The sequence below is a fragment of the Felis catus genome, chromosome A1 (assembly GCF_018350175.1).
Source record: "Felis catus isolate Fca126 chromosome A1, F.catus_Fca126_mat1.0, whole genome shotgun sequence".
Lineage (NCBI taxonomy): Eukaryota > Metazoa > Chordata > Mammalia > Carnivora > Felidae > Felis > Felis catus.
This window is the reverse complement of record NC_058368.1, coordinates 210,938,972-211,011,060: the sequence shown is the minus strand read 5'-3', so window position 1 is coordinate 211,011,060 and position 72,089 is coordinate 210,938,972. Positions and strand designations below refer to the sequence as shown.

Here is a 72,089-nt window from a genome sequence, read left to right as displayed (position 1 = left end):
GGTCATATCTCATTGTGGTTTTGATTTGTATTTCCCTGATGATGAGTGATATTAAGTACGTTTTCATGTGTCTGTTTGCCATCTGGATGTCTTCTTTGGAAAAGTGTCTATTCGTGTCTTTTGCCCATTTCTTCACTGGATTATTTGATTTTTGGGTGTGGAGTTTGATAAGTTCTTTATAGGTTTTGGATACTAACCATTTATCTGATATTTCATTTGCAAATATCTTTTCCAATTCTGTCGGTGCCTTTTAGTTTTGCTGATTGTTTCCTTTGCTGTGCAGAAGCTTTTTATTTTGATGAGGTCCCAGTAGTTAATTTTTGCTTTTGTTTCCCTTGCTCCAGTTATGTGTTGAGTAAGAAGTTGCTGTGGGCAAGATCAAAGAGGTTTTTGCCTGCTTTCTCCTCTAGGATTTTGATGGCTTCCTATCTTACATTTAGGTCTTTCACCCATTTTCAGTTTATTTTGTGTATGGTATAAGAAAGTGGTCCAGGTTCACCTTTCTGCATGTTGCTGTACAGTTTTCCCAGCACGATTTGCTGAAGAGACTGTCTTTATTCCATTGGACATTTTTTCCTGCTTTGTCAAAGATGAGTTGGCTAGACATTTGTGGGTCCGTTTCTGAAATGGTCATTTTAAGCCACTAAGTTTTACAGCAATAGAAGACCGTGTCTTTCCACTTTACTACACTGCTTCTTTTCAGAGAACCTGCAACGTGGAAGACTTGATACAGATGTAATAGGTAATAGCTCCTTTAAAAACTGTACTTAAAGTTTGCAAATACTTGCAGTTTTTATTTACCTTACAGAAAAGTAGATTTGTGAACTGCCAAGTACCTCATGCATGTAGGCATCAACATATGTTAGCTTTTTTGTACTATTAATGTTACTAGAGCCACAAAGATGTATTTAAATGTCTCTTCTCAAACAGAAGGTCTTAATCTTGTCTCTATACATTGACAAGTGTATAAGCATCTAAATATAAACATATTTTTTTCCTTTACATTTGTTGTCTATAGTTTCTTGGGACCACTCCAAAAATTTAGCCTGGTCCTAGGCATGAAGTATGAGAACACACCCTGAACTATGGAAGGATATAGTTAACTTGGTATCAGTAACATACATGTTGCCAGTTTCCCAGAAGAAAGTTATCTTTGGTGTATGTGGGTGTATGTGCAGGTGCACACACTGTGTTATAGCCGATCATGTCCGTTATTGCAGCAACTGTGTTTACTACTATAGTTTACAGAACTAGGGCAGAGGTTGAGTAAATGATCATCCTACTGGATATACCGGTCTTGGATTTGGTATTCAGTGGGTTGGTCTAAAATCTAACCCAACGGAGAATATTAGCTGAGACGTTGTTTTCAGACATATCATATAATTTTCCCAACTTCATGGTTAGATGATTTAGAACAGAGCATCTCAAGGGTTAGGGCTAAAGAGAATGCAGAACAATGAGTATGTTGCTTATTTCAAATCAGAGAAAATAAAGGGTGAACACTTTCTAAACACCCTCCTCCCTCCCCCAGGGAAGAGCAATGCTAAGTGAAAGTCTAGTAACATCTAAAAATTGTTCAATCGCTTCCTTCATGTCCAACTTCTCTTTCATTCTCTTTGTTTATATCTCCCTTTTCTCTTCAGTGCAGTGTCTCCCCATTGTCTCTTTTTTCATCCTATCTTATTCTTGGTCTGCTAACATTTTCCCAGTGATTTTTGTCCCTTCCAGTTTTCATCTGAACCCAGCAGCAATTCACAGGTGATTGTAGTATTGTTTAAATGTATATAGATTTACTGAATGAAAATTTTTCTAATTCTTAATTTTTCAATGGCTATCCCAAAGAAGAAAGTAAAGTCACTGAACTAAATTATACTACTAATTACTTCTCTATGTCTGATAATTCTGATTATTTTTGACTATTACTCACATAATGTCTTAAGTTATATGCTTAATTATATCTCATTTTTAAAAGAATTTTTTTTAATGCAAGAGTACATTAAATACTTTATCCTTTCTAGGAAGAGAAGAAACTTCATTAATGGTTAATAATTTGGGAAGACTTATTTCGAATTAGTAAAGAGCTTCAATTAAGTATGTACACAATCTTTTTCACGAAGTTCAAAATGTTTACCCTAAGAGAAGAGTTAAGATGGCAGAGTAGTAAGGGGACCCTAGCCTTGTCTCATCCTTAAACACATCTAGATCAATCAAACCACTTTGAACACCTGAAATTGATCTGAGGATAAACAGAGCGATGCGCATAATTTGAAGGAGAGAACACAGCAGGTACATGGTGTGGAAAGGTGATCTGGGGGAGAAAAGAGCCACGGTGCCACAGAGGGGAGGGAGCCATTTTTACAGAGAGGAGAACGACAGGGTAGGGGAGTGAGAGCAGTGCATGCGGTTTGCACAAGAAAGCACCCTCCCCGAAAGCAGCTAGAGAGAAAGAGTGAGAACAACTTACAGTGGACTGCACAAGATAACTGTTTCCCAAAACCACTGACACGGAAAAAGAGGAGAAGATTTCAATACTGCCAGTGTTTTATAAACAGTGGAGCACAGAGTCTGAGGTTTCAGAGATCAGTTCTGGTGGTGTTCCAGTGAGGAAGCAGGGCAGAGCCCCAGGAGTGGGCAGCGTGATTTGAGGATCCCCAGGGTCACACGGGGAGAAGCTGTTTCCCTGCTTGGAGTGCATTTGGCAGAAGCAATATGGCCTCTCTGCAGGCAAAAGATGTGAGGGGTGCCATCAAGGAAAAAAGAGGCCAGCTGAAGGCAGCAAACCCTGGTGGCAGATCTGTGCTGCAATTTACCATGAACTCTGAGCCACTGCCACTGGGTGGTGGCACAACTGTTTTCTGGGACAAGATGGCCTTGGCCATAGCATTGAGACCCGCCCCCCAAAATCACCGTGGGTCCAAACCGTGGGGTTTTGAAACATAGCCATGCCTGGGATAAAACCCTGAAAATAGGCACTGCCTGGTAGACGGACAGCTCAGGCACAGACAGGAAGAAGGCAGGGAGCTGACGGAGGTGGGGGACACAGAAGGGGTGACTGCGCATCAGTGAGGGCTTAAGCTCCCCACTCTGGACACTAGAGAGTGGGGTGAAGCCATTTTTCCAGTAGCCTACCAACACTATTGACTCCAGCGAGCTAAACAGCTCCACCAAGCAGGAAACGGAGCCATTACACCAAGTCCCACCCCCCTGGTGCCCTCTAGGCACACCTCCTCTAGGGTGAATCAGCCTGAGAAACAGAGCCGCAGGCTCTTGCCTCAGAAGATCAGCACAAATTCCTTTCAGGAGCTTAGTCTACTGACAAAAGACTGCGGCAAAGTTTCAGCTCTAGGGGAAAATGGATCTGGCTCCATTTGGGTTTTTTTGATTGTTCTTTTGTTCTTTGGTCATTGTTGTTGCTTCTGTTTTTGTTGTTGTTGTTTTTCTCTTCTTTTGTTTCTTGGATACAGAAAGAGCAACATTTTATTTTTATTTTATTTTATTAATTTTTAATTTTTTAATTTTTAAAAATTTTCAATTTGTTTATCTTTTCTTTTCTCTTCCTTTTTCTATCAAGTTTCTGTTAAGCAGACCAAAACACACCTGTGATCTAGCTTCCTTTATTCGAATTTTAAAAAATTTAAAAGTTTTTATTTCATTCTATTATTATTATTATTGTTCCTCCCAAATAACAAGATGGAGGAATTTACCTCAAAAGAAAGAACAGGATAAAATGACAGCCAGGGATTTAGTCAAAGCACATACAAGTAAGATGTCTGAATTAGAATTTAAAATGATTAAAAGGATTAAAAGGACAATAGCTGGGCTAGAGAATCCCTTTTTGCAGAGATGAAAGACCTAAATTTTAGTCAGACTGAAATTTAAAAATGCTGTAACCAAGAGGCAAACCTAAATGAAGGCCATAAAAACGAAGATAGATGAGGCATAGGAGCAAATGAGGAATATAGAAGATAAAATTATGGGAAATAATGATGCTGAAAACAAGAGAGAAACAAAGTCAAGGATCACAAAGACAGACTTGGGGAACTCAGTGATTTATTAAAAGGTAATGCCATTCATTTAAAAAAATGTTTTTAATGCTTATTTTTTGAAAGAGAGAGAGATAGAATGTGAATGAGGGAGGGGCAGAGAAAGAGAAAGAGAAAGAGAGAGAGAGAGAGAGGGAGAGGGAGACACAGAATTTGAAGCAGGCTGCAGGCTCCAAGCTGTCAGCTCAGAGCCCAGTCCAGGGCTCGAACCCATGGACCATGAAATCATGACCTGAGCTGAAGTCTGATACCCAACTAAGCCACCCAGGTGCCCCAAGACATAATGACATTCTTATTATAGGAGTTCCAGAAGATGAAAAGAGAGGAAAAGTGGCAGAAGGTATATGGGAGCAAATTATAGCTGAAAACTTCCCTCATCTGGGGAAGGACACAGACATCAAAATCCAAGAAGCACAGCAGAGGAGCCAAGATGGCGGAACAGCACAAAAGCTTTTTGTGTATCTCGCATCCATGAAATACAGCCAGACCAACACTAAACCATCCTACACACCTAGAAAACTGACTGGAAGATTCACACAACAATCTGCACAACCTGAACCACAGAATTCAGCAGGTACACGACACGAAGAGCTGAACTTGGGGAGCAAGAAGCCGCGAAAGGTAGGGAACCCCTTTTGTGGGCAGAGAGAGGAGGGAGACTGGAGAGGGGAGAGCATATGGGAAAAGCACCCTCCCCAAAAGCAGCTGGAGAGAAAGTGGAAATTGAAAACAGCGGCAGGGACTAAACTAAAAAGGGAGAAAGGGGAAAGGAGAGGGTTTAAGTTCCATTAAGACTGTAAACGAGGGGAGCCCAAAGGCTGCAACTCCACAGCAGTGCTCTGGTGGAAAAGGTGAATCCCCATGAATAGAGTGGGGTCTGGGAGGTTCTCAGGCCACACAGGGAAAAGCGGTTCCACTGCTGGAAGGACATTTGGTAGAGCCTGTTGAAGCCACCTTGTCCCAGCAGACCTCAGAAGGCAGCCACATTCACTGGTGTTGGGGCAAGGTCGTTGAGGGTGAATCCTGGTGCCCGATGTGTGTTGCGATTTTCCATAATCCCTGAAACGCTGAGGCTACACTGTCTCGCGATCTTTTTGGGGGGCAGGCTGGCACCTGGCTGCAGTCTCGGGGCACCGGCAACAGCAGGGTCCAGCAGGCGTTCCTGGGTGCAGCCGGCATTCGGCCATTGCTCATTCAGCCGTGGCTCAGTGAGACCCTCAAAGCCGCAGTCCTTCGGAAGTAAGGAGCAGAGGAAAACAGCCGCATCTGAGACAAAACTCGGGAGAGAGGTACTGCCTGGGGCCTGGTCACGGAGAGTCGAAAAGCGGGGAGTGGACAAGAGCTGAAGACAGAAGACCAGTGCGGGATTGCTGATCTGGGAGAACAGACTGGGTAGCTGGGTGGTGCCATTTTCATTGTTCCCGTGTATGCACATGCGCACCTATGAGCACCACAGCAATGCACCCCAGTAGTCTAGCAGCGCCATCTAGTGGAGAGCGTAGCTTTTACACTAAGCCTCGCCCAACTGGGCCAACTTCGCTCTTCAAGAACACAAACCTCACCGCCGGCTTAATTTATGGACTATAAAGAGCTACATGGACTGACCTCTAGGGGAAAACAAAGCAATTTCAGTTCCACTTCAATCTGTTAGCAGGTTCATCTATTCAATTTTTTTTCTTTCTTTTTTTCTCTTTTTCCTTTGTCTCTTTTACAATTCTTTTCTTTTTCTTGGATACAGAAAGAGAAAAAACTCATTTTTATTTTCGATTTTTATTAAAAATATCTGTCTTTAATTTTTATTACTATATTTTTTACTTTTGTGTAAATTTTTTCAAATTCTACTTTACTTCCATTATTTTATTTTAGTCTACTTCAGTGTACTCACCTTTTCAAATTTTCAAACAATTTCCTTTCTTTTCTTTCTTTTTCATTTCTTTTCTTTTTCTTGAATGCAGAAAGAGAAAAACTTCATTTTTACTTTCAATTTCTTTTAAAAATATTTTTATTTAATCCTTATTACTATATTTTTTGCTTTTATTTAAATTTTTTCAAATTCTATCTTGCTCCCATCATTTTATTTCAGTCTACTACAGTGTATTCACTTGTTCAAATTTTGAAATGATTTCTTTTTTCTTTTCTTTTTCTTTTTTTTATCTTTTTTCTCTTTTTCATTTCTTTTCTTTATTCTTAAATACAGAAAACAAAAAAAATCATATTTCTTTTTAATTTTTATTAAAAATATTTTTCTTTAATTTTTTCCTACTATATTCTCTACTTTTGTGTATATTTTTTCAAATTCTATTTTACCCACATCATATCATTTTAGTCTACTTCAGTGTATTCATTTTTTCAAATTCTCAAATGATTTCCTTTTTTTCCCCCTCCCCCCCCTTTTTTTTGGTTTCTCTAATCTGTCAAACCACTTTCAACACCCAGACCAAAACACACCTAGGATCTAGCATCATCTATTCGATTTGTGTGTGTGTGTTTTTAATTTTTAATTCTTAATTTTAATATTTTTTTAATTTAACATTTTTAATTTCAATTTCTCTACCTCATTAATTCCTTTTCTGCCTTCAAAATGACAAAACAAAGGAATTCACCCCAAAAGAAAGAGCACGAAGAAACGACGGCAGGGATTTAACCAACATAGACACAAGCAAGATGTCTGAAACAGAATTTAGAATCATGATAATAAGAATACTAGCTGGAGTCAAAAATAGATTAGAATCCCCTTCTGCAGAGATAAAAGAAGTAAAAAATAGCCAGAATGAAATTAAAAATGCTATAACTGAGCTGCAATCACGGATAGATGCAGTGGTGGCAAGGATGGATGAGGGAGAACAGAGAATCAGCGATACAGAGGACAAATTTATAGAGAATAATGAAGCAGAAAAAAAAGAGGGAAATTAAAGCAAAAGAGCACGATTTAAGAATTAGAGAAATCACTGACTCATTAAAAAGGAACAACATCAGAATCATAGGGTCCCAGAGGAGGAAGAGAGAGAAAAAGGGGTTGAAGGGTTATGTGAGCAAATAATAGCAGAAAACTTTCCTAACCTGGAGAAAGACACAGACATCAAAATCCAGTAAGTACAGAGGACTCCCATTAGATTCAACAAAAACCGACCATCAGCAAGGCATATATAGTGAAATTCACAAAATACTCAAGCAAGGAGAGAATCATGAAAGCAACAAGGGAAAAAAAGTCCCTAACCTACAAGGGAAGACAGATCAGGTTTGCAGCAGACCTATCCACAAAAACTTGGCAGGCCAGAAAGAAGTGGTGGGATATATTCAGTGTGCCGAATCAGAAAAATATGCAGCCAAGAATTCTTTATCCAGCAAGGCTGTCATTTAAAATAGAAGGAGAGATGAAAAGTTTCCCAGACAAACAAAAATTAAAGGAGTTTGTGACCGCTAAACCACCCTGCAAGAAATTTTAAGGGGGACTCTCTCAGGGGGAGAAAAGATGAAAAAAAAAATATATATATATACACACACACACACACACACACACACACAAAGCAACAAAAGATTAGAAAGGACCAGAGAACACCACCAGAAACTCCAACTTTACAAGCATCATAATGGCAATAAATTCATATCTTTCAGTACTCACTCTAAACGTCAATGGACTCAATGCTCCAATCAAAAGACATAGGGTAACAGAATGGATAAGAAAACAAGACCCATCTATATGCTGTTTACAAGAGACCCACTTTAGACCTAAAGACACCTACAGATTGAAAATAAGGGGATGGAGAACCATCTATCATGCTAATGGTCAACAAAAGGAAGCCAGAGTAGTCATACTTATATCAGAAAATCTAGACTTTAAAATAAAGACTGTATCAAGATATGCAGAAGAGCATTATATCATGATCAAAGGGTCTACAGACCAAGAAGACCTAACAATTGTAAACATTTATGCACCAAATGTGGCAGCACCCAAATATATAAATCAATTAATCACAAACATAAAGAAACTCATCAATAGTAATACCATAATGGTAGGAGACTTCAACACCCCCTCACAACAATGGACAGATCATCTAATCAAAAAATCAACAAGGAAACAATGGCTTTGAATGACACATTGGACCAGAGGGGCTTCACAGAAATATTCAGAACATTTCATCCCAAAGCAGCAGAATATACATTCTTCTCCAGTGCACATGGAATGTTCTCCAGAATAGACAATATACTGGGACAAAAATCAGCCCTAAGTAAGTACAAAAAGATTGAGATCATACTGTGCATATTTTCAGACCACAATGCTATGAAATTCAAAATCAACCACAATAAAAGATTTGGAAAGGTAACAAATACTTGGAGACTGAAAAACATCCTACTAAAGAATGAATGGGCTAACCAAGAAGATAAGAGGAAATTAAAAAGTGTATGGAAGTCAATGAAAATGATAGCACCACAACCCAAAACCTCTGGGACGCAGCAAAGGCGGTCATAAGAGGAAAGTATATAGCAATCCAGGCCTTCCTAAAGAAGGAAGAAAGATCTCAGATACACAACCTAACCTTACGCCTTAAGGAGCTGGAAAAGAAACAGCAAATAAAACCCAAAACCAGCAGAAGACAGGAAATAATAAAGATTAGAGCAGAAATTAATGCTATCAAAACCAAAAAAACCCAGTAGAACAGATCAATGAAACCAGAAGCTGGTTCTTTGAAAGAATTAACAAAATTGATAAACCACTAGCCAGTTTGATCAAAAAGAAAAAGGAAAGGACCCAAATAAGTAAAATCAAGAATGAAAGAGGAGAGATCACAACCAACACAACAGAAATAAAAACAATAATAAGAGAATATTATGAGCAATTATATGCCAATAAAATGGGCAATCTGGAAGAAATGGACAAATCCCTAGAAACATATACACTACCAAAACTGAAACAGGAAGAAATAGAAAATTTGAACAGACCCATAACCAGTAAGGAAATCGAATTAGTAATCAAAAATCTGCCAAAAACCAAGAGTCCAGGACCAGAGGGCTTTCCAGGGGAATTCTACTAAACATTTAAGGAAGAATTAACACCTATTCTCCTGAAACTGTTCCAAAAAATAGAAACGGAAGGAAAACTTCCAAACTCTTTTTGTGAAGCCAGCATTACCTTGATTCCAAAACCAGACAAAGACCCCACTAAAAAGGAGAACTATGGATCAATTTCCCTGAAGAACATGGATGCAAAAATCCTCAACAAGATATTAGCCAACTGGATCCAACAATACATTAAAAAAATTATTCACCACGACCAAGTGGGATTTATACCTGGGATGCAGGGCTGGTTCAACATCTGCAAAACAATTAACGTGATTCATCACATCAATAAAAGAAAAAAAATAATAAATAAATAAATAGATAGATAGATAAATACCATTGCAAATTGAAAAAAAAAAATCCAAGAAGCACAGAGAACTCCCAAAAGCTGGCCATTGCCAAGATATATCATAGTCAAAATCACAAAATACGGAGACAAAGAAAAAATCCTGAAAACAGCAAGGGCCAAAATTTCCTTAATGCATGAGGGAAGACAGATCAGGTTCAAAACAGATATGCCCACAGAAACTTGGCAGGACAGAAAAGAGTAGCAAGAGACATTCAATGTGATAAATGGAAAAAAAAATGCAGTGAAGAATATTCTATACAGCAGGGCTGTCACTCAAAATAGGGAGATAAAGAGTTTCCCAGACAAACAGAAACTAGAGGAGTTTGTGACCACGAAACCAGCCATATAAGAAATTTTAAGTGGGACTCTTTAAGTGTAGAAAAAAATAAAGACCAAAAGCAACAGAGACTAGAAAGGACCAGAAAGGACCAAACCCCAAAGACTAGAGCATCACCAGAAGCACTAATTCTACAAGTAACAGAATGTCACTAAATTCATATCTTTCAAGAATCATTCTGAATGCAAATGGACTAAGTGTTCCAATCAAAAGACATAGGGTATCAAAATGGATTAAAAAAAAAAGATCCATCTATATGCTGCCTACAAGAGACTCATTTTAGACTTAAAACACTTGCAGATTGAAAGTGAGGGGATGGAGAACCATCTATCATACTAATGGATGTCAAAAGAAAGCCAGAGTAGTCATGCTTATATCAGACAAACTAGATTTTAAAACAAAGACTGTAATAAGAGATGAGGAAGGGTATTATATCAAAATTAAGGGGTCTATCCATCAAGAAGTTCTAACAATTATCAATATTTACGCCCCATACTTGGAAGCCCAAATATATAAATCAACTAATAACAAACAAAGAAACTCATCAATAATAATACAATAGCAGTAGAGGACTTTAACATCCCACTTACAGCAATAACAAAGAGGCAGAAAAAGAATTCAAAAAATCAATCCCATTTGCTTATTGCAAAAACAATAAGATACCTAGGAATAAACCTAAGTAAAAAGGTAAAAGATCTATATTCTGAAAACTATACAACACTTATGAAGAAATTGAAGAGGACACAAAAAATGGAAAAGCATTCCATGCTCATAGATTGGAAGAACACACATTGTTTAAATGTCTACACCACTCAAAGCAATGTACACATTTAAAAAATATATATTTATTTATTTATTTTGAGTGAGAGAGAGAAAGTGTGCACACACAAGTTGGGGAGGGGGAGAGAGAGAGGGGGAGAGAAACTCCCAAGTGGGCACAGGGCTCATGCTCATGAAATGTAAGATCATGACCTGAACTGAAACCAAGAGTTGGTTGCTTAACTGACTGAGCCACGTAGGCACTCCAGAAATCTACACATTTAATGCAATTCCTAATAAAATACCACCAGCATTTTTCACAGAGCTAGAACAAATAATCCTAAAATTTGCATGAAACCACAAAAAAACCCGAATAGCCAACGCAATCCTGAAAAAGGAAAACAAAATGAGATATCACAATTCTGAATTTCAAGCCATATTACAAAGCTGTAGTCATCAAGACAGTATGGTAAGGGCACAAAAACAGACACATAGACCAGTGGAACAGAGTAGAAAACCTAGAAATGGACCCACAACTATATAGTCAAGTAATCTTCAACAAGGCAGGAAAGAATATCTGATGGAAAAAAGACAGTCTCTTTAGCAAACGGTGCTGTGAACACTGGGCGGCAACATGTAGAAGAATGAAACTGGACCACTTTCTTACACCACACACAAAAATAAATTCAAAATGGATGAAAGACCTAAATATGAGACAGAAAATCATCAAAATCCTAAGGGAGAAACCAGGCAGAAACATCTTTGACCTCTGTCACAGCAACTTCTTACAAGACGGGTCCCTGAAGGCAAGGGAAGTAATAGCAAGCATAAACTATTGGGACTTCATCAAGATAAAAAAACTTCTGCACAGAGAACGAAACAATCTCCAAAACTAAAAGGCAGCTTATGGAATGGGAGAAGATATTTACAAATGGCATATCTGATAAAGGGCTAGTATCCAAAATCTATAAAGAACTTAGCAAATTCAACACCCATAAAACAAATAATCCAGTGCAAAATGGGCAGAAGGCATGAATAGACACTTTTCCAAAGAAGATATCCAGATCGCTAACAGGCACACGAAAAGGTGCTCAGCATCACCCATCATCAGCGAAATACAAATCAAAACCCATGATGAGATATCACCTCATACCTGTCATAATGGCTACTATTAACAACACAAGAAACAATAGTTGTTGGCAAAGATGTGGAGAAAGGGGAACCCTCTTGCACTGTTGGTGGTAATGCAAACTAGTGCACCTACTCTGAAAACATTATGGAGTTTCCTCAAGAAACTAAAAATAGAACTACCCTATGATCCAGCAATTGCACTGTTAGGTATTTACCCAAAGGATACAAAAATAAAGATTTGAAGGGATACATGAACCCTAACGTTTATGGCAGCATTATCAATAATAGCCAAACCATAGCCCAAATATCCATCAACTGATGCATGGATAAAGAGGATATGGTGTATATATATATACAATAGAATATTACTTGGCCATCAAAAAGAACGAAATCTTGCTATTGCAACAACATGGATGGAGCTGGAATGTATTATGCTAAGTAAAATAAGTCAATTAGAGGAAGACAAATACGATATTATTTCACTCATAAGTGGAATTTAAGAAACAAAACAGATGAACATATGGGAAAGGAGGGAATAAAAAGAAGAGAGGGAAACAAACCCCAAGAGACTTTAATGATAAAGAACAAACCGAAGGTTGACAGAGGGATGTGGGTGGGAGTTGGGCTATGTGCGTGATGGGTATTAAGGAGGGCACTTGTTGTGACGAGCACTGGGTGTTGTATGTAAGTGATGAATCACTGAATTTTACTCCTGAAACCAATATTGCACTGTATACTAACCAAAATTTAAATTAAAAACAAAAAAAAGAAAAAAGTTTTTACCCTAAGAAGAGAAAATTGTCATTTGGCCAACACTGTCACTTAGTAGAGGTCTTTAGAGACCTAATTTGTAGAAACAATAACGTGTAAGAAGGGATGTAATAAACTATAAGAATAAGAATAAAGAATAAGAAACTTTTCTCAAAGATATCTCAAAATAAAAAGTATTCAGAAGGAGAGAACTATACTTCCCAGTGTAGTATAGACTTATACACTGACAAGTTAGAAGGGAACATGATAAGGATAGGGAGCATAGAACTGCTGGGTCCTCCAGCTGTCCTAGAGTGACCCCAGATAGCCTTTATGTGTGAGCAGAGAGCAGGAAGTTACTTGCAGCAGGGAGGTGAGGCTGGCATGGTGAGTAGTTTCTACCTCCCTGACATAAATGGGAAAACAAAAGGCACATAAGTAACATAAAGCAACAACTAAAACGGGGAAAATCAGTAAAGGAAGCCAATGCATATTGAGATGTAAGAAAATAGACAAAGACCTAATGCCCATCATGTGGGCTAAACACCGTGTTTTTTATTCAGCCACACATTTGTAAACTACACAGTTGTCCGAAGGGAGGAAGGCTTTAGGATAATCCTTCAGACAGATTCCTTTCATCTCAGTGGTAAAGCCTGGTTTAAATGTAAATCCTGTTTTGCACTTGAGCTTTTTGTTTGCTTGTTTCTTTGTTTGTTTTTGCTTTTAAGAAGTGGAATATTCTGACCAACTTCATAATTTATACCACAAATTCAGATTATTTCTGAGTTTAGCTTTGTCTCTCCACTAAAAACAAGGGCACTTCAATGAATGATCATCACAAAAACAAAATTAAAGATGATCCAACCCCCACATGAAACAAAACAGCTCTCCTTGGCATTTAAAGAACTACCATGTGGCAAAAATAATCCCAATTTAGGTTTCTCACATGTGCTCAATAAATATTAGTTAATTTTAGAAATCTAAATTAGTTAATTAGAAATCTAAATATTCAGAAAATGTTCTCAAAATTTGGTTTTCTTTTGTGAGCAATTACAACTTCATTTATAGTACATGAAAGGGACTCTTCCCTACCCAACAATTTAGTGTGCCTCAGGGAAGTTGTCTTTAGGAAGTCAAACAAAAAATAAGCCGCAGAGAGTTGTAACAAGGAAGAGTGAATAACAGTACATTTCAAACTCAAAATGTCCAAACCTGAGTTTTCCATGCTCTCCTCACCCCTTCTTCCAAATCTGGCTCTTGAATCCACCCACTGACTGGCCAGGGCACTTGAAGTCTCATAATGAGTTTCTCGGTTTATATACAATCAGGTTAATCATGACACGCTTTTTTCCTTTAATTTTACCTATTTCTATTTTCATAATTTAGATCCTCATCCTCTCGTACATAGATACTTCAGACAGATTCTTTTAGTCCAGTTTTATTGTCTGTCAATCAAATCTACCTCCTGCTTTTTAGAATCTTTTTTTTTTTTAAACGTTTATTTATTTTTTTTGGGACAGAGAGAGACAGAGCATGAACGGGGGAGGGGCAGAGAGAGAGGGAGACACAGAATCGGAAACAGGCTCCAGGCTCTGAGCCATCAGCCCAGAGCCCGACGCGGGGCTCGAACTCACGGACCGCGAGATCGTGACCTGGCTGAAGTCGGACGCTTAACCGACTGCGCCACCCAGGCGCCCCTGCTTTTTAGAATCTTAATTTCATCATGTCATATCTTTACAACCTTCTGTGGCTCCCTATTTCCCAGCCCATTAAGTCTTAGCTCCCTGTATAGCTTTCAGGAATCTCCATCGTGTTTCCATGTATAACATCTCTGTTGCATGCATTACTTCTCCTGGGCTTAGAATCCTGTAGACTAGTAAGGTCAGGCATCTGCTTTTTCTATAAACACATTATTCTTCTTCCTTCTGCTGTATCTGAGATCATTTTATTTCCCTGGTGTGACCATGGTTTCTTCAGGCGAACTTAAGTTTCTTAAATTTAAACGTCACTTCCTCGAGAAAGCATTTCCCAACTACACTTTGTACCTCCAATTCAGGTGAGACCTCCAAATTATATGTTCCCATTACACCCCGGGGTTTCCACTGCAATACTCTCCACACTTACGATGGTTTGTCTCTTTGCCTCTGTGACCATGAACTCTTCTAATGGCATCAGTCTAATCCATCCACACTGTGCATCCGGGTAGCCCACAGCCCCTGGCACATAGCAGCTGCTTCAAAAACATCTTTTGGCTTATTATTAAACTGAAGGCAAGGACAATGTCTCCAGGTGTTGTTGTTGTTGTTGTTGTTTTTGTAACTTTTAAAAGTCATAAAACCTGGGGCGCTTGGGTGGCTCAGTTGGTTAAGCATGAGCTCTTGATTTCAACTCAGGTCATGATCTCACAGTGGTGAGATCAAGCCCCACAATGGGCTCTGTGTTGAGAGTGGAGCCTACTTAAGACGCTCTCTCTCCCTCTTCTCCTCCCCGACTCTCAAAAAATAATACATATATAAAACCTTACCTTTAAAAATGGGAAAGTTATTAACGGTAGCTGACTTTATTTTTCATGGAACTAGGAGGGTGGTGTCGAGTTTGCTTTGAGAAACAAGTTATCAATACTAATTTTTAAAAGTCTCCTCAGTAGGGGCTTCTGGGTGGCTCAGTCAGTTAAGTGCCCTACTCTTGGTTACATCTCTGGACATGGCCTCATGGTTTGTGAGTTTAAGCCCCGCGTCGCTCTCTGTGCTGACAGTGCAGAGCCTGCTTGGGATTCTGTCTCTTCTGCTCTCTCTGCCCCTTCCCTGTACACTCTCTCTCTCTCAAAATAAATAAACTGAAAAAACAAAATCTCCTCAGTAAACCACAGTGAAAACTAAGACAGGAAACCCTGAGGGAATTTGACTCATCTGAGGTGGGCCTGAGCCTTCTCCAGCCTGGAAGGGTGAAGGCAGGGAGGTAGATACTGACAGTTCCTCTCCCGTGTGGTTTACAGAAAAGGACTTGTTCTTCCTGTGATCCTTAGCTGAGCATAGAGTCTTAGGAAAAGAGCGAGAGCAGGGCATGAGCACTGCAGGGAGAACTTGTAACATACCCAGTACCTGTAACTCCCAATTTATAGATCCTTCTGGGCCTGGAACCCATCACTTAAAATAATGACATCAGGAGGAGGTGCACTCATTTGTGGCTGGAATCCTTCAGGCACCCCCCCCCCCCATCCTGACCTTAACTTTCCTTCCAAGTACTCATCCTAACAGCACACCTGGATGCAAGACGAGCCACCTTCTCAATTCTGGAGCTCCCTTGTGCAAAATCTGAGTTTCTGTGTCTTTTTTCTTAAAATGGTTTGTAGCCTGTCATCCCTCCTACAGTCCTTCTTTTAACTCTGATCTCTGAGATCTCACTCTTGGGTTTTTGTTTTATAACTGCCTGACTTAAACCGTATGTATGTGCATGGGGAGAGTGGCTCCCCAGGTCTTTCTGATGCCTAGCTAGCCTCTCATTCTCTTTGATCTTCCTAAATTCCTGAGCAGAAGTTCTTAACATGAGGGTCCACAATCAGAGGATTCAACCTCAGTAACAAAACCTATGCTTTGGTAGCTGCTGTGAAACAGGGCCATTCATTCATTGGTTCAACAAATAAAGAGTGTCTACTATGTGCTATGAATTATTCTTGGTGAGAAAACTGAGGCAATAACTTATCTGGGTTCTCACGGCTCAGAGGTGATGGCTCTAGGGGCTGGAGCCGTTTCTCTAAGAGACCTCTTAAAATTATTTGAGGGATACAGTGGAAGTCTGAAGTCAACCAAACCCCCAAAGCCCAGTACATGAGAATGACCATTCGACAAAATACTTTTTGTTCCCGGTCAGGCAAGGCATGTGTGATACAACCCTGAATAGTGCATGGTCCTTCCCTCAAAGTTCAGGGTGTTGGGGAATTATGGTTCCTTTCTGAAAAAGGAGAACTGATGTAGGACGGTGGGATGACAGAAGTTCTTCCTGGTCAAAACTTGAGGTGTAGGCGGGAGGCAGAACAAGGTGAGATGTGGGGTTGGTGAGCCTCTGTGACCTGTGTGAAAATTGCAGACATGTCACCTTATGCCCATGGACTCTGATCACTTATCAGCTCTCTCTCATTTATTTCCACCTCCTCCTGTAGGTTTCATCCTTCCTTACAGAATAACAGGTCCTACAAGCATAACAGCAGCTGATTGAATCGACAACAGTATTTTTAGCCAAGCTTCGTTAAAGATTCAACACAAAGCCAAACTGTGTTAGTCATAACATGTGAGCAAAACTGCAGACTCCCTCTTCATTCATTTTAATCAAATGTATTTACATATATTTACAGCTGTCTCTGTTTCCTCAGAAATGATCTTTTCTGCAGCTTAGTCTTGAAGCCTCAGTTCAATGTCCATGTGTTCAAATAAGCTTTAGCTCTTATTTACTTATAAACACCTATAATGGGCTTTCCTCCTTTTCTGCTTCTGTCTACGCCTCCTCTTCTTCCTTCTGTCTTTTGACATGAACAGATCCCATTTGTATATTTCTTCCTGTTGTTTCCAGAAGGTTCAAAATGTTGTATATTTATGTATCAGCTAGATTTCCTGTAGACCCATCCATAAAAATATTTTGGAATAATCACCACTTTCTTTAACAGCCATTAACCAAGAGTCATCTGAGAGGTCTGGTGATTTGAAAATCAGACAATTGGGATCCGTTCTGTGCAATATGGTGGCCACCAGCCACATTGAGCTATTGAGCACTTCATGTGAAATGCTGTGTTTAGATATATTGGATTATTTAAAATTAATTTTACCTATTTTTTTCTTTTTAATGTGGCTGCCAAAATGTTTAAATTATATAAATGGCTGATACTATATTTCATCACCTACACAGACCAGTGTAAGATGGAAAATGATGACCTACACAGACCAGTTTCTCTATCATTTTGCATAACAACACAAGAGAGTCCCAAACTGAGAGAGCGCAGGGCATGAACACTGCAGTGAGAATTTATGACAGTTTCATTTCTTATTAACTTGGTGATTTTAGGCATGTTACTTATCTAATCTCAGACTTAGTTTCTTCCTTTGTAAAATGAAGATAATTATAGTTCTTATCTTTAACAGTTGTTGTAAGGATGAAATGAGATGATGCCTGTATATTAATTAGTTTTGCATGGAATCTAGCTCAAGATAAATGCTAATTAAGGAAAAAAATATTATTACATGAGTTATTAAGTTCTGAGATAAGAGTCTTCCTTGTATAAACCAACTGGTTTTAATAAAACAATGGAAACTGAGCAACATCACTGTTCTGTTTAGACTGGGCTCCACCATGAGGTCCTTATGATCAGATATTCATCTTAGATCACATTTCAGGGGCTGCCTTTGAAAGATTTTCTTTACCTATGAGTTTTGTTTCTTTTACCTTCTATCTCTTATCTTTGTGATTTTTAAAAAATAAATACAAATTATAAAATTGAGTTATGGTTAGCCATGTCTCTTAAGGACATTCAATTAAAAACTGATATCTTACTTTCTTTAAGTGATTTGAACATTGATTTGAATATTATGAATTTCCTCTGAAAGTACAAATATAGTGCAGTCATAACGTTCTTATAAAGTAAGCAGCAAATATTCAATAGCTCTGTGTGACTGTGTGTGTATAATGTATTACACAGTGAATAAACACAGGAGGGTACCCATCAGCATTGCACAATATGGGATTCCTTATGAGTCCAGATATATTTTCAGTTTCAAGGGTTTTAAGATTTTCAGGATATCCTCCTCCCTGCCTCCCACCCATCCACCCAGTTTCTTTCGGCCATCCTTAGATGATATGTGTTTTAAGTAAGTGAAACAGGGAAAGAGTACCAGCAATTATCCCTTTTTATACAAGAATTGAATGGGTTAACCTGCTTTCCAGTTACATTAGAATTTTTTAGGCTCAAACCAGTGGTTGTCATAAGATAACATGTTTGGTAAGCATAACTATATTTTACACTATAAATAATTGAGCACACACATACACACACGTGCACATTTAACATGAATTGGCATATTTCTCTAACACTAATCTTACGTGGTCTACTTCCTTGGCTGGGTTCCTTCTTATCTTTTCTCATCATCAGAAATGATCTTATCTAAAAAGGTTTAGAACAAAGCCCTATGCTACCTCAAGTCTTCCCAGCTGAGCATTTTGCAGCCAGTGTGTTCATTTTTACTGTAAGAACTGTAGCCAGAAAGAGGCCTCTAAAATCATTCCAAATTTAAATGGACAGTCAACACTCTGACAGATATTTTTTAATGGTCTTTCAGCTGATCAGTGTAACACACTGAAATCTCATTAGCATGTTGTCACTGCTTGCTGTATGGTTGTGTCTGGTGGCTTGCAAATGAACTGGGAATACTGAAACTTCAAATTTAATTCCCTTCCAACACTGTTTCCTAAGAGGGTTTATAATAGTTTTGGCGGTTACTATAACCAAAAAGAAACCGTCTGAGGCTCTTTAGAATCATCACATCCAGCAAATTTCACATGCCCTGGGGTTGAATTAAGAGCCTTTACCATTTTCCAGGGCACTTGGGTGCAGAGTATTTTGCAGAAGAGTGAAATCTGAAGAGGCAAAGCCTTGACATTTGACAAACAAGCAGCTTCATCTGGCAAGATGACATTAGTCTGTTGCTCCTTTCAGTCACTGTTTCTTTGTCATGCTGGAAACGTCAGCAAGGGGCCAAGAACTGGGTCACGCAGTGACCAGAGAATTGGGGCTTTTGTGGTATCAGCAGAGACAGTAGCAGCAGCTACATAATTGTTGCCATTTCCTGGTGATACTTTCAACTGTCTATCTTCTTAGATGCCATCCAGCAGAAGAGTGTGGCATAGTTGTCTCCAAAGTGGACTATCAAACATGCCATCTCCAACCCCCAAAATGAGAGAAAGACATCCAGATGGTGAAAGGATATAACTAGCCGTGGAGTAGATATGGTGGCAGAGATTGGTCAACTGGCTCAACAGAGCCAAATGGCAAAAGGCAGTGCCGCAGGCAGGAGGTGCGTTCCAGAGCCTGTCTCAGTTTGGTGAACAGCAGGCTGACAATGAACTCAAGGAGATGGAATAGAGCCACAGTGGAGGGCACCAGGCAGACTAATTGCTGAGTCAATGAAACTGCCACCTGTGACCTGGGCCTTTTGCCTGCCAGGGTCATGCTACCCTGAAGAGCACAGAAACCTGGGAGGGCAAACAGTAAGCCTGAACTAGGAAGATTTCAAAAGCACCATCTTGAGGGAATGGGGAGAAGGGAGCAAATATTGAAGGATGATGAAGGACTCAGCCCATAGCAGATACGTGCTTACTTGCAGACAGACGATACATGTTGAAAGTATGCAAATGGCTATGACCTCTAACGACAGAGCTAAGCAAACAGACTCTCCAAATGTTTAACTCTTCACCAGCCTCCTAGTCAAATCTCTCCTTTCTGCTACATTCTAGAAACATGCACTTGCTTGGGCAGTTTCTAGGATTTAGCAGTATAAACCCTCCCCTCCCTTAACTTCCCTTACCTGGTTTGAGTTCAGTTTATTTCTACATTTTCCATTTTTGCTTTTTCATACATTTATTTGGCCACCAACCGAATTCATCTAATTGAACTCCACATATGGCCTGTTACCTCTCCTTGGAATTTGACACCCTAGATTCTAGCTTCAGCTTGGCTGTTGAGATCCAGAGCATACTCATCCTTCCTTTCTCCACTCATTCTTACTCATTCTTTCTTTCTCTATAGATAATGCTTTCTTATAGTAGGAGTTCATTACGGTTATTTATTTAAGTTTGGGGAAATTTTCTTTAATAACTGTAAACATCATTGTGAGGACACTCAGCTGCATTTTGTTTTATTTTGTCTGCTTAGTTCAAAAAAAAGCTAATGTCTCTAAAAAATTGGTTTTGCCCATGCTTGGTGCATCCACTAGTCTGAAAATTCCATAAAATCGTGAACAGAGTATGTTTGTTCATCACTATATTTCTGTACCTACCGAAAAAAAATGTGTCGAATGAATATCTTGGAATCAGTATGCCCAGATGAGGGTAGGCTTATCTTAAACAAATATTTGAGAACCATAGGCCATGACATAAAGGTATGATATGGTCTTAAAGGAATTTAATTCTAAATGCGTGGAGCTGAACCATTTAGAGCAGAGAAACCAGGATGTCCTCTTTGCCATGGGCATTTGACTTTGGACTTGGCACCTGCTACTGATGCCTTAGCAAAGGACACTCAAGGTTATTTATTCCCAACATGCCACCTTCTTCAGTGAGCAGAACAACTGATTTTGCCATACTTTGGATGACATTACTGTACATTCATTTTTCAATTCTCTGGTGATAGCCACATCAAATAGCATTCTCCCTGTTGTTTTCTTTGAAATATTAATACCTGAACAGATGATACAAACACAATGATCACTGAAAATTCCATCAGCACTTCGTAAACTGGTGTCCATGGGTGGTCTCTAAAGGTCCTGTAAACACTTGAATATTGTCTACAAAATATTGAAAGTATGTGCATTACATTTTCTGGAGAGAAAGATTTATGGTGTTAAAATATTCCCTGTATTTATGGGTTTGTTTCTGCTCTTGTTTGTTTGTTTTGTTTTTTAGATTCCACACATGAGTAAAATCATACAGTGGTTGCCAGAAGGGAGGGAGGTGGGGGGATGGGCAAAATGGATGAAGAGGAGTGGGAAGTAAAGGTACAGCATAGGGAATATAGTGAATGGTGTTGTAATAGCGTTGTGTGGTGACAGGTGGTAGCTACCCTTGTGGTGAGCACAGCAGAACATATAGACTTGTGTGTCGTAGACTCTGGGTCTAGAGTTCTCTCTCGTCCAGTAAGAGAGCGGGACACAAGATTGAAAATGCGAGAGGGGCTAATGTCCGGGAGGAGACAAGAGCCCTGAGTCAGGGTCGTTGCTCCATTTTTATTAGGATCAGAAGGCTTACAAGCGTGACGGATGTTCACAAAGAGACAATGAAATCTTGAACATTAACCCATGGGCGTGGGGGAATGAGGGTTTTGAAGATACGCGATGTTAGAGGTTTGGGCCAATACAAAACAAAATGCCAGTGCTGGGTGGAAGGTTGTTTACAGCAGACATGAGGCCTCCTCTCTGTTCCTGAACTGGTCTAGGAGACAAGAAAGACAGAGCTTGCTACCTCAGGGTCAGCCATGCCCCTTTCTTTTGCTGATTAGCTCCCCTCTGGGAACCTTCACCCTGCTGTGGTCTGCAGCCCTGCTTACCTGTTTACCTATGTGGTCCTTCGTTCCTGTGAAAGCAGCTTTCTGCCATGGCACTAAGTTGGGGGGGCACTTCTGTCCCGAATACCTAATCTTGTTTACCTCATCTTGGATGTTTTCAGCCTGAGATTTCCTATTCCTATACCTTTGTCCTATACTGGGGGCCTTTGCCCTGTGTACCTAATCTTATTTACCTAATCTTGTTTACCCAAACTTGGGTGTGTACATCCTGTGGCTTTCAAATTCCTTATGCCTTGTTAGCCCATCGGTGCAAGCTCAGGGAATGCCTAAGCTTATTCCCCACACTTATGGAACCACTATGTTGTACACTGAGACTAATGCGACATTGTGTGTCAACTATACTTCAATCAAAAAAGATCCCCGAAGGAATTTGTGACCCCCAAATAGGTTAAGCATTATTTTTCAACACAAACCAGTAAGTTGTAGTCTTGGTTATTAACTACTTATTAGATGGATGCTGTGATTTGTAAATACTTCTGGTATGTCCCACATTTCTGACATAATGCTAGGTATAATGAGAGATGCTAAGACTTGCAAATCAGTTTGTTGTAAATTTGATTCATAAACTGATTTCCTTTGGATTTAATCTCCTTCAGGTTAGCTGGCAATTAAATTTCTCGTCTATAAAACAGAAACATAGTTATCTTGTCCAGAACCAACTAATCACAAATCCTCCCCCACCACCTTCTAGAGATGTGAGGTCATTGCCAAGCCATAGTCCTGGATTCCTGCATATGAGCTGTTCTTTACATGTTCTGATGCTGGTAACAATGGTTTAGCTGTTTAGCTATTTCTTGGAATTAAATAAGATTTACCAATAACTATCCACCATCTCTTCTAGTCACTTATGGATCATGAACGTCCAAGAGCAAGGTGCCTAACCGGGTTTATAAGTAAGGTCAATGGCCATGACCTAGAGGGAGACCAACCAACCCACATAAAATGAAATCTATAGGTTTAACATTCTACAGACATTAAGATAACTGGGTCTTTGATACCTCTGTAGGGCTGCTATACCTCTGTGGGGGATTTTATGTAGTTATACATTTGACCTTCAGTCAAATTGCTAATTTTCTAATTATTAAACCTAGGGACCCGATTCTTTCCTTTTTCTCTATTGTTGAATTATATTTTCATCATTACTCAGTAACAGTGCGTTTATTCCAGTGCAATAGCTATACCACAACAAAGAAACATTTGCAAGCGTTACCAGCTATAGGCAGGAAATACATTTCTCTTATTTTTTCATGCTAAGGAAAGGACTACAAAGAAAGATTCTATGATAATTTCAACAACTTCCCAGCTTGAAGTTTAACCCACTAATATTCAAACCTTAATTTTTCATTCTCTTCTTCTTCCTTGTCACTCTATTCTCTCTTCTTTAGAAGGCCCAAAAAAACAATTCTTAACTATAAGCTAATATAAAAGAATTTCATTTTCCTGTTACCTTCTTTAGGAACACTATCATCATCTTGTCATCTGATTAAAGTTATGGATTTTTTTTTCATGTAAGCTTTCTTTGCTGTGAAAAAAATAAAAATAAAAGGACTTGTCACAGACTATCTCTTCCCATGAAATCTCTGGTTTCAGTAATTTTCAGAAAAAATTGGGTAAAATAGATAATATGAATAAGGAGGCATCTTGTTTACATTTCTAGTGATATAAAAGGAGACTAGTAAAGAAGTCAGGACTTTTTATGCTCAGCCAACAATTTCCTTTGAAAACTATTTTTGAATTGAGAGAAACTTAAGGATTTTGTGGACTGCCTTTCACATAAAATATTGAATGAAGATCCTAAGTTAGTTCACCTTGTACCCCCTAGTGGGTCAGGAGATTGGAGAAACACATGCTAATTAATACCATTTTATTGATTTAAAAAAATGTCTATAGATATTTCTGAAAACGTCACTGTGGCTGGTAAAAAGCTAAAGTCCCCAAACCTCTTTGTAACTTGGTAAAAAAAAGTCAAACCTTTAACATTTACCAAGTTAAAAACAGTTAACTCTAGAAAAATAGTCCATGTTTCTGTTTTTTTGAATACACTTTCTCGAGGAGAATTTTTGCCTAAATATCAGTGAAGTTTCAGTCTCTCATGGAGTAAAATCTCTAGGAAAAATAATCATTGTGTCTTGGAGCAGGCTGACTGGCTATAACTCTTAGCTGGAAGCAGAGTGATATGGCAGAAAAGTATGGGCTTTGGACCTGAAAGTCTCAATTCAATTTCCAATTTTACTTCGTAGTAGTTACATGACCTTGGATAAGTTCCTTATCCCTCTTTAACCTCAATTTTTCAGCAAAACAATTTGAACCATAAAATAAACCTCCTCAGATCATTTTTAATGATGAAAGATACCACATATAAATTGTTCTATATAACATGAAACTCTGTTATGTGCAGGATTATATCCTGCCCAAATTCAAATGTTAAAGCCTTAACCCCCACTGACTTGGAATGTGACTGTATTTGAGACAGAGCCTCTAAAAGAGGCAATTCAGGTAAAATGAAGTCATTTGGGTGGGCTCAAATCAATACGACTGGTGTCCTAGAAGAAGAGGAGATTATGACACAGACATGGGTATGCACCGAGGAAAGACCATGTGAGGGTGCAGCCAGAAGTTGTCCATGTGCAAAAAAAGGAGAGAGGCCTCAGAAGAAACCAAGCCTTCAGACAACTTGATCTTGGGACTTTAGTCTCCAGAACTGTGAGCAAATAAAATCTGTTGTTTAAGCCACCCAGTGTGTGATATTTTTTATAGCAGTCCTAGCAAACTAGTTCAGGGTCATAATGGACTCTTGACAGATGCAAGTTACTATTGTTAGCTTTTCCACTGAGGTACCAGATATAAGTGTCTAAGCTGGATGAACAGAGCTGGTTCACAGTTAATGTTGGGTGATCGTCCACTAAATGAATTAAAGAGCATGCATCGCAAAGTATGAATGCAGAAAATGTTCCCAGCCAGCATACCACAGTGCTAGAAATTCCCAGCTCATTCAAGTTAGAACACTGAAGAGTCCTTTTAAGGTATACATTAAGCTATTATCATCCATTAACGTTTTCAGACAAATAATTTAGAAGATTATCTCCAGTCTTAGAGAAATGGATCTTGAGAGCATAATATCCACAGAAAGTTCATTTTCAAAGGGGAGAGGGGGAAGGAAAGCTTGAGGACACAGGTCACAGTGGGTGAGGAAACTGCTCCATAGAGTTGCCAAAGAAATAACAAAGAGAAAGTGAGTTCAGAAGAGACACTCAAACCAAATTTTAGGTGCTGATAAAGGGATTCTGAAAACAAATTTTCTCAAACCATAGTGTGCTTATGAAGGAGAATTGTTTATTCCTAGGAGACAGCATCAGTGTGTGTGTGTGTGTGTGTGTGTGTGTGTGTGTGTGTGTTCTCATCCAAATTTCTGCTTCAGAATCAGAACAGTCACACAGGACCATGAATTTAAAGTTGCATTCAGATGTCAAAGGTTAAATGGCATTGCAGCATGGTTACCATTGAGACATGCATGATGAGAAGAAAGATAAGCTTGTAGGAGGTTAAGAAGAGAGTTGAAGAAGGGAGTGAGGAAATAAAATGGAAATATGAAGGCATATGAAGACCAGCCACAAGATAATAGAGACAAAGGAAATCCTAAGCACAGAAGACATATAGACTCAGAAAACACAAAATATTTCTTTTAAAGGCCTGTTATCACTGTTATTCATTTCTTCACCATATTTAACACAAATCCCAATCAGTGCAATTTAAGATCATCTCACCCTGGAGAATACTAGTTAGTGATTTTCCCTCTCTTAGTAAGTCTTCATGAGCTTTAACCACCCTTTGACTTGGAGGAAACCGAAACAAAATGAAATGAAGAAAAATAGAAAGAAATTAAAGGGGATGAATCAAATGATCCTACTGAAAGCAGACAACTTGTATTCGACTGCAAGTCAACACCAACGCCAACCAGTGAGTTTGGTTGGCTTGTCAAGAAATACCTAAATCTAAAATTTCAAACTAGAAGGGAACTTAGAGAAACATCTGTCCTCATTTATAATGTTTTTTTTTTTTATTTATTCTTGAGAGGGAGAGAGACAGAGAATGAGCGAGGGAGGGGCAGAGAGAGAAGGAGACACAGAATCTGAAGCAGGCTCCAGGCTCTGAGCTGTCAGTCCAGAGCCTGATGTGGGGCTTGAACCCACAAGCGGTGAGATCATGACCTGAGCTGAAGTTGGACGCTTAACTGACTGAGCCACCCAGGCGCCCCCAAAATGGTTACTTGTTTAAGTTTGAGACAGAGAGAGAGCAGGGGAGGGGCAAAGAGAGAAGGAAACACAGAACCCGAAGCAGGCTCCAGGCTCTGAGCTGTCAGCACAGAGCCAGACGCGGGGCTCAAACTCAACAGACCGCGAGATCATGACCTGAGCTGAAGTTGGACGCTCAACCGACTGAGTCACTCAGGTGCCCCTATGTCCTCGTTTATAAAATGATGGGGTTGGACTACATGAATGTAATGTCCATTCCAGCCATATTATTTTTGCGATTTGACGACACAGAAACTTTCTTTTATTTCTTCTGCTTATACGGTGTTAGTAAAGATTTCAATGGACAAGTAAGGATAAAATTAAATGACATGAAGCTTATAATTATAAATTATCAAAAGGACACAATGTTAAATCAGATCATTTCCCAGGAAATTCAGTGTGGTCCATTTGGCTTTTACTTTTCATATGATCAGCCCAGAGTTTAGGTGTGAAGTCATTTCTTGGACAAGGACTCCTTTTAAGTTTCATTCATCAAATCTGAGTTTCATTTAAAATTTTCTCTTTGTTGCCCATATTTGGACAGTTCCAAGATACTCACCAACAACACCTTCTTTATCTAGTGCAGACTATGGAACCAAAGATGCCAGAAAGTGAATAACTATGATTCTGCTGACAGAACTTTCCATACCAGTAAAAGATCTAAGATACCATTTTGTAAACTGGTGATAAAAATAAATTCTGAACAATAGCTTATACATGACTTCAAAATGCTTATAACAAAACATATCTCGAACACAATAGCTTGCTTTAAAAAAATTTTTTTAGGGGTGCCTGTGTGGCTCAGTTGGTTGAGCATCCAACTTCCCTCAGGTCCTGATCTTGCGGTTCATGAGTTCAAGCCCTGCGTTGGACTCTGTGCTGATAATGTGGAGACTGTCGCCTGCTTCGGATTCTGTGTCTGCCTCTCTTTCTGCCCATCCACCACTCGCTCTCTCTCTCTCTCTCTGTCTCTGTCTCTCTCTCTCTCTTTCTATCTCACTCTCTCTCAAAAGTAAACATTAAAAATTAAAAAATATATATTTTGTTAAAAAAAACCTGCTTCAGATCATAGGGTTAGCAAAATAAAAACAGAACCAACACATGAACCTGTAAAGTCAATAAGGAGTAAAATTCCAGTTCTCCTTGAATTTTGTTAGAAATTAAAATAGAAGGACTGGTGGCTTTAAATTATTGCTTCAGATGACACCAAAAATGAAGATTCATTTCAATCAAGCCTAGTTTGCAAGTTTTTTGAGAGCAAGAACCATTTCCTGTTTATCTTTGTACCTTCGATGGCATTTCACATAATCCGTAACAGGCATTTTATATACATAAGTTGAATACATAAAACAAAGAGTTACTTTTGTAAACTGAGACAGATTAGAAGCGTTAGAAATTTATCTAGCTAGATCTGATTTATAAAGCATAATTTTCCTCAGGGTATTCTCTTCTTATACTGGCCAGGAACAGGAATAGCAGAACAGGATGAACCAAAATGGACTTGAACAAAGGATAAATGTAATTCAAATAGCATTGAAAGTTTAGAATGTTGAGCTTTTTTATATAGGAAGTATGCTATGAAGTATAAAATAGTTCAGGTAAACAACAAGAGTCAAATGCATGCAGATGGGAAACTCATTTGATTTGTTATTACATATTTGCATATGAGATTATGCAATCACAGGTGATATATCCAAAAATAGCTAGTAAAGCTTAACTTAAAGGGGGATTACTTATGTCCTTTTTATGAATGGATTGCCTTGCCTGGACTTCCCATTTCATGCTTTGGAGCTTGTGAAGATTGAATATAAACATACAGCTTTGAAGGCTATCATTTGCTAGCCCAGTTTTAGGAAGGAAGTATTCAGGGGAAATCATAAGTCTTTCAAAGACATTGCAGGCCAGATACAGATCGAATAATGATTGGTTTCTTGCTACTGCAACCTTGGTGTGACATATGAATTTGAAAGATGGTATTGTTCCTTACTACCATCCTCCATGAGAGGAAAAGACTCAACAAACCAGATGCCAATTATTTTCCAGGGCCCCTGGGGTTTCCAATCTATGATGCCGAAGGGAAATCTACATATTTTACTCTGCTGATATGTTTAGTAATCACCACATTCCCAACATGCATGTGGTATGGTCTGCTTTTGTAACAATCCTCCTGGATAATTGAAATCCGCAATCTAGTTTTAAAAAAACCCTGCCACTTGATCGATCAAGCTAAATAATGAGGATTCACTTGCTTGAGTAATCTAAGCAGGACATTTAAATCAAGTACATTATGCACAGTTTTCCCTCCCTGCTGACTGGCAAGTGCACTTGGAAGAACAGACAGATCTTGCTGCTCCCTGATAAGGTCAGAGAAGCTTAGCTAGAATGTAGTGATGCTTAAAGCTCATTGGTTTTGCCTCTGGAGCACAAGGCTGTTACTATGACTACAAAGCTGCGGTTGCTATGGCATCCACAGGCTTTTCCAATGTCAAGGCTTCCGGGTGGCCCAGCACAAAAGCTATTACTTTATGTTGTTTTCAAGAAGTCTTTGAATAGTAGTGCAGAGTCAAAATAATTCCAGGTAAACAAGGTTTCCCCTACTTTTCCATGTAAACAGAAGACTGGTCTTCAAAGTAGGAGTAAATGATGGGAAACAAATCTATTTCTCCCAATGAGCCCATCAGAGAAATAAATTAGAATTGAAAGGAGGGAAAAAACGCGTACAACCAGTACTAAAGTACTGCTTTACTTCCCACTGTCTAAACGTAGATTTAAAATGTATGGAGAATTTTTAAATAATCTCACACAAATCTGTAAATCATTTAGATTGGCAAGCCACATTAGCCAACTCAGTGTTTGGTAAGAAAGATCAGCAGTGTTACAATGCAGGAAAACAGAGAGACACAGATTGCACCACAATGGGAAACTCATTTACAGTCTTGACTCTAGAGTAGCAAGTATCAATTCTTTTTTATTTGTTTGCTCATTTCAGCTTTGTTGAGGTATGATGGACAAATAATCATTGCCAAATGTTAATGACAAATATATAAATCATATGTACATATTGAAGGTATGCAATGTGATGTTTTGATATACGTTACACTGATAAATGATGCCTCTAAGCAAGCTAATTAATCTCTCCGGCAGCTTATATATTTACCTTGTGTGTATGTGTAGATGGTAAGAACCTTTATGATCTACTCTCTTAGCAAAGGTCAAGTGTACAATACATTATTATTAATTATAGTCACCACACTGTATACTAGATTCCAGAATGTATTAATCTGATAACTAAAATTTATTTTTTCACGGACACTTTTCCTGACACCCATACCAGATTGCTTCTCTATGTTATATACTCCTAGAATGTTCTGTCCTTCATAGAACTCAACACTCCTGTAACAAATGTCACTCTTTCCTTCTAGACTCTACAAAGGCAACTATGTTACAGCTCCATCACCCAACATAATGCCCATAACAGTGCTCAATAAATAGTGCTAACTGGCTTAAAAGAAAATGGAAAGCTCGCTGGGAAAGGCATAAGTTATCCAGTTTGCTTCAAATACAGAGTTCATAAGACTGAGCCATTTATATATGATTCAGTAGACAAGGAAAGGCAACGTAGGATTCTGATCTAGGGTTGACAAGGTCAGTGCGGAGTATATTCACATTACTTCCTACTTGGAACTGAGGGCAGTCCAGCCAGACAAACACGGTGTTTGTCTGTCTTGTTTCTATTACAATGTCAGCTTACCAGTCACAGCCATTGTTGCTTATAAACACAGACTTGATCATAAGAACATTTGGGATCCAGCACCTCTCAATAATGTGATTTACAAATTCAGCCAATGTTACCTGATAATACAGAGTTATAAAATTTTCACTCCTTTGGATGTACCAATGTTTTACTGCCAACTAGCTCTAAGCAAGAAAGGCCAATTTAAAAATAACGCCAGGAAATGTACTAAAAAACATACAGCCCCTTTTGGGCACAGCTTTGATTTTGGATGCGGAGCAAAAGCAGAGAGAAAGCAACATTAGTGTCATTTTCCGTTTTTACTTAAAGAAAAAAAACCCCAGCATTGTCTCACAAATGTCAACTGCTCTGAACATCAGAATCAGAGATGACAGTGTCCATGGGTGTGAAAGCAGAGGGAAGAAGGCTGTTTTTCCTAGTTTTGTAGTTCCTCTTCTTCTGTGAAGAAGATAGTTCATTGGCAATTGTCTCATCCCTAAACGTATCTTTCCTCATAAAATCTAGTCTCCTTGGGACTATGAGTCAGTGATTGTCTACTTGTGCCCACCAAGCCCAAACAGAGCTCCAGGCACTTGTATTCTGGGCATTGCTGGGTCTTCATTGTGTGTTAAGTATCTGGTTCTGTGCCATAAACGCTCAATAAACAATGAGTAATGAGAACAATTAATACTATTTTGAGAGTTTTGTGAAACCAAATAAAAGATATATTAATTCTTAGCTAAATGTATTTGAAAGACTATAATCTAATTTGTGGTAATACTGGAATATTGTAGTTAAGATGTGAGCTTTGGAATCTGGAAAGAAAACCTGGTTCTGCCATCTACTAGTTGTGTGACCTTGAACAAGTTATTATTGAGTAATTCCCCCCAATGTCATACACCTATAAGCACTTACTATGTGCCAGCTACTTTACCCTGAAGTATCCCCATTATTATTTTCTGCATTGTTCCATTAGGGATACTGAAGCAGGGAGGTTAAGTAACTCATCCAAGGTTACAACTAATAAATTTTATAACCAGAGTTCTAATTCCGGGAATCTGGTTTCTAGACCTTGCTCTTACACTACCGTCTCTAAGCCTTAGTTACTTCTGTAAAGCAGTTACAGTGAGAGCTGCCTCGTAACATAGTTGAGATTTAAGTGATAAAATATATGTGAAATGTTTAGCACAGTGTCAGACCATAGTGTATTCTCATTAAATGCTCTCTATGATAACTAATAATCTATGAGTTTTATAATCATGAAGAATATTAACTGCATACTCAATTATCAGTTAGTTACTCATGTATTATTTTTTTTTCCTTTTTGTATTGTCCATGATTTAATGTTAGTCTTATACTGGATTTCCTCTTCTAATGAGTATAACTCTGGGGGATTGTCCCTTTCTTGGGTTGATGTGTGTTTAAGAAATATTCATATTCAGGGGCGCCTGGGTGGCTCAGTCGGTTGAGCGGCCGACTTCAGCTCAGGTCATGATCTCGTGGTCTGTGGGTTCGAGCCCTGCGTCGGGCTCTGTGCTGACAGCTCAGAGTCTGGAGCCTGTTCCAGATTCTGTGTCTCCCTCTCTCTGACCCTCCCCCGTTCATGCTCTGTCTCTCTCTGTCTCAAAAATAAATAAACATTAAAAAAAAAGAAATATTCATATTCATACAGTGTGGTGTTATACTGGTGTGTGTGGTTACATTGGTACAATGTGGTGTTACCCTAGGTACTAAGACTCAGCAGTGAGTATTTTCAATGTGGTTGATGTACTCACTTTTTAACTATATTTTTAAGGTCCTTAGAGCAATGGTATATATCTATACTTGTTAAGGGAACAGACGGACATTAATGAAAAGGGCAGATTTTTTTTAAATCAAAAGTTTTGTAGTATTCTGAAATAAAGTAAAGCATGTTTCTTTTTCAACTAAATACTTTTCAGCTCCATGCAAAAGCTTTTTATTCGTGCATAGAACATGGACCCTTTTAAACTCCAGTCCTTGTTGGTTATTTCTACTGTTAACTGACTGAAGATCACTGAAAAAGGTACAAATAAAATACATCAATTAGTTTATGGGCACCCACCCCTCCTCTGCGGGATTCAGAATCTCTTAACATGCCATCGATCTGCCCCAAGCACTGGTTCTATTCTGTGTTAATTTTCTTCCTCCGAATAAAGGCTAGTGTAGTTTGGATGAGAGCCTGCTTTTAGCAGTTGTGCAGGATGGACAATATGGGAAAATGGAAAAATCTCAAACATATGGTTCATTGCCTACGTAAGACATTTATTTAATTTTGAAGCTGCACAGGAGGCGAAGGTCCAAAGCTTCTGAAAAACAGAATGAAACCTCCTTCATTCTCACAAAACAGTGACCTCTGTAGGAGGATGCCTGAACTAAATAACCTGCAGAATATCAAGGCCAAAGAGTCAAAGACCACCAGAAGTCCGAGAGGCCCATATGCCGGGAATAGTGATGAACCAGAGCTTACCAAGACTATAAGCCCAGCACTGACCTAGCTCAATCCTGATTGGATCATGGTGATGTATGATCTACTTTTCTGTTTATAAGAGGAGAGGCTGGACTCCATTTGGGAAAGATAATATCGTCTGGAAACACTACAGTTCTTTTGTACCCAATAAAATTAAGATACTTGATATGAGATGAAGCAAGGCCATTTGGTCAGTAACCAATAGGGAAAAAGTAGACAACTGAAGCATACCTGACAGTGATTCAGAACTTGAGGTCAGCAGACATAAACTTTAAGATAACTATGATTAATATGTTAAAAAGAGTAAGAGATGGGGGAAAATACATGAAAAGATACAAGATGTTACAGAATTGAAATATATAAGAGAACCAAATGCACATTCTAGAATTAAAACATATCATATCTTTAAAAATTTAGTGAATTTATTATGTGAATTCACATAAACTTTAAGATAACTATGATTAATATGTTAAAAAGAGTAAGAGATGGGGGAAAATACATGAAAAGATACAAGATGCTACAGAATTGAAATATATAAGAGAACCAAATGCACATTCTAGAATTAAAACATATCATATATTTAAAAATTTAGTGAATTCATTTAATAGTATAGTGGATACACTGAAATATTGAATTAATTAACTGGATAAAAGTTTTTTTTATGTTTGTTTATTTTTGAAAGAAAGAGAGACAGAGCATGAGCAGGGGAGGGACAGAGAGAGAGGGAGACACAGAATCTGAAGCAGGCTCCAGGCTTTGAGCTGTCAGCACAGAGCCCGTTGTGGGGCTCGAATTCACAAACTGCGAGATCATGACCTGAACCAAAGTCAGATACTTAACTGATCGAGCCACCCCTGGATAACAGTTATTAAGTACCTAAGAAGCACACCTAATACAAAGAAGAAAAATGAACAAAAATGTAAAAATCATGGTGAACAAAAATTCCAACATTTATATAATTGGATTCAAAAAGGGAAAAAAGATATAGACTGAGTCAGAAGCAATTTTTGAACAGGTAATGGTAGAGAACTTTCCATAACTGATGAAAGACTTCAAAGCATAGACTCAAGAATCTTAGAGAACCCCAAGCAGCAAAAGTTCAAAGAAAATCATACAAACAAAGCACATCATAGTCAAACCGGCTGAAAATTAAAGACCCAGAGAAAATCTTTCAAGTAACAGAAACAAAAGACACTTAAACTTCTAAGAAACCACAGTAATACTGACAGGTGACTTCCCATCAGAAATGATAAGACAGGACTGCTGAGTGACATAAAGTCCTGAGAGAAAATCCCTCCAAATTTGACTTCTATACCCAGAAAAAACATCCTTATCATGACTTCTTAGTTACTCTGCCATCAATAGACTGTCTAAACAAACAAAAACAACAAAAGGAGTTCTCTAGACAGAAGGGAAATGAGCCCAGATGAAGACAGAAATGTCAGTGGCAAGAAAGAACCCGAGGCAGAGTAAATATATAGGTAAATAGAAATGAAATTGACCGTACAAAGCACTATTATTATTCTCCATGCACTAAAATGCATTAAAATAACAACAAAAGGCAAGAAGATGGTAAGAAGATGTGAAGTATTCTAAGGTTGTGGACTTAGGAGAAAAATGGCAAAAGTAATACTTTACATCATTGTCAACAATGCATGAAATCAACTCTGAAATTGTGTTCCCTAAAGCCTAGTATAATGGCTTGGTATACCAGGCGTTAGCTTCCTTCAATATTACAAGTTCCATTACCAAATTGCCACTTTCTTGCAAGGATACATCCACTTCTGTACCCCCAATTAATTTCCTTTGACCAAACTTAAGACCAGAGTAGACCTCAATCTCGTTATTTCCTCCACCTTTGAGCAATTCACTTTCAACAAGTCAAGAATTTGTTGGGTTCATTATATTTTAGAAGAGCAAGTCTACCAGCTGGTGTCTAGACTTTTGCCCCGTCACGTGTATAATAGTTTGCTTCTATGATACACACCGCTAAAATCTTTTTAATGGCCAGCCAGCTTGTAGTTACTATGCCGGTTAATTCTAACCTCAGAGTGATTCCTCTCACTCTGCAGATCTATTTCACTTATCTCTATTTTTCTGTCCTTCAATTTAATCTGTTTCTTTTGAATGAGGAATAAGTTCCCTTCCAGGGACATGTTATCAACCCATACCATCAGGTCTATGAGATAGTTATGAGCCTCCATTGATGTTTATTTGTTCATATTTATATTTTATTTTATTTATCATCTATACTGGGCTTATGGACCACTTTGTTCTCACTCATCTTTCCATTTGTTTTTCTACTATAAATTTCAATCTATTTCTTTCTCTCTCAACAGTAATATAGATAAAATACAGACTCTGGAGCTAGAGTGCCTTGCTTCTAAATCCCAGCTCCGCTGAGGGTCACACTGAGCTGTGAGGTGCTTCAGGGGCGTCCTTAAGAGTCAGCAGCATGGTGGAAGACATCGAGAGCTACCAGACGGCCCCTTTTGACAGACGCTTCCCCAGCCACAATCAGACCAGGAACTGCTGACAGAAGTCGCTGGGCTTTCACCGCTGTGAGAAGGCAAAGACTGCGACAGGGGGTGATGTCTTTGGTGTGTGAATGGTACCTGTGTGTGTACAAGTCCCTCCGCCCCATATCTGGGTGTCAGTCTGGGACGACGACCAGACGGAAGGCACGTTTCCTGGGAAGATCTGAACTGGCCCCGCCCACCTCTCTACTGTCTCCATCCTTCTCCCAGGGTGGTGAAGGGGGATCTGGGTGCACTGTGATACCCACTTTGGGGTCCTGAATCACGGCTTAACTAATAATAAACACTCATTGGAAAGTGTAAAAAAAACAATCCCAGCTCCAGTAACTACTAGGTAACCATGGACCTAGTGTTTTTCCTTACCCTCAACTTCTCTGCCTAAGTGTCCTCATCTTTAAAATGTCGATAAAGATGATAGTGGTATTTGCTATTATTTGGAATTGAGGGGTTTAATCTGAATTAACATGAATGGGATTTTTTTTTTAATATTTATTTATTTTTGAGAGAGAGAGAGAGAGAGAGAGAGAGAGAGAGAGAGAGAGAGCTAACAGCTCTGAGCTATCAGCCCAGAGCCCTGCGAGGACTAGAACCCACCCACCGTGAGATCATGACCTGAGTTGAAGTTGAGCACTCAACCGACTGAGCCACCCAGGTGCTCCTAGAAATGGGATTCATAATCGTTTGTGCTGGACAAATGATAACACGTTAAATAAATCCTAGCTGCAATTCTTTCTATTCCTTATTTGTTATCTTTTTTTTTTCTTTTTGTTGTCCTGGTTTATTGTTTCATGCAATGATTTTTCTTTATTTCCTTCGTATTTAAGTTTAAAAATATTTCTATCCTGGCTAATTTTAACAACAACAACAACAACAACAACAACAACAAAATCTTTTTTTATTTTTAAAAGTTTTTAAAGTTTATTTATTTTGAGAGAGAGACAGAGGGAGGAGAGGAGGGGCCGAGAGAGGGGGAGAGAGAGAATTCCTCTAGGGGCTCAAACTCACAAACTGTGAGATCATGACCTGAGCCGAAACCAAGACTCAGACACTTAGCTGAATGTGCCACCCAGGTGCCCCACGATAGAATCTTCCTTGTACTGTCTCAACAGTCCTGTCTCCATGCGTGCCTTTCACTAGCTCTGCCGCTCAAGGCTTCAGAAAACAGCGCGGTTGGGGCGCCTGGGTGGCGCAGTCGGTTAAGCATCCGACTTCAGCCAGGTCACGATCTCGCGGTCCGTGAGTTCGAGCCCCGCGTCGGGCTCTGGGCTGATGGCTCAGAGCCTGGAGCCTGTTTCCGATTCTGTGTCTCCCTCTCTCTCTGCCCCTCCCCCGTTCATGCTCTGTCTCTCTCTGTCTCAAAAATAAATAAAACGTTAAAAAAAAAAAAGAAAAAAAAATCCTTCAACTAAAATGAAGGGTATTTCTCTGTCCCCAACAGGAAAATGTCAGTAGGAAGGAAAGAAAGGTTGCCTTACTACTCCCCTAACCTCTTGCTAATTAGACTCACTATGAAGTTTCATGGAAAAAGTTGGGAGAAACTCCCTTAAGAAGGGGAAGCCTTGGGGCGCCTGGGTGGTGCAGTCGGTTAAGCGTCCGACTTCAGCCAGGTCACCATCTCGCGGTCTGTGAGTTCGAGCCCCGCGTCAGGCTCTGGGCTGATGGCTCGGAGCCTGGAGCCTGTTTCCGATTCTGTGTCTCCCTCTCTCTCTGCCCCTCCCCCGTTCATGCTCTGTCTCTCTCTGTCCCAAAAATAAATAAAAACGTTGAAAAAAAAATAAAATAAAAAAAGAAAACAGCGCGGTTGCATTTTCCACATATAAACCCTTCTAAAGACAACTGTGTTATCCCCTGCGAGTGGTCTCACTTTAAACTAAACGTCTTCATTTCCCCTCTCTGTTCTTGCGAAAAATATGTTATCTGCTCTAGCACTGTCTTTGCTAGCAGGAAAAGGAAATTGGGTCTGCAGTGCTCATCATTTGAGGACACAAATGCACACATTTCGCAGTGGAATGCAGAAGACCTGCTACGTCTTTTGTGTTCTTGGTTTAAGAAACTGCCGTGTCAGATCCACAAGCTATCACCCCGGCCGTACACAAGCAGCCTAGCCCCAAAGAGCTCAAAACTAAACACTGGTTATATTGTAATAGGTGACAGAAACAATAGTGGGAGGTTTGACGCTTGGCCAGCCCTGGTTAGCCAAGGATTAGCCTACACCCTACCCAGCATGCAGTAAGCAGGAGAGCAGAGAAGGGCAAAGCTGGAAAGGGAGGGATCGTGTGGGCCAGAGCAAAGAAAGAAAGCGAAATGAGACCAGACAGGCAAAGCATGTTATTTTCCCCTATGAGCCAGGAACCATCCGTAGTACGCAGAGCTACACTGAAAATACAGTGTGAGGGACTGATTTGATGACTACTTCAAAAACTATGTTTTAAATGTTTGGGGTGTACAAGTGAAAGCACTCTAGCAAAACACTCGTGCCCCTCACTGTTTAATCTGTCTGTAGGGTTTTGATACCTTTTTTTTTGTTTCCCTCACCAACACCGTTTCTTAGAAGAGTCCTTTGATGTTAAGGAGGTCTTTCTATGCGACTCTTGAGAGTATTTTTTTTCCTTTTTTTTTTTTTTTTCTTTCCTGAGAAACAGGAAGTTGTTACTTTCCCTGAAGTAAGCAAACCAGAATGCTAAGGGATTCTTGTTTTCAGTTCACAACTTCAACCCCCAGGTAACGCAGACAACTCCATTACTCTTTACCTTCTTCTGTACAAAGCCAGTCATCTTAGCAAATGCCCCTCTGCTTCCTTCTTGTCCCCAGAAGTAACCTACTACTTACTTTAATCAGAGCTGGTGGCCTAGGGGCAGACTGAGTCTTGTTTTGACAAACAATTTAGGAATTATTCAATTGATTTTCCCCTATCAACCCACTAACTTTCAGTTGCAAAATCAGATAACTTCTGAACCATGATAACATAAAGCAATAGTTTCTACACACACATCCACATGCACACACATGCACACTCACAAATATTTTGTACGCTAGACAGTAGTTAAATATTCTTTTAAAATTTTTTTTCTCTTTTTAATGTTTATTTATTGACAGAGGAAGAGAGAAAGACCAACTGCAAGGAGGGGCTGGGGGGCAGAGAGAGAGAGAGAGAGAAAGAGAGAGAGAGAGAGAGAGAGAGAGAGAGAGAGGGAGAGAGAGAGAGAGAGAGACTGTCAGCACAGAGCTGATTGTGGGGCTCGAATTCAAAAAATGCGAGATCACAACCGGAGCCGAAGGCAGGCTCAACCAACTGAGCCACCCAGGTGTCCCTATATTCTTTCATCTTTAATATCCATGTGAGGTGGGGGCTTCATGGAGAGGCTTATTCCTATTCGTTATTCAAAATGTTTGAGCATGAAGCTAGCTGGGGAGAGGATACATAGTAGCATCAGATTCTCAGAAGCGTCTCTGAAACTTTGTTAGACAGGATAAGCCAGCAAAGCTTAAAAATGAAACCTGGAATACCAGTGGCTTAGCATATCAAAGTCTTGTTTCTTGCTCCTAAGTATACGTGCAATTCAGTTTGATTAGGGGGAGAAACACGAGGACCTCTCTGTTTCTCACACAGTTACTCAGGGTTCCAGGCTCATGCAAGGGCCATCATCTCATTGCTACACCATATGGACCGGGGCCAACGTGGGAAAACCAGCATGGAGATTTCGCCTCTGCTCTTCTTTGCTTCTTCCCAGAAGGGACACACCTCACTTCCACTTATTTTAATCCATTGGCAACAACCAGTCACGTGGCTTCGCTTAACTGTAATAGGGCTAGGAAGTGTAATTTTTTTAACGTTTATTTATTTTTTGAGAGACAGAGACAGAGTGTGAGTGGGGGAGGGGCAGAGACAGGGGGTCACAGAGTCCAAAGCAGGCACTAGGTTCTGAGGTGTCAGTACAGAGCCCAACATGGGGATCGAACCCATGAACCGTGAGATCGTGACCTGAGCTGAAGTCAGACATTTAACCAACTGAGTCCCCAGGCGCCCTGGAAGTGTGATTTTTTATATGAGTAAGAGGAGAGGAAAGCAGATATTGGTTCTGCAAGAGAAATTTCTACTATGGACCCTAAAGGGTGTGGGGTTATACTAGACGTTTATCAAATAGTCTTACAGAAAATTAATGCCTCTGTTTGGTAGCAGGGACTCTGGAGGACAGAGGCAACATTACCTATATATGATTGAGAAATGATTATGTAAAGGATTTGAAACTTAATCACAGAGCTTTTGGAGTTTTCTTTCCTAATAATATTTGGACCTGGAAATGAGAAGAGAGGACCAAATGTATTAAGTGCAGGACAAGAAGCACTAACAATTATGTCTTTGGTAACATAATTCCATTTAGGATGACATAAAAGCTTTCAACAATTTACGGCATTAAAGTATTAAAAAAACCCTCGTTTTTTAAAATGAAAAGCTTTAAATGACTTGAATCTTTAAATCACAGTAGAAATGTGTCACTAGCATGTGGAACTATTTAAAATTATACTTATATCATTTTGGAATTAAAGCAGAGTGGAGTGCTCCAGGAGAAGGAATTTTCAGGTCCACACAACAGGGCATTTAGCCTTGTTTTGCCCAGGGTTCATTCTCCACACCACCCCCACAATTACCTGTCTCGCCGTGTCTCTGAACTGCTCAAAACCTTTCAGCTCCCCATCAAGCTCAGAATACAGTGAACATTTCCGAGCATCTATTACAGAGTCCAAAGTCATGGAGCCCCTACCTGCTTCTTCAGTTTAAGCCTCTACAATGACCTATCTCCTGCTCCATTGTTTTGGAACCCCAAACCTCTTCACACAGGCTGTGATCTGTTGGCTTCAGATATTTTATACATATTCAGTAACCATGTGGAGGGAAATAGTTAGCAAAAACAATTAGAATATTCTTATTACAACCCTGGTGTCCGGATGAACTTTGTTTAACAGCAATGTGTTTTCTTATTTTAAGTAGGAAGAAAGAGGCAAAATCATCCTTGAATTTTCAGAGGTACATTGGGATTTCACATTCCATTTTTCAAAAGCAGAAATACAGACTTATTGATACCAATAGTCAAAGCACTAGGTCTTTTGTGAGATCTTTTTTTCAGTTTCAAATGTTATACAGGCTAATAATGACAAATGAAATCCAAAAGGATGTTAATAATAATAAAGTAGTATTATTACATGTAGTAACATTATACTAGTAAGATCATTAGGAATACGTTAATAATCCCTTCTCAACTCTTTCCATGTCTACCCCTTTAGGTAAGCAGTACAAATAATCTGCCTTTCTATTATTTCCCAACTTTCTGGGTTCAAGTTACCAAAAGATGTAAATGTATCAATAAGGACTTTTTTTCTTTTTTCTTTCTTCCTTTTTTTTTTTTTAACAAGTGACAGAAAACCCAACCCAAACTCATTTGGATTAAAGAGCTGGTGTAGCTCCAGGTGTAGCTCGGGTAATATCTTCAGGATTCAGTTTCTCTGGGTCTCTCAGCTCCTTTGTGGGCAGGCTTCATCAAGGTGGCTGGTGGAGGCCACCTTCCCTCTGGTCCAAGTCCCGCAGGAAAGACCTGCCTCACCTGCTATCACCCAGCACTCCTGGAGTTCTCAGAAAAAAAATGTGTTTAGCTACATTTGATGGGCTTCGATCGTACTGACTTTGTGTTCTTGAGCTCTCCATGTTTCCCCGAGATCATATACTCTACCCTGTATCGGGGGAGGGGACACCCACTGGAAGCATGAGGCCGGGATGGGAGCGTTAGAGCCTTGCGTGAGGTTCAGGTGCTTTTGCTTAAGGTGCAATTGATGAACGATGGGCACATACGTAATATAGGCCGTGGTTTTTCTACAGCTTTCCTCAGAGTCGGAAACTGAGGCTCATTCTTGTTAATGGTTTAATAATTACATTTTATGGCATAGAATTATCATAATTTTTAAACCTACCAGTGGACATTCAGAATTCTTCTTATTTATATTCTATATGCCACAAACAATGCTGCAATAAACCTTCTTATATACTGCAGCTTTTATTGTTATTTGCTACATTTTGAAAGTGGGTTTTCTTCATAAATGGCTATGGCTACAGATATATGTGTATGTATATTCTTTTTATAATTTGCTAAAAATTGCCAGGTTTTTTTTTTCAAAAAGGGTATGACAATTCACACTCAATATTTGAGTGTGCCCATTTCCCTACATATGCCCGAGGACTGGATATTTCTGTTCTTTTAATTTTTTAGGCTTATTTCTTTTGAGAGAGAGAAAGAGTGTGGACACATGTGCGAACGCAAGCGGGGGAGAGGCAGAGAGCAAGGGAGAGAGAATCCCAAGCAGGTTCCGCACTGTCACCATAGAGCCCAACAAGGGGCTCGATCTCACAAACTGTGAGATCAGGACCTGAGCCAAAATCTAGAGTCTGACACTTAACTGAGTCACCCATGCGCCCCTGTTCTTTTAATTTTTGAGGTGAAAATGCCATCTTATTTTTTCAATGAAATTGATCATCTTTCCAAATATTTATTTAAATAGATTCACATATTTATTTAATTTTCTTTAATTCTCTATAGACATGTGTGTGTGTGTATGTGTGTGTGTTAGTGCCTTTGTTTAACCAGTTTGTAAACACTTTTTATTATACAAAAATCAAATATCTGACTGCTTTCTGTGTTGCAAGCATTTCCTTTTGATTTTTACTGTGAGACTTTCTCCCCATGGGAAAATTTAAACTTTCTGTTGTCAGGTGTAACTACCTTTACCTCACCTCCTGTCTGCAGATAGTGCCTGCTTCTCGGCTCCTTCACGCATACTCTGTCTACTTGCCTCTAAGCAGCCTCTGTGGCTGCATTTCCCTGTTTTTGCTGAAACTTTCAGTACTGCACGAACCCTCTTATCCATTTTCCTCTTTTCCAGCGGCACTAAATGCCCTCAAAACATCTCCACATAGCTACACAAAGCCTACATAGAGCCATCTCTGCCTCAGACTAGACGCCCAGTTCCCAGTCTGGCACCTCCCATTCTTTGCCATCCGGACAATCTAACTAGACCATGCTCAGCTGTGTCCAGGATTGTAACACCAGCACTTTTAGCATGTGTATGGTCATCACTTCTCTTTAGAGGCAGAGATTGTATTTTACCCATTTCTGTCTATCCCTTGACCTCCCCTGTGTTGGTTAATTTTATGTGTTAACTTGACTGGATGCTGCGGTGCCAAGATATATGGCTAAACACGATTTCTGCGTGTGTCTAGGAGTGTGTTTGTGGATGAGATTAACATTTCTTGGGTAGATTGAATAAAGCAGATTGCTCTCACCAGTGTGGGTGGCATCATCTAATCCCCTAAGGGCTTGAGCGCAAGAAAGAGGCAAAGGAAGGTTGGATGTGCTCCCTGCCTGTTTGCAATGGGACGTCAGTCACCAGTCTTCGGACTGAGACATCCAGCACGAATGCTCCTGGGTCACCAGTGAGAACCCCTGCACACAATTACACACACACACACACACATTCATGCATGCACTGTTCTAGGAACGGTTCCTACTGTTTCTGTTGCCTACCTCTCTCTCTACTGCCCCCAAATAGTGGAAAAACAAATACTTTGGGAGAAATATGAATTTGAAGTCTACGCTTTATAGGAATTTTTATAAGTCATCATGTTTTACAGAGTCTTATTGCAATGTGCATGAAAGGTATAAAGAGGAATCAAATCTGTGATACAAATTGCATTTTCAAATTGAGGTAAATATCCAGTTGCTCAAGGGCTGGTTTGGTTTGTGTCCAATTTATTTTCTTTCAGATACTCGGCTTATGAGCCCATGCATGTTGAGACTCTCCCACCGTAAGGGCAGCTCAGACTTGCTGTCTTTGACCAGGGTAACACAGCCTGCAAGTCTTTGTTCCCCAAGGGCAGGACATTGCATTACACTCATTATCCAGAAGCTGGAAGGCAAAGGTTAGAAACAAATGTATTTTGCAAGAAAGTTTCCAAGTCGAACTGTGTAAATTATCTACACACTTTGTTTAGGGAGAGAATGTATTTGGCCCTCACAAAACAAATTGCCTTTTTGCTTTTGACTCTTTGGTTTGTTTTTTATTTGTTTTGTTTATGTATGTGCCTGTTTAATTTTTGAACAGCTATCAAATTCACATAGGTCAAAAATGTAAAAACATACATTCAATAAAATAACTCTCTTCAATCTCAGTGCTCTAGCTACCCCACCCCCACCAAAAGTAAAGCAGGCAAGCATTATTGTTACTTTCCTGTGTATTCTTCTGGTGGCTTTTTTTTTTAAGTTTATTTATATTTTTAAGAGACAGAGAGACAGAGCGTAAGTAGGGGAGGGGCAGAGACAGAAACAGACAAAGAATCCAAAGCAGGCTCCAGGCTCTGAGCTGTCAGCACAGCCCTACTCAGGGCTCAAACCCACGAACCATGAGATCGTGACCTGAGCTGAAGTCAGATGCTTAACCAACCAAGCCACCCAGGCACCCCATCCTTCTGGAGGCTTTTGATGCACACACAAACAAATGTAAACTTGTATTCTAATTCTATTTTTTGAGAGAAAAGGGGCTAGACTCAGGACGCCCACCATTGCCTGCTTGTCCAGAACCCAGCGTTAGCACTGAAGGTCCCATGTCTCAGGGAAACTTCTTATCCCTGGACAAAGCAAGATGGTTGGCCACTCCAGCTCTTCTCTACACCATCTGGCACTCATATATTATGGAGATGATTTCATATCTCTACCAAGATCTTTCTCATTCTTTTTTTTAATAAATGCATAATTTTTTGGAGGTATCACTGTTCTAGTTCAGCCTTTCTCTGTAGATGGGTGTTTGAGGCTTTTGTTTTGTTTTCCCTGATAATGTGTCTGCAGAAAGAATCATACAAACATAAAACAAGATAAAAATCACCTATGACCTCACCACTCAGAGGTGGTCGCTAAAAAAAACCAAAAAGGCAGGTATATATTTTTTTCAGTCTTTTTCCATGCATTTGTTTATCAGTTATTGGCTGACCAACACTATTCTTTTTTTATTTATTTATTTATTTATTTATTTTTGGGACAGAGAGAGACAGAGCATGAACGGGGGAGGGGCAGAGAGAGAGGGAGACACAGAATCGGAAACAGGCTCCAGGCTCCGAGCCATCAGCCCAGAGCCTGACGCGGGGCTCGAACTCACGGACCGCGAGATCGTGACCTGGCTGAAGTCGGACGCTTAACCGACTGCGCCACCCAGGCGCCCCTGACCAACACTATTCTATGAGGTAGTGATTCCGCAGTGAAAAAGTTCCCAGCTATATGATTGTATGCTATATTGCATGTGTTTGGGGGGGGGGGGACATGGAGAACTATAACAAATATTTAAACAGAAAGGCAAGGACAAGTTAGATGTTAACAAGTGCAGTGAAGATGAAATAAGCTGTTGGCCCCTGGTGGTGGAGGTGAGGGACAGACCTTCGCCTTCACAAGTGGGCTCAGGGGCACACACACACACACACACACACACACACACACAATTACTAATGCAAATGAAGTATGCTAGTGAATGTTTATTTAAAATGCAAAAGGAAAATACAGCAATAAATACCACAATCATCACAAATCAGAAAAATTCACTTCATATTTTTTTTAACGTTTATTTCTGAGACAGAGAGACAGAGCATGAGTGGGGGAGGGGAAGAGAGGGAGGGAGACCCAGAATCTGAAGCAGGTTCCAGGCTCTGAGCTGTCAGCACAGAGCCCGATGCGGGGCTCAAACTCACAAACCGTGAGATCATGACCTGAGCCGAAGTCGGATGTTCAACCGGCTGAGCCACCCAGGCGTCCCCCCTTTTTTTAAATGTTTACTTCATATTTTTATTAATTCCCTGCCAGACACATGCTGTGTTATTTTTCCTCCTTTGTTTTCTTTCCTACATACTCTTTGACTACTTCTTTCTATAATATTTTCTAGAGCCTGAATAGATTTTAAAATACTGTCTATAGGGAAGGGAAAGATAGTGTGGTTTATTCTAGCATGCTTATTAGGGATTGTTCCTTACTATTTTTCATCCACACAGAACTTGATTGGCAATGTGATATAAATGTCAAATTTAGGGAAGCCTCTGTTACATGAGCTGGAAGATTTCAGGGCATTTAAAATTTGCTTTTGTATTTGACTCTTGCGAATTGACATTTATTAACCAGTTTCCTGTCAATGTCCTCATTGCCGTGGCATGAGTTTTATGTCATCTTCATCCAAGACTATATTTCATGTCAAATCAGCAAAACCCTTAAATAAAGAAACGCAATCAATGATTACTTTATGATTGCATACTCTGCATTATTGAGTATATTCATTATAGGAAAACATTTCCTCTTCGACCTGGCATTACATCGAAGCACAGTGTCTTATTTATTTTTAAACTTTATGATACTTAGATTTGGGCAAATTTCTCATGGCAGCCTATGTGGGAATTTTTAAAACATAAGTGGACAGCTTTTGTCCTTTCGCAGGGAGCACTTCACCCACATATAGTTACAATAGAAACATATGGTGTTACTCTATTCTACCTCTCTTGGCTTGTCTTTTGTTTGTGTTACAATGCATTTGTTTCTTTTTATTTTATGTGATGGTAAGGATGGGAAATAACTAGTATTTTATTCTCTTGTAGTTGCCCTTAATTTTGCAAGCACCAAGTTAAACCAAGCTTATATTTCTATAATTCTCAATTGACAGTAACTTTGCATTTTGCCTTTGTAAGCGATAAGGAGTTGGGCATGAATTTCCTTTGCTCTGCTTTCTTTACCCTTCTTCAATTCCTAGTATTCCCTAATTTATCTGGAGCTGTGAGTCAGCCTACAGCCTGCATTTTTGTTTTTTTCACCATCTTATCTTCTTTAAGAATTGGTTGTGGCTGCTTGCATTGGGTGACCCAAGCAGTCTGAGTGCTCTCGTGACCACTGACATCCCTCAGACCTTCCCCCTGCAGTGTGCTCCAGCTGAGAACCACTTACTTCTGCACCCTGAAGCTGCCAGGGACCTCTGTCCAGCCTCCAGGCTGGAAGGGGGGCTACACTTCTGTAGCTCTGAAAGTAAGTGTCCCTACTCTGGCACCTCTTGGGTGTGGTGACCTTGGGGCATGCATTTTGCATGATTTGTCAGAACTTCCCAGGGGGATCCAATCCGGTTATCCTCATTGTAACTGGCTTGTCAACCCCCTCCCCTCATCGCCCCCCACCCCCACTAGTTGCCTTCCTTTCCTCTCTCATTCTTCTACATGTTTCCCGACATTCCAAATAAAATACTGGCTCTCAAATCCATGCCTCAGGGTCTGTTTTGGGGGGAATTCAAATCTAAACAGAGATTTAGAAAAAATTATTTATATTTAACTCTATATTTTGAAATTGTAATACTCGCTAGAAGACTTCAAATAAAAGTTTTCATATTCTTTTTTAAAAATTTTTACATGTTTTATTTATTTATTTTGGGGAGAGGGGAAACATAAGTGGGAGAGGGGCAGAAAGAGAAAGGGAGAGGGAGACACAGAATCAGAAGCAGGCTCCAGGCTCTGAGCTGTCAGCCCAGAGCCTGAGGCAGGGCTCGAGCCCACAAACCACGAGATCAAGACCTGAGCTGAAGTCAGACACTTAACCGAGTGAGCCACCCAGGAGCCCCAGTTTTAATATTCTTGATAATTTTGATTAACTCTGTAGCCGGATAGAGTACACTTTAAATAGTTCTTCCCACCTCCCACCCTTCACCCCCTCGCCCCCGAATATATGAATGGCATATTGTTTTGTCACTTGAAGGTATCTGAATGGATTTCTCTTGCTTTGGTAGACAGCACTTTGACCAGGGGTAGGGCCTCCACATTTCACCATTAATGTCCACAAAGCAGGTTGTGGATTAATCTTCTGTCTTTTTAGCACTGACGGCCATCTAAGTCAGGTCAGGATGATTTTTGTTTCTTTGTGGCGATTTTTAAGAAAATGTATATTTTTGTACCTGGATAGGTATAGAATTTTCCTTTATCCTTAAAATAAAAACATTTCCAGTATATATCTAAGTACGATTCAATTTTCATTCACATTTTATGGAACTGTGTGACTTCCGTTTTTTTTGTTTTTGTTTTTTTTAATCTTAGAACGTTCTTTACATGGACAGAGAAGTTCATGGTAACTTCTACTCTGTCTCTCTCTCTCTTTCCCTCTTGATTCCCTAATTCGATTTTGTGGGGGAAGATGGTGATGTTCACATATATTTCAGTGAGGATTTGGGAGGTCTTTCAGGACTGGCTGATTTGCCATGGGGCTGACTACACGGTCTGTGACCATGTGGATGCATGGGGCCCACTCTGAGAAAGGCCCCATGCACAGGGTTTAAGGCTCCATCTGGAAATTCTCAATGAGTTTATCTTTGAATTTGTGTTTCGTAAGTGAAGTCCAGTGGGTCAATGGACCACGTGCCACTGGCTTGAGGCCTCAGCTCACTTGCAGTCTTGCCTCTGACGGCCCTACCTGAGACCACCGTGGCCCTGCTCCCGTGGGATCCTGAGCTCCAGGTCAGGGAGGTGGGTCGGGCCCGCACACTCTGTGTGCTGTGTCACAGGACAGGGCCCTGGGCACCTGTGAGGATCTGGAGTCGCCCGCAATAGTCCTGTGCCTGAGAAAACACAACATTAACGACAAATAAAAAATACCAGGACAGGTAGGGAGAGAGGGAGAACTGCAGAAGAAAGGAAAATACATTTTGTCCTGTTTTTTTGAACAAGGAGGGCCTCCCCCACCATTTTCATTTCACACTGGGTCCTGCTGGTGAGGCCATCACATAATCTCAGAAGTTGTGCCTCCAATCCTAAATCGGTTCCCACAGAAGATACTCTCTGGATCCTACCCACTGACTGTGCCCGGCTTGCACCGCCTCACTCTGTATCAGGTTCTGCTTACACATTTGACCAGTTGCCTCTTCTAATAACTTTCTTGGTGGGCGCTCGTATGAGATCGTGTGAACTGAGTATGTTCTTCCTTTTCTGTTCTTCTCTCCATCGGCTCTCACATGTCCATGTGCAAAAGGCACTCTCATTAACCAAAGAGGGAAGGAACAAATAATGGGATGAGTGAAGGAAGGAATGAAAAAAGCAGCGAATGTTCTCTTTGTCATGCGTATTGTTTTGGGCATGTTATTTATCGTTTGGCAGGGTTTATGATAGCTTTTTCCAGGATGCCCAGGGGATGTTTATTTAGTCTTCAAAGAGTGTCTTGGATAAGAAATTTGCTTCCTCGACAGTGGAGTATTTCTACAGAAAATGATTCATCAATTAAGATTTTGATGAAAGCCTTCTTCTTTGCCCAGGACCATATACCATAGGACAGTGTTCCCAGACTTTTTGTTAAATACTTTAAGTGAATAGATTCCTAGTTACTTTTTAAACTTTAAATAGGGGGCCATCCATAGTTCAAAGTGTTTTGTAGTCCCAAACCAAAAGTATTTGTTTTTGCCTTTGCAAAAGTTTCCATTTCTATAGTGCCCCTATAGTTGCTTAAAGTTATCGCCAAGTAATATTCCATTGTATAAATATACCACATCTTCTTTATCCATTCATCCAGCGATGGACACTTGGGCTCTTTCCATACTTTGGCTATTGTCGATAGCGTTGCTATAAACATTGGGGTGCATGTGCCCCTTTGAAACAGCATACCTGTATTCCTTGGATAAATACCTAGTAGTGCAATTGCTGGGTTGTAGGGTAGTTCTATTTTCAGTTTTTTGAGGAACCTCCATACTGTTTTCCGGAGTGGCTGCACCAGTTTGCATTCCCACCAGTGGTGCAAAAGAGATCCTCTTTCTCCACATCCTCTCCAACATCAGTTGTTGCCTGAGTTGTTAATGTTAGCCATTCTGACAGGTGTGAGGTTATCTCATTGCGGTTTTGATTTGTATTTCCCTGATGCTGAGTGATGCTGAGCATGTTTTCATGTGTCTATTGGCCATCTGGATGTCTTCTTTGGAAAAGTGTCTATTCATGTCTTCTGCCAATTTCTTCACTGGATTATTTGTTTTTTGGGTGTTGAGTCTGATAAGTTCTTTATAGATTTTGGGTACTAACCCTTTATCTGATATGTCCTTTGCAAATATCTTCTCCCATTCTGTCGGTTGCCTTTTAGTTTTGCGTATTGTTTCCTTCACTGTGAGGAAGCTTTTGATTTTGATGAGGTCCCAATAATCATTATTGCTTTTGTTTCCCTTGCCTCTGGAGACATGTCAAGTAAGAAGTTGCTGCGGCCGACATCAAAGAAGTTGTTGTCTGTTTTCTCTTCTAGGAGAAAACAAATGAATTACAAGACAAATCAGAAAGCTTATTACAAGACAAATCAGAAAGATAATGCACCTGCTTTTAGCAACAGATCCAAACAACTTCGAAGGCAAATGTGGTGGCATGGATGCAGAATAAAAGCTATCCCAGCTTCGGTTGCTGTTATCCTTTTGCTAGTGATTATCATCCTTATAGTCATGAAATACCGTGCTTGATTTGGTGACAGAGAGAGATCTTCATTACAAAAAATATGGGATAACAAAAACAAAAGATTGCTGCATAATTTAAATGAAACCCATGTATGTAACTTCCAAAATTTCTTTTTCAGGAAACTATCCTGTCTTACGTTTAGGTCTTTCATCCATTTTGAGTTTGTTTTTGTGTATGGTGTAAGAAAGTGGTCCAGGTTCATTTTTCTGCATGTCGCCATCCAGTTTTCCCAGCACCCCTTGCTGAAGAGACTGTCTTTATTCCATTGGATGTCCTCTCCTGCTTTGTCAAAGATAAGTTGGCCATACATTCGTGGGTCCATTTCTATGTTCTCTATTCTGTTCCATTGATCTGAGTGTCTGTTCTTGTGCCAGTACTGTCTTGATGATTACAGCTTTGTAATACAGTTTGAAGTCAGGAATTGTGATGACTCCAGCTTTGGTTTTCTTTTTTTAACATTACTTGGGGCGCCTGGGTGGCTCAGTCGGTTGAGCGTCCGACTTCGGCCCAGGTCATGATCTCGCGATCCGTGGGTTTGAGCCCCGCGTCAGGCTCTGTGCTGACAGCTAGGAGCCCGGAGCCTGTTTCGGATTCTGTGTCTCCCTCTCTCTCAGACCCTCCCCTGTTCATGCTCTGTCTCTCTCTGTCTCAAGAATGAATAAACATTAAAAAAAAAAAGAAAAAAAAAAGAAAAGCTTTTTTAACATTACTTTGGCTATTCAGGGTCTTTTGTGGTTCCATACAAATTTTAGGATTGTTTGTTCTAGCTCTGTGAAGAATGCTAGTGTTATTTTAATAGGGATTGCATTGAATATGTAGATTGCTTTGGGTGGTATTGACATTTTAACGATATTTGTTCTTCCAATCCATGAGCATGGAATATTTTTCTATTTTTTGTGTCTTCTTCAATTTCTTTCATAAGCTTTCTATAGTTTTCAGTGTATAGATTTTTTTCACCTCTTTAGTTAGGTTTATTCCTAGTTATTTTGTATTCCTTGATTTCTCTTTCTGCTGCTTCCTTACTGGTGTATGGAAATACAACCAATTTCTGAATGTTGATTTCTTTATCCTGAGGCTTCACTGAAGCCAATTGGTGCACTCTTTTGGGTTTTCCACATAGAGTATCATGTCGTCTGCAAAGAGTGAATGTTTGACTTCCTCCTGGCCAATGTGGATGCCTTTTATTTCTTTGTGTTGTCTGATTGCTGAGGCTAGGAATGCAACACTATGTTGAATAATGAAATCTTGCCCTTTGCAACAATGTGGATGGAACTAGAGTGTATTATACTGAGCGAAATAAGTCAGTCAAAGAAAGACAAACTTCATGACTTCACTCATATGTGGAATTTAAAATACAAAACAGATGAACATAAAGAAAGGAAGCAAAAATAATATAAAAACAAGGAGGGAGACAAAGCAGTTGCATCTTTATATTTAAGAGACTTTTAAATATAAAGAGCAAGCTGAGGGTTGCAGGAGGGGTGTTGGGTGGGGGGATGAGCTAAATGCACAGGGGCATTAAGGAGGACACTTGTTGGGATGAGCACTGAGTGTTATATGTAAGTGATGAATCACTAAATTCTATTCCTGAAGTCATTATTACACGATATGTTAGCTAACTAAGATGTAAATTAAAAATAATAATAATGAAATAAAGAAATGAAGTTCCACTTTAAAGATGGGCATCCATACTTAATAGATACATAGCTTTACTGCTTATTAATAATTGAGAAATGATCAGTTAATTTGTCCAATGTGAACCTGGGTATGTAACTTCAAAGACTGGTAGGGTAAATTTTCAGGCTTTGCTTTACATTTTATTCCGAAATAGTGTAAGTGTTTCTGTGGGTAAATGTTCTAAAGCTTATTTTTCTGTTAAATTAAAAAGCAACTTGATTCATTTGGCTAAATGGATGTATTCATGATCTGTTAGCCCTGTAACCAAACTTTCACTTGATGCTATTTTTAAGTGCAGCTTCAAATGGGCTGGCCATTTGAAATTAAGCGCCTCTTTCTCCTTACATAATTGCTAAAGCAATATGACACATTATTATCAGAGAAGCTCTTATACTAAGTGGATTTTAATGTATTTGTGTATTATCTATGGCAGAGGGCAGAGAGGTGACCAGAAAGTGATCTGAGTGCCTACATTATTCTGACTGAACTCTGCAGTATTATTTTGGCTTACGTCAATCTTTTTTCCAGTGGAATTTTCCAACGCTTCAGAACTGCCAGATACAGAGCACAGTAGCTGTCACAGGAGAGGATCTTGGTGATTAGAAGGATCTGGGTAAGACTTCAAATGTATTTTATGTTTATTGAACATTCCTCTAGTGCTTTAAAATCATTACTTTACACAATCATCCAGTAATATTAACAGCAATTTACACGAAATATCTCTGACCCTTTACAAGATTTCACTGTCTAGCAGGGGAGACAAACACATCAATAGATCATTTTAACCCAGTGTTGTAAATGCAATGACAGAAATGCACATAATGTGCCATCAGAAATGCAGAGGAGCTTTTAAAATTGCTACCAGGGTTTTCTTCCCAAAGCACAGCTTCAATCTTAAAATCCTTCAGTGGTTACCACCTGTTTGCAGCAGGGTTCATGAATACAAATGCAGAAGTCCAGCAGGTACAAACATGTGTGAAATAGACAGGTATCACACAATGAGGAGTGGTGGGGAGTTTGGAAATGGTGGTGGCCTGGAGAGGACGTGCGCAGCCTCAATGGTCAATTGCTACTCGCCATTTGTGGTCAAGTGAGGCCCCGTGTGGCCACCTCTCACTTTTTTTTTTTTTTTTTGCCCTTCAGAGAAGCTGGAAGTCTAGAATTTTATGTTAGGTCTCCCAATTTTTAAAATGTTTTTAATCTTATAATTTAAATTGTAAATAAACCAAAAACCCAAACACACACCCCCAAGCCCCCACAAACACTGGGAGAGCCAACTGAAACACATCTGCAGGCCTCTGGTTTGTGACCTTTGGCCTATAAGAGAGGCAAAACTCCTTAGGAAGACATCCAAGACTTTGCATAATCTGGACCCAATCTACTTTACTTTAAACTTCTAGGTCACCCCACACCGAGCACAATGTGGATTCTGGAACATACTTTCCACTCTCATGCCAGATGTCTTTGACCTCTGTCTACAATACCTTTCTGCCTTCCTTTATGAACCTGGTGAAATTCCATTCCCCTCTGCAGGCCAATTTACGTGCCAACCACCACGTAGGTCTCCCTTGCATACTCAAGGTATAACTAATTTCTCCTTTGTTATCCTGGAACATTTTATTCCCACTACCAGTAGGATGCTTGTGTCTGGTTCAAAATCCCACCAGTTACCCATTTTTTCCCCTCTGACTTAAAATTCTTTATTTCTCTCCAATGGATTTTATTTTCCTTTCATCGAAGTTCAGTTATATACATTTTTAAAGGTTTATAATATTTTACACAGAATTCAGAGTGAGTGGCATAAAGCTGAGCTACGTTACCGCAGTCCACTCTGTGGCTAACATTCTAACTTTTTCCCCAAGTGTTGATATTCTGTATCATCCTGATAGCATTTCTATTAGTTTCTAATTGATGCTGTAGCAAACTATCTCAAACGTCATGGCTTAAAAAAACCCACTAGTGTATTATTTTTAAGATTAGAAGTTCCAGGGGGCGCCTGGGTGGCTCAGTCGGTTAAGCGTCCGACTCCGGCTCAGGTCATGATCTCGCGGTTCGTGGGTTGGAGCCGCACATTGGGCTCTGTGCTGACAGCTCAGAGTCTGGAGCCTACTCGGGAATTGGTGTCTCTCTTTCTGCCCCTCCCCAGCTCGTGCTCTGTCTTTCTGTCTCAAAAATAAATAAACATTAAAAAAAAAAAAAGATTTGAAGTTCCACATTGGTTTTAATGGGCTAACATAAAGTTGTCAGTAGGGCTGCATTCCCTTCTGGAAGTTCTGCCACCTGCATTCTTAAATCATGACCTCCTTCCTCTTGTGTTCAGAGCCAACAATGGTGGGTTGAGTAGTTCTCATAAAACTAACTTCCTTTTTTGCCTCCCTCTTCCACTTTTAAGGGCCCCGGTGAAGCCATCTGGCCCACACAAATAATCTAGGATAACCTCTATTTTAAGGTGAGCTGATTAATGATTATAATTGCATCTACATCCTTAATTCCTTTTTGCCATGTGTACTAACACTGTCACCAATTCCAAAGATTAGAATATAGACAACTTTGAGGGGCCGTTATTCTGCCTCCCATGTCCTCTAATGGCAACTTATTCTAATAGCATGGAAAGTACATTTAAAAAAGGTAACTCTCAACATCCTGTCTTTATAAGCTTAAATTCATAAACTGAGGAAAAAAATCCCTTGTTTTCCCAACTGATCTTTGCTCGGCTTTCAAACTAGGCATGTATAGAAAAAAACCATAGGTCTATGCATGCATCTATGAGACCAAACATATTTTGGTTCAATGAACTGCCATGATCATACCTAATTTAAAAAAAAAAAAATGTTTTGTTCATTTCCCACTTTTAAAGGTGACCAAATAACTTTCTTCTATAAACCTATAAGTAAAAAAAATTTAGTCAAATTGTAAAGGCTTTTTTAGTGAATAACTATTAATCTCCAAATGAAATGACATATAAACCATTTTCCTGTAGTTTAGGGAAATATCACTGTCCTCGGTGATGATTACATTTTTTTTCACATGGTATATCTGTGTGTCACTAATACCCTTTGCCAAAGGCTCCAGACCCAAGCGTACCTATGTCACAATAACTTGTCTACATCTGAATGGGGTTCCTCCATCTTTACGAGCTTTTGTGAGACTGTCCTTCAATCATCAACAGCTGCCAGCATATAGTTCTTTCTATGCTGGGTATCGCATGTATTCTGTAAACAGGCATTTCTATAAAAAACTGGAGCAAAAAGTTATATACATTGAGCCAAGCCATAATACTAAGGCGTTGACTTTGGCTCCAGTGGCTGCCATTGTCTAAATCAAAAGGCAAAGGTTAGGTCAGCTACTTTGAACCACTGGAGATGGAAAGGACGGTCACACTGAAGTTTCTATCTTCCATCTACGTTTTGCTTGCTTCTTGTAGAAAGAACCAAAATAAGTTTCATGGATCCTTCCGCGATTCAGATGGTGTCTGAGCCACAAAACTGCAGTTCTGTCAGCCAGCGTTGACTGCTATAATTGAATGGAAGCTTCCAAAATGCTAGTGAACAATCTTCTAACTGACCATGTATTTTCAAGGTCTAAACGTATCCCATTAGAACATACCGTTTTGATGCCAACCTCACAAAAACAAAACAGCAGATAAAGTGCTACGGACATGATAAAACCAAGGTTTCGAAGGAGTTAAAAAAGCTTGTGATAGCAGTTTTCCTTGACTTTGGTTATTGAGGTCATGTGTGGTTTTGGCATAATTATGTAAATGTTTCAAACAAACAAGGACATGAACAGTTTCAGGAGTCTCATGCGAAATTTGAATTACTCCTACCCACAGATTTATGATTTTTTTTAAAGGCTGTAAGGCCTAAATTCTTTAAGAAAGCTAATCTTTTTAAAGTAACTAGAGAAGGCTGGTTTGGCCTGGGCTGGGGGGGGGGGGGGGGGGAAGAGGGAAAGGAAAAAAGGCAATCAAAATCAATTAAAGTATTGTTTGAAAAGGACCCTCAGATTGTTACAATAAGCAAGGAACTTCAGCACATCTTCACTGAGTATAAATGTCACGTAATTAAAGTCATCCCAGCTCTGACTTACTGGCCACCCTGGGCAGCTCCGAGGCCAGTGTGTTAGAGGCTTCCCAAGTGTAAGTTCCTTTAAAAAAATTTTTTTTAATGTTTTTATTTATTTTTGAGGCATAGAGAGAGCACGAGCAGGGGAGGGGCAGAGAGAGAGGGAGACACAGAATCCGAAGCAGGCTCCAGGCTCTGAGCTGTCACCACAGAGCCCGACGCGGGGCTCAAACTCACAAACTGTGAGATCATGACCTGAGCTGAAGTCAGATGCTTAACTGACTGAGCCACCAAGTGTGAGTCTCAGCATGTGTGTATTTGCAAATCTTCTTGCTCGTGACATTTATAGAATTAGGAGTAAATGGCATTGAATGGACAGTGATATTTTCTCTTAAATTTTTGGAACACTGTTTTCATTGTTCATTGTTGTTTTGAGACTTTTTTTCCCAGCATTTCACAGAAAAAGAAGAGTATTCTGCCTCACCCTGGCCTTGGGCTCCCCCCACATCCCACTGCTTTGCCATACTCTCTCCTCTAACTTTCCTCCTTCCACACCCCCTGCCAACATAAATCTCTATATAATTGCCCGAGTGCTCCACCCAAACAGTTTTACTTCTAGTTCTTTTCTCCTTACACAGAAACACAGACGCCTTGCCAAGATTTAGAGGTCTTGAAGGGTGCTCCTTGTGTGCTCTGCCGGGAGCCCATGCAGTACTCTGGGCTAGAAAGGTCTGGCGGCACTCACCTGGCCCCCGGGGAGCTTCCCACAGACATCTCCCCTTCCCACACCCACGTTAGGTGGGTAGTTGAGCCAGTTACAAGACACCTTTCCACAACAACGGTCAGAAAGCTTCACAAAATAAAGGTTTTATTACTTACAAGAACTGAAAACTATACAGCACACCTGGTTGTGGGTGCAAAGACAGTAGTTGGGCTGGAGATTCCGTTTCATTGGGGTTGAGGGTGGGGGCTCACTCTCTATTGATGAGTTTTTCACACAAGTGCTGGAATTTAAAATGGGAACAAACAAAGCAAGCAGCCCAAATGGTCAGTTATGGAAATCAACCGAGATCTGTAAAACAAAGAAGCCTCAGTCTGGGAAAACAGCCTGACTCTTTATCTGGTCTGTGGCTGGTGATGCATTTGACAGCCACCTTTGATATGAATGCCCCAAGATCAAAATTTAAGTCAGGCCCTTGCATTACAACAGAAAAGAAGAAACAACCTTCATGGCTTTCCGTGGTGGTCCTTTAGAGATGATTGGACGAATGCCTACGTCTTAGGCAGCACTGCATATACCCTACAGAAGTCAGATGAAGAGCTATTCTGTTCTGAACAACCTACAGGGAAGATGATTCTAGACCTGGGCCGTATCAGCTTCCCAGAAGTTTGCCTCCATTCTCTTCCTCTTCCTTCTGGCTAGGGTGGAGGAGTCCCAGGGTGACCCTAGAGACCACCTGTCCACAAGGACAGAGCTCCCATCATCCTGCATCTCTGAATGATTGTGTGAAAGAGGGTCAGCCAATCTCTGCCTAAAGACCTAGTAAACACGAGTAAGAAATTCGTTTCTATTACTCTTAGGCCATTAGACGTTTCTGGCTTTATTTGCCACAGAAACTAGTATTATCCTAAACACCCCTCATTCTGTGAAACATGTATATTATTTCATTCCACTGATCCACGTTTATGAAACCAATGCCCTCTTTTTGATATGCCCTGGATGCTTTTGCTGAAAGTATAAAAGGCTTTGTGACTTTCTTTGTTACTACCGTAACTTCGCTTTTGTTTTACACATGTGATTTAATGTCTGTCTGGATGGGATCGGCTGTTTTTCTATTGGACTCCCTATTCACTATTTATTTTAATGCCGCCATCACTATTTTCTTTTAAGAAATTTTCAGCAGCGTTTAAATTTGTTACACATAATTAAATTGTCTGTTTTCCCATTCGTATGTTAGGGTTGGGTAAGAGAAGTGTGAAGAGTGCTTTTCCCCCCCTATGGAACCTCAAGTGTATATGTGCTACACGAATTTTCATGGAAAAATTTGCCCGCTTTCTTACTTGGCCAAGGTAGTACAAACAGCATTTGATTGTACACACTATCTTGTTTTAAAAATTACAGCACTGTCTCTTCCTTTTCAGATGTAGAATTTGTACTTCTAGACTGCCTTCTTCTACTCTCTGTCATCAGGGTGCCTTAGGAACATGTCATCACTTTCAATTTTTTATCATAAAGGTGAGATATTAAAATATTCGATACACAAGATTCAAATAAGATAGAAGTCAATCAAGTAGAAGTGAAATTTGACTTCCTCCGCTGAGACTGAGTCGATGTAGAGTCCAACGCCTCTTGCTCAAAAACTACCAGATTACATGTCCCAGAGATGTTGAAGTGGGATGTGGTAAATGGTGATAATGCCCATTGAAAACACAGTGTCAGCATTCAAGGACGACTGGAAGAAAATCTGAATCTCAGTGTGAGACCAGAGGTTTGCCCGCAAGCATAAGAGAGACCGATAGGTTGGGATGCTCTTGGCCAAGAATGATGTAAGAGGAGAACCAGGAGAGAATATGGGGTTTTGTTTGGGGGGAGTGGTATTTACAAACAGACAAAAGACTTGCTTATGAGGCCTGTAGTATCTATAAGAAAGGGATTTGGAGCCTCGCCTCATGGCAGGAGATCACTGAGGCAGCGTGGTGTTAAGGCTGGAAGAAGGGTTATAAGGATGCCTCCTGAGGTTCCTGGTTCCTGAAAGGGAAGGCAGATGGCTTTCATGCTGACAAAGGACTTTACTTCCATTTTGACCTCAGTTTGTACTTTTTAACTCATTAAGTTCTTTTCTCTAGCTAATCTCTTAACTCAGGCGAAAGACCTGGCAGGCAAAGCATGTCATGGTGGGAACTGAAACCCCTTCAAGCAAGAATTACATTCCTGACACCAGCAAGAACCCACATGATTGATCCCAAGACAACGATCCACCTGACCTTTACTGCCCAGCTGCATGTACCCACCAACATATGTCCCACAGTTTCCTCATATAAACCTAGGTGCTGTTGGGCCCTGGACCCTGGTTACAACTTGAGTCTGAAGACCCCAAACTGGGGTGCAAAAAGTACATAAATATTATGGCTGCATGTTTATTGGGGTCTCTCCATCATGGACAAAGAGATGTAACAGAGGAATGTAGGTGTGATGCAGTCATTGGGGGTCAGTCAGAATATGGGACTCAGTCTCAGAGAGTCAACCAGTGCCTGGGGAGTTGGGATTATTGTCTTGTGACTCGGGCCTGTGGGGCCTCTCTCTCCTGAGATCTAGGCAAAGTTTTAGGTCAGCACTGATAATCAACAGAAATAGGACAGTATATTCATGACCACCAACATGAGAGTTTACATAAACAAAGAAGAAGACAGTCAACTTGCAGTGGACTGTCCCACCACACCACCCACATAATATTAATCAGATGAGAGTCAGGAGTGAGCAATAGGAGATCAAGATCCTTGCTTCCCACATGTCGACCCCACAGCCCCACACAAACTTGATAGCAGTGGAACCACACCTTTAGCCTTGAGGGGAAGGGCAGTGCTGTGCTTCTCTGAAGGAGGAGTGTGTGTGTGTGTGTGTGTGTGTGTGTGTGTGTGTGATTTGTAGTGTTTGATTATCACCACAGTATAAATATCCCGTCAGGGCCAATTTGGAATTCCAACAAGACATCACTGAACTCTGAGTTGGGAAAGAGATGTGCACGGTAGGCTCTTATGAGGTGGTGAGAGCCTTGAGTACAGTGTAAGATTATATTTCTATGATGGAAAACACTCAGAATTGGCCAAGATGAGATTATTTTACTAACTGAAAAGGGATAGCCTCAGATTGAGGAGTTGCCAAGGTTCCTGGTAGATAGATACCCACTGAACAGGATGCAATTGGTAGCAATTGCTTAAAAAAGTAAGAATGATTTTTCATGTTTATAACTTAAGGAGTAGGGATTTGCAAGGAACCCAGTCTTAGAATTCTTGAATGCACAGCCAAGAGTAACCAAGACAGGGAGTTCCCTAAACAAAGAGGGACCTCAAAGTTAGCATAGTTACCCAGAGCTAAATCTGAAAGAATTGAACAGTAGTTGGAATATAGCTTTAATGACTGCTGGTGGGGGTTGGGGGAACATCTATCTCTCATGAGTGGCATTGGGGGAGGGTTCTGGACACAAATCCTTGGCACGTTGAATTATCAAGTCTGAAACCAGTCATCTATGATTCTCTGAATGGCTGGCCTATTACTAGAAAAAGGCAATAGAAGAATACCCCTCACCCTAGCCATTGTCCTGAAGGCATTGGAAGAAAAAGAGAAACCCATGAGAAATAATTTGTAAGCCTGGGCTCTTTGCATAAAAACTAATATGTAATTGGTATACTCTCGGAAGGTAGGTGAGGCAGAGCAAAAACAATTGTAGAGACAAATATTCGCAGCCCAGGCACATGAACTGCCCACCAATGCCAGTTTCCTTGGGGCTGATCTCACAGACATAACAACCCACTCAAGGAAATGCATCACTCTGAAGTGAATGGAAATTCTGGAAATAAAAGTATAGTTACTGCATTAAAATAAAATAAACACTCAGTGAGTGTGCTAAATAGTACATTAGACAGGCGTGGCTATGAAATTGGATAGATTTGAGAAAAGTATCCAGAATCCAGCATAAGAAGTAAGAAATGGAAAATACAAAAGGTCCAGCTCCATACAGTACAGAGTAAGATCTGATCAGCACCACACAGAAGTCCAATGTGTAAAAATAGAGGAGGGGACAGCTAACAAATAGCAGAACAAATAAGTCATGCCCAGGGGAAAGGGGTCTTATGCCTAAATGCTTGATGTCATTCTTTTCCCATTCTCTGCTCTTCTCTCTCCTACGGTCATTGCATGTATTCCCACAGCTGTAATTACTATCAATATGGTGGTGGCTCAAACATATATACCCTTGATCCAGACCTTACTTTTGAAGTCCAGACTTATATATCCACCTAAGTATATCCATTTATATATTTCACATGCATCTATAAATAAGCCTGATGAGGAGTGCCTGGGTGACTCATTTGGTTAAGTGTCCAACTCTTGATTTGGGCTCAGGTCATGATCTCACCGTTCATGAGTTCGAGCCCCACGTTGGGCTTTGTGCTGATGGTGTGGAGCCTGCCTGGGATCTTCTCTCTCCCTCTCTCTCTGCCCCTCCTCCCCGCTCATTCTCTCTCTCTTGCAAAATAAATAAACTTAAAAACAATAAGCTTGATGAAACTTGAATGTTTTATCTTCCCTAAACCAGTGTTTCCCACATTAGTTAAATCACCGGCTCCATTTACCCAGATGTGAAAGCAAGATACCTCAGAATCATTTTCAAAACCTTCCTTTCTCTTGTTCTCGGATCTAGTCATTAACCATCCTATTGATTGAACCACCAACTATCTCTTGTACAACCACCTCGGCCCCTTTCCTACTGCTTCTTACCTGAATTTTTGCAGTAGTTTCCTGGTTAATCTCCCCCTTGTCACCTTTGTCCTCCCTAAATGATTCATTATACAGCAGCCATCTTTTAAGAACACACATTAGATCATATCATTCTTCAGTTTAAATTTCCCATTTGCCTGTAGCTCTTTGAAAAATCCAAACTCGTTTACATGGTTGTGGTAGAAGGAAGAATGCTCCCCTGACAAAGGGTTCAAATTCTAATCCCCAGAGCACTAGATATGCAAGACTACAGGCAAAGGGAAATTAAGCCTGCAGACGGTATTACTGTTGGGAATCAGCTGACCTCAAAATGGGAGGTGTGCCCGATGTAATGACCAGCATCCTTGCAAGTGCAAAAGGGAAGAAGAGAGAGTCAGAGATGACATGTGTAACGGCTCAACTGACTGACCTCTGCTGCTTGCAAGGTGGAACAAGACATGACCAAAGAAGGCAGGCAGGAAAGGCTTTTTCTTCTAGAGCCTCCAGAGAGGAACACAGTCTTGCCAGTGCTCTGATATTAGCTCAGTGAGGCCCATTTTGCACCTCTGGCTTCCACAATTGTATATAGGACAATAACAGTGTTTTCAGCCACTAAATGAACACTAAGCTGTTCCCACAGCAAAAGAAAGCTAGACAAGGGCTCATGGGAGTCTGCATGATTTGGCCACTGCCTCCTTCTACTTGGACACGGCCCCCCCTCACTGTGCCCTGGTTACCCTGACCTTCTCCATGACCAGCCCCAGGGCCTTCCCAGCTCTCCTTCTCTCTGTACTTGAGCTGGGGTCTTCATTTAGGTTCTTGAGAATCAAACCCTGAGATGAGTTCTTGAGTTCCTATATTTGGGTGGTTGTCCCAGGAAATACAGGTAAGGGGCCAAGGAGGTTGAGGCAAGCAAGGACAGACAACAGATAAGGGCGCAGTAATGAGCGACCATGTGAGTGGACACTCAGAGCTTCCTTCCACCGGGTGACTCTGGAAAACGGCTTGGAACATACATGTCAGAATTCTCCCAGTCAGGGGCCTGAAAGTGGAGGGATTTACTCAATCAACTCCCAACAGACGTTACTTCAGTCCTACTCTGTGGGGGTATTAACGCCCCAGGACTCTTCCCTGCTGCCGGGTGGGACATGATGGACCTGGGCTACCCGGGAAAGCCCCCAGGGAAAGAGACACAGGTGCTGGCAGATGGAAGTCAGGGCCCTGGCACTGAAATTGAATGTGAAGGCACAGACACAGGGCACTGATGCATTTGCTCCCTGTGGCTAAGTGTTATTTATCCTGGAGCCTTTGGCTTAAATGTTTCTCAGAAAGATCTTTCCTCCTGGCCCTCCCACCAAAATAGGGCCTGTGCGTTGTTCTCACCCACTGTTTCCTCCCATATCATGTCAGAATTTTTAACTACATTTTCCTCTGGTTGAAGGGATATCTTGCCTGACCTACCATGCAAGCTCTGTGAAGCTAGGGAGAAAACCTAGGCGGGATATCATTGCACACACTGCACGTAGTAAGCACTGAGTAAACATTAGTGCAATGAATAGAGAGTAAATGAGTGAACTAACCAGTGCATTCCCACCAGGCAAGTAAGGAACCCTGATAAATTTCAGCTTTGTTTTCTTTGCAACTTTGTTAAATCTGAGGTTTTTTTCTCCATAGGCTATCCAGCCTCAAAGTAATCACTGGAGCCCTCTGCTCTCCCTACCTTCATGCTACACTTAATGCCAAGCGTCTAACTAAATCCATAATGTTCACTACAAGAACAGAAGTTGGGGGTCCTCTCACTGCAGCCTGGGGAGTTTTCAGTACACACATAGAGGTGGAGAAGTGGGCATATACTAAACTAGACGCAGGGGGTGTATGGTTTTTGTTTTTGTTTTGAATGTTTATTTATTTTTGAGAGCGAGAGCACGTGCACGTGGGGGAGGGGCAGAGAGAGGGGACAGACATTCCAAAGCGGGCTCTGTGCTGACAGCAGAGAGCCCAATGTGGGGCTTGAACAATGAACCGTGAAATCATGACCTGAGCTGAATTCGGATGTTCAACTGACTGAGCCACCCAGGTGCCCCAGGGGATATATGATATATGTTTGATGGAAAAGTTCCCTGAATGATTTTCATATGGGCCTTCTCCTTAAAACATTGGTGTGAAGTGAGCGACATCATTCCCACAATTTTATGATTCACTTAAGCAATTATTGCTTTTATTTTACTGAGTTTTGGTCGTCACCTGTTCCTAGTGTGAAGCACTTAACATCACCTTTTCACTTCTGAATTCTCTTTTTTTACATCATTTAAGCTTCTGGTCTTACGGAAGTATTGACTTCTTCTTGTCTCTCAGAAGTAGCTTATTAAAATTATGAACCAAACTGTTAAAATGTTCCTCTCTTACAAGTCTCAGGGATACTGCGTGGCTTATGGCTTTTGCCCACAGAATTCTTCAAGTAATGGTGCTTAAGTGTTTGTTCTATACATGCTAGGCATGCACAGAATATTAAATCACAGAAATATCAAATAATATTACAGAAATAAAGATCTCTTCCGTGTTTTAATTGTATATGTAAGTGGAGTGTGTGTGTGTGTGTGTGTTCAGGAAAAAGTGTTCTCACCTCCCTCTACTTCTGCTTAGTTATCATTCTTTTAGATGATCCCCATCTCTTTCCCTGAGAGAGGTACAGGTATAAATTGTTTAGGAACCAAGGCTCCTTCTCTGACTCTCATCTCTATGTGGAATTTCACTCTTTGTGAGCAGATGCGGCCACAGCTCGTAGACATGCATATAGGCCGAAGGGAGATGGTGATGTGGGAGAAGAGACCTTGATCAAGAAGCTACAAGACTGTGTTTCTCATCACAGCTCTGCCATGTGACCCAGCAAGTCCCGTTTGTTCTGTCAAATGTGAACACCTACTATTCACTAGGCACCGGCCTCAGTTTCCTCATCTGGTAATCAAACAGTTTCCAGAAGATGATCTTTATGGTCTCAGTTATGCTACTTAAGCTATTTATTGAAAGTTAAGCTATTTATTGAAAAAGTAAATCAAATGTGAACTAGAAGAAATAAAGACTCAAACTCATCATTTCTGCATCTAGGGAACTACGTAAGCCATGCATCAACTGGATATATAAAAATAAACTATGATTTAGGAAATATAAGGAGAGAATGTTTCCCTGGGTGAGATCAAGAATCATCAGGATGACAGCAGAATGTTTCTTTCAGACCTTAATGAAGCCAGGGTGTGGCACTGAGTGCTGGTATCATATGGGAAATCTTGACACCTACTGAGGAGAGGGAACTTGTTGTGATCGATTGTCTACGCAACTGAATTGACACATGGCATTGTTTACTTACCAGCTTTCCTCTTCACTTTGAACACAAAATTTAACTCAATTAGTTTCAAGACCAAATTCCCTAACTAGGAAGATAGAGACGCAGCTCGTGTCACAAAACTGGAGAGTCTAATAAGTGCACACACTGAGGTAGTCAGTCTCTAGATAAGGATTATCCGTGCATCTAATGTTGCCTTTACCTAACACTTTTGCCATTTCAGGGTGTTCTTGTGGGATTATTCAGCTAAAGGAGTGGACCTTTCTTCTGTGGCTACAATAGCCAAAGAAGAAGGAGCAGGAGGAAGAGAAATCCAACCTGGTGAATAGATAAAAGAGAAACTTTTCTGATACGGTTGATATGAAAGACAGCTGTCATTTAGACCAACATCCCAGGTGTATACTTTAATTCTTTAGGAATATGCTCTCTTGTTGCAAGAAGTAAACTCTGGCAGTTATTCTAGGCTTCTTTTAGACTTGACTCTGACACCTATTGTCATGTGCTGTGGGGTTAATTTACTGTCTTTGGACATCAGTTTTCTCATCTCAAGATGAAGGAAGCTTGGACTCGGTCAGTGATTTTTCAATTTGTTGCCACTTTTTTAACTTTGCTAAAATAAAACTTGTAAAATGGGTACCTACAGAATTCAACCACTAGGGTCTCTTTAAAGAGTAAATGAGATGACACAGAGTTCTACCTGGAGCATGGGAATTGCTTGATGATGGTAAGGCCACTAGGTTGGGCATGCTTCTCCCCAGTGCCTTCACCATTATCATCCCACGCCTTCTTTCACATTCTAGATGAGTGTTTTGAAGCCCCATCTGAAGTTCAGTGAGAAACAATATCTTGTTTGGATTATTGGCTGGAGGAGAGACAGAAGCAACATGTTGACCCTGGACATTTCTCATCAACTTCTCTGATCTCTGTGGAGTCTGTCTCTGCTCTGTATCTCTGCTTCAGCCGCTGCCACCCTGTGAACTTGTGAATTTGCCCCAGAATGGAAACCACACCCGTAGCCCTCTTTGTACACCCACATAATACATATGCATTCCATGTCTTTCTTTCCCTGAGTTTCATTCATGCAAAGCAATTGGATGAAGCTTTTACTGAAGGTTCAGGCTAATGGAGGGAAATTACTGCATATAATAACAGTGCAGCATAGGCAATGATTTAAATGGTATTTTAACACAGTTCTAAAATCTGTAGCCTTTCTATGCCACTGAGAATTTCACCTAGGCTCTGATCTCAAAATCACCCTCCCAGAACTTTCGCCACCTTCAGCAGCCTTCAGATTTCCAACATTTCTCATGAAGATCAGTTTAATTTTTTACCCCCTACCCAGAGTGGGCGCCAATGCTCTGCTACACCAGGATCAACTACTTAGTGTGCCTACAGCAGAGAAAGCAGGCAGAAGCTTTGAAATTACAGTTTCTCCTTCAACTTGGTCACGTATTTTAGGCTGTGCTTCTGTCCCTGGAGACAGGTTGGGGACAGAGGGAAGTATAAAGATATAAAGCGGTATATTTTCTCCCTCTGTTTAGAAAGAGAGACTCCAGGGGCACCTGAGTGGCTCAGTCGGTTAAGCGTCTGACTTCAGCTCAGGTCCTGATCTCACCATTCATGAGTTCAAGCCCCGCGATGGGCTTTATGCTGACAGCTTGGAGCCTGGAGCCTGCTTCAGATTCTGTGTCTCCCTCTCTCTCTGCCCCTCCCCCACTCTCCCTCTGTCTGTGTGTCTCTCTCTCTCAAAAATAAAAATTAAAAAAAAAAAAAATAGAGACTCCAGGCATATGACTTTCTTTTTTTCATTTCCAAAGTAAATATTATCATTGCAATTTTCATTGTAACCATCATCTATCTTCCTGATGCCCGGTATTTAAAAGAGATTAATAGTATGCTGCTTTTCCAAAGGGAAGGATGGAGAACCCTCAGCTCCATATACTGGCCCCCTTAATCTACCTTCACGCGCCCCCAGCTTCCCCGGAGGTATCTCAGCATGACCCCCAGGGCAATTCTCAAACGCTCCGTACAAGGACCATTAAAAAAACAAACAACAACAAATTCCAATTTCTGAAGAACTGACAAGTTTGTGAAATGAAATAAGAGTGAATGACCAAAAAATAAAATTAAAATAAAAGACTTTAACAATTTAATCCCCAGTTTTTTATGAGGTGCAACAGATGTAAAATAACTTTCAAACGGCCGTACACGTTTCCAAGTGCCTACTCTTAATTTCAGTACTTACCTCGATGCAGCTCAGGCAACCGACGGCTCATGGTAGCAGCTGATTTCTAAGGTGATGCTCAGCTCAGAGACTGTAAAACTTTCCTATAAGATCTTAACAAGACAGATCTGACATGTGAACTGTACCACATCAGATGTGTGGAACACACAATCCCATTCTAAAGGCAATTCAGTTGTGAACGTCTGTCCAGCCTGCAAAGTGATGATGATTTTATCCCACAATAGACTTCTTCACCTGAAACAAGAAACATCAATTGGGTCAGTTGTTCCTTACAACTCTTGGTTTTTAATATTCCCCCAGAGAGATTTTGATGACATGGGTCAGGTTCAAGGACAAGCCCAATTCCTTGGGGAATTTAGTTCCAGCAGGTAAGCAGGTCTGCAGACTTATGGGGTGCGAGGTGCTGTGTTAGACGCTGACAATACAAATTTGCATGAGATACAGTTCCTTTTCTTGAGAAGCCCATGGAGCTCAATCTGTTTGTTGATTTTAGCAATTTAAGTTTTTATTCATGCCTGTAGAACATATGTAAGTAATAGTACCCAAAAATCTGAGTATTTTTTAAATTATTGTTCATTGCTATTTTTGCTTCTTTTCACCACGTACCTTAAAGTGCCAGAAGTTAACATCATTTTATCCCTTAGGGCACCTGGGTGGCTCAGTTAGTTCAGCATCCAACTCTTGACTTCTGCTCAGGTCATGATCTCATGGTTCATGAGATTGAGCCCCAAGTAAGGCTCTGCATTGACAGCACGGAGCCTGCTTGGGATTCTCTCTCCTCTCTCTCTCTCTCTCTCTCTCTCTCTCTCTGTCTGTCTCTGCCCCTACCCTGCTCACACGCACGAGCTCTCTGTATCAAAATAAATAAATAAACATTAAAAAAATCATTTTATCTCTTCTAGGACACATTTATTATCCTCCAGCCTGGGCTAGACATACCTCCTATCTGTACTCGAAGCATTGTGGTTTCATGTAGCATAGCGTTTATGGCATACCTTTGTAAACTACCTATTTCTATGACTTCCTCGCTAGATTTTGAGCTTTCTGAGGGCAGGATGTGTTTCTTAGCCACCACTGGATCTTTAGAGCCTAGAACATTTCCTGGCAGTAAGGATCTATAAATGTTTACTGAACTGTTGGATAAATAAAGGAAGGAAAGGAAAAGCCTCCACTTATTTCTCCCTCAAATTGCTCATAGCTAAGCTGCTATAAAAGTAGGACATGTAGAAAGTTTGTCCCTCTTCATACTCGTTAACATGAAGGACTAAAGAGCTCTTTGAGACCAACAACTCACATACATCACCATTAATGTGGGTTTCCTGGCTGTGAATATATGATTACAGTGGGTTTCCTGGCTGTGAATATATGATTACAACGCTGTGGCTGAGAAAAAGGGATATAGTGTTAATGAGAGGCCACTGAGCCTCCAACCCACTTTATAGAGGTGGCTTCCTGTTGTAACCGAGACAGAGTGTTTAGAATTACACCTATTGGCTCTCCCATATATTAGCTGTATGACCTTGGGCAAGGGGCAAGCATTTTGAGCCACAGTTATCTCATCTGCAAAATGAGATGACAATAGGTACCGCCCAGTGCTGTTGTGAGTAATACAAAGGTGAGTGTTTATAAAGTGCTTAGAACACAGTTTTGCACACAATAAGTGCTCAGTTCATGTCAGCCGCAGGAAAGAAGGGTGTTGACATTTCTTTTAAAAAGTGTTCACTTTGCAATTATTAAATGTCAAAGGGCATGCTTTCTGAAATTTGTCCTTCATTTACATAGGTGTAATTGTCAATAACTGCACATCTCTGTAGCCCAACTGTGGATTCTTGAACGGAAATATAACTGACAAGCTCTGTATGATGCTAAGGGTGGCCAAGAGGAGGGTTTTTCCTTAGGGGTCATAAGAACTGCAGCCAATATCTGGTGATTACATTTGAATCAACCACATTTCACTGAAAATGCAAGGGGCCTGAAGCTTACTAATTAACCTTATTGCGAACAAAGCAAGCTCTCTCTGCTGTCCCCTACGCCATAGTCTAATTACCTCTAGGCTCATTCTCTGACCTCTATTTCCTTCTATTTTTCCGAGGTGTGCCAACACAATGCATTTTGGATTAAGCCAAGCAGCACAGCAAGAGCTAAATAAGGAGTATTAGATTGGTTGGATTGTATTTACCTTTAACTTGAATTTTCTAAAATACTTCGCTGCTTATTATCCAGTAAAAGATTGAGAGTTTCCTAGGGTGATTTCAGACCATCAAACGTGTAATTATCGGACAGTATTGAGAAATGTTATATGCATTTTGACTCAAAAGTAGGCTAAAAGTCATAGAGGAAAACTCACATTTGCAAAAAATATACAACATAAAATTGTGAAAGAATTGCTTGTGTGTTCTCAACAAGAAAAAATTTTTTTTTCCACTTGCTATAAAAATTTAAGCTTTCCTGTCTGTAGGTTACCGCATTTTGGGGAAAATACTTGCTGGTTATTTTGTCACATTTCCTGTTGAGTTCAAATGTGCTTTCAACTAATTTTTTAAAGCAAATTTCACTAAATTACCATAACTATAATAGCAATACTAAAGAACACACCATGCCAAATTGTCCTAAGATACGGCCTTCATCACAGAACATTTCAATTACCATAATTCTGGTGCTAATCTCAGGGTCCGTCTAGCAGTAACTGTCTTCCAGAAAAAATCTTTGTAAAGGAGAAATACATTTGTATTTTATTTATTTATTTATTCATTCATCTTTGAGAGAGAGACAGAGCATGAGCCAGGGAGGGGCAGAGAGAGAGGGAGACACAGAATCCGAAGCAGGCTCCAGGCTACGCGCTGTCAGCACAGAGACTATTGCCTGGCTTGAACCCACACACCGTGAGACCACGACTTGAGCTGAAGCCTGATGCTTACCGGACGGAGCAACCCAGGCATCCCAGGAGAAATACATTTTTAAAAAACATCTACTTCATGGGGATTCACAACAAATGAAGCTGCCACTCATTTGATGTGTGGGCACATGTTCTAATTGCTTATTTAAATTGGCTTGTGTTTTTCCTGGAGTAGGTTTTACTGAAACCTTGACTTCCTTCTACCCTCAACCTCCAAGAGCGAAGTAAGGAAGTTTTTGGATCACTCTTTCAAGCTTTTAGTTCTTTGGATTGATAGATGCTGGACAGTTTTCCTTTTTATTTGCTAAAAAGGTCTGCAATTTCATTTTCCTTCACGTATTATGTGCAGTTTTTTTCAATTACATTGAAATATTATCCCTCTCCAATCTCTGATATGATTAATAGGATCATGGGCCCCTTTGTTAGCGGTTTGTTTTTAGCTCTAGAAAATGCACTGCTCTCTGTAATTTCCTCAGTGGACTTCAAGACTTACTGAAGACACAGAAATGCAGTGATTCAGGCAGCAAGCCAGTAACAGCATAGGAAAGACTCCCAGTGAGAGCGGAGCATAGCATTTGTGCAAATCTGAGGTCTTGGTTGCCCGTCGATTCTTCTAAAAATTGGAAGTCATTTTAGCTACTATCTGTGTGCTACTAAACCTGTGAACAGAGAGGTTGTCATGAGGTTCAGGATTGATATCTTTCAGGAGGATTTTTAATATTTAAAATTGAAATAATGGTCAGTATGACTTGTAGGACATTAATGCCATATTGATAACCTATCTACTATAGTACTGAGATCTGTAAGTCTGCAAGGAAAAGTACAAAAGGTCTCCAATCACTTGGAATAGTGATAGAACTATTACAAACAATATAATTTGTTTCTAAAATGGGTACCATGTTAGTTTCCTGTTGCTGCTGCAACAAATTATTACAACCTTAGTGGCTTAAAACAACACAAATTTATTCTTACCATTGTATAGGTTAGAAGTCTGACACTGGTCTCCCGGGGCTAAAATCAAGTTGTCAACACCCTGCAGTACTTTCTAGATGCTCTCTAGGAGGATCCATTGTCTTGCCTTTTCCAGCTTTTACCCATGTTCCTTGGCTTGTGGCTTTCTTCACCTTAAAAGCCAACAACATTGGCTCCCTCTGATCATCCTTCCATGGTTACATCTCCCTCTTGCCACAACCAGAAAAAGTTCTCTGCTTTTAAGGGTCCAGGTGATTAGATCTGGTCTACTAGGAATCCTAGATAATCTCCCATCTCAATTTCCTTGACTTAACCACATTCGCAAAGTTCTTTTTGCCATGTAAGGCAACACATTCGCAGGATCCAGGAACTGAGACATAAACATCTTTGGGGAACCATAATTCTGCCCATCAGAGATACTATTTTCAAAACTAGCAAAAGTTGACACAGCTGTGGTCAGTAATGGTAAATAACCTACAATTTCCATCGACTTTTACCAAACTCTCAATTTCATAGTTTTCTTTCCACTGAAATATAGCAGAACAGCACTGTGTGTTAAAATTACTTAGATTCAGGGGTCTCCTGGGTGGCTCAATTGGTTAAGCGCCAGACTCTTGGTCTCAACTCAGGTCATGATCTCACGGTGATCTCACATGGTTTGTGGGTTCAAGCCCTGCATCGGGCTCTGCACTGGCAACGTGGAGCCTGCTTGGGATTCTCTGTCTCCCTCTCTCTCTGCCTCTTCCCGGCTCGTGCACTCTTTCTCTAAACAAACAAACAAACAAACAAACAAACATTAAAAAAATAAAATTACTTCGCTGGAAATTAAAGAATTTAAAATTAAAACAATGCTGATTGGGGTGTATGTGTGCATCTCTTAGTGTTTTCTTTTGCAAAATATCTTTCCCTGATTGTACTCTTCATCAGATGAGTCTGATTCAAATCATCCTAGACTAGAGCGTGGTACCCGATCTACTTTTCTTCTGACTCAAACTACCCACCACGACAACCATCTCATCCCACTTATCTTTAGCACAGAAGACCTGTCGTTCGGGCATAAGTGCGTTCTGACAGCTCTAAGAAAGGAGCTGGCACTCAGTGAGAGAAAACAGACCACATTCAGGGGTGATGGCTGATTGGAGGCTTTACATGTGACAACGAGGCTGGGTTCCCCTCCGTAGGGACGTAGAACCTGGTGCTGCATCATCTGTCCTCCCTCCGTCTGCCACTCCCACACAGAGAAAGCTGCCATGAAAACTTGACGAAGGGACAATCCTAACATCAGTCAGGATCGATTAAACCAAGAATGGTTGAACTGATTAATCCAAGAATGGTTGAACCACGGACCTCACCGTGGCTGCCATCAGTCTCACCCTTTGCGCACGACCTTATTTCTAAGCAATCCTCACAATACATTTATATTGTTTTATTTCCCCCTGTTCTAGAGATGAGGTGACTGGAGTTCAGAGTGGCTGAGCAAAGCATCTAAGGTCTTACAGCTAAAAAGCATTGGAGTTTACTGGCTTTCAAAAAAAAAAAGAAAAGAAAAAACATGCTAAAAGGCAAGGAAAGAAACCCACAGCCCGAAGAGCCAAATCATCAAACCAAACTCAGATGTGTTATAGACTTTAGAATTATAAGACAAGGGATTTGAAACAACGGTGATAAATATGTTAAAGTCTCTACTGGAAAAAGTAGACAACATATTAAGAACAGATGGGTAATGTAAGCAGAGAGATGTGCACTTTAAAAAACAATGTAAAGAAAATGCTAGAAAGCAACAGCACAGCAACAGAAATGAAGAATGTCTTTGATGTGCTCATCAATATACTGCCTTGGCCATGGGGAATCAAATCAGTGAGTTTGGTGACAGGTCAATAGAAACTTCTCAAGGTGAAATTCAAATTAAAAAATTAAAAAAGCAAAACAAAACAGCAAATAGAACATATGAGAATGATGGGACACGGAGTGCCTGAGTGGTTCAGTTGGTTGAGTGTCTGACTTGATTTCGGCTCAGGTCATGATCACACAGTTCATAGGTTTGAGCCCTGTGTCGGGCTGAGCCTGCTTGGGATTCTCTTTCTCCTTCTCACTCTGCC

At 40.2% G+C, this 72,089-nt stretch overlaps 1 long non-coding RNA gene and 1 pseudogene across 1 annotated transcript; both read left to right on the top strand.

Annotated features, from left to right (window-relative positions):
• Positions 1 to 28,445: 28,445 nt before the first annotated feature.
• On the top strand, positions 28,446 to 35,297 carry LOC101101193 (annotated as a pseudogene).
• Positions 35,298 to 50,975: 15,678 nt separating this feature from the next.
• On the top strand, positions 50,976 to 60,195 carry LOC123380296. The gene is made up of 4 exons (XR_006585820.1): positions 50,976 to 51,610; positions 53,390 to 53,446; positions 57,204 to 57,297; positions 57,909 to 60,195. It is a non-coding gene; the product is annotated as an uncharacterized LOC123380296 (long non-coding RNA).
• Positions 60,196 to 72,089: the final 11,894 nt, after the last annotated feature.